The sequence below is a fragment of the Onychostruthus taczanowskii genome, unplaced genomic scaffold (assembly GCF_017590055.1).
Source record: "Onychostruthus taczanowskii isolate IOZ18803 unplaced genomic scaffold, ASM1759005v1 scaffold62, whole genome shotgun sequence".
Taxonomy (NCBI): domain Eukaryota; kingdom Metazoa; phylum Chordata; class Aves; order Passeriformes; family Passeridae; genus Onychostruthus; species Onychostruthus taczanowskii.
Genome location: NW_024503901.1, coordinates 4,676,791 through 4,748,879, shown reverse-complemented (window position 1 = coordinate 4,748,879; position 72,089 = coordinate 4,676,791). Strand labels below are relative to the sequence as shown.

Here is a 72,089-nt window from a genome sequence, read left to right as displayed (position 1 = left end):
CAGGAAATCTCTTTGACAGCCAGAATGGCAGGATTTTTAGCATGGGTCTGCATAACAGTTATTTATTTTTTTTAATTAAAAATAAAAAGATTGTGAGATCTCAAGGAGAAAAGCGGATGCTACAGAAAAAACCAAAACCACAATTGGCCAGTTTCTAAGAAGAGACATCTATGAATAGCACAGGCATAAATAACTTTTTCCATTTTATCTGAAGGATTATTGTGGCTTTTCACCCCAGTTTATTTCAGCGGAAGTAAAGACGACTCTGTAATACCAAGCAAATAAACCAGCCTAATATAAAATGTTCACTAGAGATAAGAAAGCACACTAGGTTATTTATTGCTGTATTTTTATATTTTGTTTCTGTTCTCCTTTGATCTGTGTTAACACAGGCATTAAACTGACAGCTTAGGGTCACAATACGCACCAGGATATTGAAAGGTGGTCATGTATAAGGGAGTATCAAATTGTTCCTTTAGAGCAAGCTACAAGTTTTGGTTAATCACTTCTCCAGAGTCTAGCTCCATCCATAAAGAAAAAATGTTTACTGGCTTTTTAAAAAATTATTAGCTAGAGAAACTCTGTGTCCTCCTGGTTTTTTTAAGGTGTAAACATCTGCAGCAGATACCGGGGTTGATTCTACTTCCAGTTACAGTGGTGTGACAAGAGCTGCTTCACAGACAGCAGAGGAATTTCAGCAGTAAATGAAAAAAGAATAAGGCTCATTGTGCTTTTAATTTTGTTTCATGTAGGCAAGAGGGAAGAAAATTGATTTTAGTCCCAGCCTTTTTTTTCTCATACATGTCACTGATGCATTTTCAACCCTTGGAGAATTGGTGAATGTGGGAATACAGGCTCTAATACAAAACACTTGGCCTGTTTTCAGTTCCTAACACATACTCCAGAGTTCATGTTATGGTTATCAGAAAGAATCTATGAAAAATGAAGCTGCACACAACTGCAGACCATCAGCGTGGCTTAACCCCGTCAGGCAGGGATGAAGCAGGAAGTGCTTTGTGACACTGACTGGCAGAAACACAAACTGATGAAGAAAACACGCGGCAGGAAAGAGGGTCTTAGATGGTGAGTTAGAGCTGGGGACATTAACTACAACTGTACTCTGCCAGGGCCAAGATCAGAGGAGCTTGACATACTTGTTAAAGATTTCATCAAAAGGATTAGTTCCAGCAGCTTTTTTTAACCTTTCCTACAGCACAATTTACCCAAAGGTGGCCGAGGGCAACAAGAGCTGCCCTGTGAGATAACATTTTTAATTGTACAAATGCCATTCTTGATGTCATAATCCCGAGGTTAATGCAGTTGCAGGTCCTGAACAGATGTGGTGTAGGCTGCCCCGTTGTACAGAGACATGGCCATGCAGGCAGTGAAAATGACCACAGTTCAGAGAGGAGTTCAGCTACTGCATTGAGCATTTTCCTGCACTTTCCCTATGTACTTGTACACTGTATTAAATAGTCTCTGCCCATAAGTAAAGCAAGCAAAACAAAAATATTGTTCATATCCTTCATATTGTTACCAAGAATAAACAGTCAAGTATAGCCACTGCCTAATGGCACAACTCATAGACAGGGCAAGGTGATCCGGGAATGAATGAAGGAAAGAAAAAGGGGAAGAGCCCAGAAAACATCTGGATATCACCATGCTAAATCTTACACCTTGTTGTACTTTAGCAGCGCTGTTTAATAAGAAATAAGTTTCAAAAGGAGAACCCTGACATCTTTAAAGTCAAATATACCTGCTAGATTTTAGCAGAGACTGCATTTTGTACATTTTGGGAAGAATATTTTGATGGATTTCTGGATGAGGTATTCTCTTCCTCCTTAAAAAAACCAAAACCAACAGCCATTTCTTAAAAGAAATGTTGACACCACAGAGTTCAAAGGGAAGAGTTTTATTCACTTTTAAACAGAGCAAATATTTTGCTCCATGTGTTAAGCTGCTGCCTGTATCAGTAGTTCCCAAGCAGAAAATCATGCCTTGTTGATGTGACACAAAATTATGAGGGTTGCAGATCAGTTAAACAAAAGAACTGAATCTCAGCAAATTTTATGTGGGACCACCTTGAATATTTCTGCACAACACTCCAAATATCTGCAGCATGGTACAGAGTAGCTCAGAGACATTCCTTCACATTGGGGTGGGAATGGGCAAAAAGCAGCAGATGAGGAAGCTGTAAAAAAGGGTGACCCCTTTTTGTGTGTCAGAATTTGGGTTGTGTGCCACTAGGAGGTGCAGAAATTTGTGTCACTGTCATATAGGCTTTAGAAAAGCTAGGGAAAATCAACAATAGGTCATATTCTTGTTTTGTATATCATCTGTGTGCCTGCAAGAGTATTTGCCCCAATCAGATGCAGCAATTGTATTTCAGCACCTCGTGTCCTTAGACCTCACTTACCAGGGGTAACTCAATGCCTAACAAGATTGCAGGGTGTCTATCCAGCAATGCACATTTCTCTGCTAATGACCACAATCTTGTATCTCACATATAGCTGAGGAGTTAAAAGATATTGGAATGATGCTTTGATTATCAGAAATATTGTTCAAATTTTGGACTTCTGGGATATTAAATCCTCTCTTGAACGATTTCAGTTCTACATACCAGTTCAGCCTTACATGTCTGTAATTCATCAGTGAGGTATTAATGCAGTTTATTCTTGCAAGGCATTGCACAGAATACATGTCTTTATGCAAGCGTGACTTCACAGTCATTAGGGCTGAAATTGCCACACAAATCCCATCCTGAACAGCTCTGCATCACTACACCTTGCAGTATTTGCTGAGGAATGCCCAGTGTTTGCAAAACATATGTAAAAGGAGGATTATTCTTTCTGAATACCGGATAAGATAGGAATAAAGACAAAAATGATCATGTAAGAAAAGGATTACTTAGTGCAGTGGAGCAAATTTACTCAAGAAAACGGATGGAATTGCAAAGGGAAGGCATTATTTCAAATAGGATTTGAGGAAAAGCTAACAGGTGCTGGGGAGCACTCAGGTCAGATGAAGACATCTGCTAGAGATGTCAAGAGCACAAAGGTAACTCTGTGTCTGGGAGAAGAGGGTAGGATAAAAATGACAACTGAACAGGAAATGTGGAAGACTGGGACTGCAGAGGTACATCCCAGCAAAGAAACAGGGTGTCAGATGGCAGAGTAAAATACAAACAGACACACAAAAACTGTGAATGCAGACACTTGTGAGGAGCCAGGAAAAAAAAAAAAATTAAAAGAAAAAAAAGAGAAACAGGTGCACTAGAAAGCTGGATGGCTGGCACAGAGGGATGATGATAACCTAAAAGCATTTCTGAAATTTGACAGGGTGGTAATATTCAGGCAGAATATCCTGCCATCAGTCTTTATAAGTGAATGAGATGTCTTTTGAGATGCTTTCAAGCTCCTATACACACTACAGACTTGAATCTAAATGCAAGCTGACCTGTTGGCTACATTGCATAGGAGATCTGATAGGATGTTTTCAATGACCCTGTGACTAAAATATAGAAATGAACAAGTATAATACAACATATGGGCAGATCAGCTTGCACAGATGAAGCGGTTTTTATCAGCAGTACTGTGAGCTTTTAAGTCATTGAAAGCTGATCTTTCTCCTTTAACAAATGTGTGACTACATTTAGTCAACTTACAGTAAAAGCATACTGAAACATATGTATTCATACATCTCAATGAGTGTAAAAAGAGTTAAAAAATAAACTGCCAGAGCTTTTATGCAATACACATTTGTTTAGTAAAATGACACAGAACCCTTTCAGTTAATTGCATGTTTGATCATCAATATCCTGTATTTTGCAAGCAAATACTCCCACGCAAGAAATTCAAATATGGCACTTCTGATTACAGAAGCTTTCAGCTACTTTCAGTTTACTTATTTAGGTTATTCCACGTCTTGGAGTACATCTTTCTCACAACACAACTTAAAAATAACCTGTGTGATGAACTTTAATAAAATGCAATAAACAGAGCCAACAGTGTAAATTGAAAGTAAACACATAGGATCAATAGTAGTATCATATGATACAACAGGATTTACGAAACAGATCTCATCGAAACACTTAACTAGTTTCAAAATCATTTATATCTAGAATGTGCAAATTCACACTGTCTACAAGAGAATTGCTTGCATGAAAGGTGAGCACAGCTTTGTTCCTGATTTCTGTGCAAATAAAGGTTCATAAGATAAGGATCCATTCCCACTTATTCTGTGGCAAAAGTCCCATTTGTAGTAGACGTACAGGACAAGGTGCCCCCCCAAACACTCCCAAGGTGCCCCAGACACCCTACTCAATAAACAAGCAGGGGTACCTCCATTCTGTAGGTGATTCTTGCTCTTTCCATTATCCACACAGGCAAAGGAACAATATTTTTAACTTTAGACACTTCTGGTGATTTCTGGTGCACTCCAAGTTTCGAGTCTGAACCACAGTATGGCTCCCTCCATGTGAAATTCATGACCAAGAACTGTCTCTTGGATGACTGCTATTAAACCAGCCATTTCTCACAAGTGGCAGTCAAAAGAGGAAAGAAAGACCTCATATTTCTGACATGTCCAGAGAATACTCTGCTGGCCTTTATGAGAAAAGTGCAGCAAGGTTTATGCAGCTCAGGGAGTTGTTGCATAGATGTGACCCCAATCAGCAGTAGGTGTTTCTTTGGAACCTCAAAGTCAGTGTTTCACTTTCTGAAGCAGTGTCTAAACCACACTATCTCATAGGTATTTCCTTAAAGCTAGCTAAGCTTTTCCACTCTATACTGACTTCTGTGGATCTGCTTTCTGGCACTTTCTCTCCTTGTGGTTTGATTTCACTACTGACAAAGACACAGATTCCCCTAATCTAATGTCAGCAGGCAGAAAGATGAATGTGTAATCCAAGCTGGCCCTCTCAGTTCCCTCTACAGTAAGCAGCGAGGAATTGGTGTTTTCAGACAGAGCCACAGCCCTTACCACATCAGTCCCATCTCAAATGCCAGGCTGGGTCCACTTTTAAAAGAAAATTACAAAAGAAACAAGGTAAAAGAAAACTGTGAAATATGGTACCAGTTAGAAATTTCCCCAGTTTCTACTCAATAACATGAAGAGGTTTTGAACCCTTTACCTAAATCTTTAACACAGAGTGGATGGAAATCAGTTGGTTCCTGTGACTGCAGAATATGAATACATTATCTTCCAACTCAAGGCTATATAAGGCTTCCCAGTCCCAAACAATGAATATTAGAAATGGCAACAACCTCTGCAACTTAGAGCCAAGCACTGACAATGTTTGAAGTCAAGCTAAAAATACAGCCCCTGTCCAGATCCCAAACAAGGCAGGCAACAAATGCAGATGGTTATAGGGGATAGAGTGACAGGGATGTAAAAACAATCAAGACACAATGTTATACACCCAATTGCTTCTTTCTCATGCTGACTGCTACTTCCTTTCCTTGTGTTTCCTGGAATTTCTTACCATTTTTTCAGCCATTCTACATTCATTCTGAAAGGAGTTTTACCAAGTTCACATCAGACTGGGCTTGGCTGTCTTTTTCCAGGCTTGTGTCACGTAACTCATTAACTCAAATGGCTTTTCCTCAGTCCTTGTTGAGTAATGCTGTGCCCGTTCAGGTTTCTGTTATAACCCCTTATTCACACATTCTCAGCACAATGCAAAAAGTTCCCCCATGTCCTGAGTCATCAGATCAGTCACTCCCCAATTCTTTGCCAGACAGACTCCTGCTTTGACTCTCCTCCCTCTGCAGAAGCAGTAGGAAGGAGACTTCAGTGCCCAGAGATCAGTGTTGGGAAACACATTCTGTAACTTTGGAGCAAGTCCATCTTTCTTCAACTGATCCGGTATCTTTATATAAACTAAACCAAAGTTTGTTTAACCTTTTATTCACAAACCTCTAGTGGTAGATTTCCACAGCCTCTAGCCTCGTTTAGCATTTAGTCACCCTTCATGTCAGAAAGGCTTTTGGTCAAAATCATTTCCATCTAGTTTTAAAAAATAATTGAAATTATTTATTTTCCCAATGGACCTGAAAAGAAGATTAATTTCCTCCTTTTTGAGGTTAAATTTAAATGCCATAATCACTCTCCCCTCTTCCATTGTATCTTCTAATGTTATGCTGAGAATCAGCAAATAGTTGTAACAAGTAAAAACTGTCACATGTATTAAAGGCAGAAGCACCATACAACATTTAAGAAGTCCCAAGTGTGGGTTTGTGCTATGGAATGTTTTGAGGAACTGTTGCAAGTGTCTCTGTATTAACCTGGTCATTGTTTGGGTACCTTGACTTTCAGCTGAGAGCAACTTTTGTTTGCTCGTGGTAAGATATACCTTGTCTAAATATTAAGCATCTAACATATAGTAAGCTAGCCTCAGCATCCTGCTTGGGCTACCCCTGAATGAAGGAGGGAAGAATCCCTGGAGAGAGAGAACTATCCTTATTTCAGACCATTCCTCTTGAGTGGGATGAATCCATCACCCCTGATCACAGAGGAACCTTAAAGGACGAGTTTAACTTGGAGTGAGAGCCTAGCAACCAACTCTGGAATCACAAATCGTGCTTTGACATGTCTATTTCAGGAAAAAATTGTGGTTTTCTGGTGCAGATTTTTCAGGAGACACAATAAGAAAGTTTTTACCACTTTTCAATCCATGTCCTATGTGGTACTGTAGGACATCAGCAATACAGCCTGATCCTACCCAAAGTATGTTGGGGCTCCATCCTGTTTCAGCACTGGTTTTGCACAATTTTGCAAGCAATACATGAGTCCTGTAGCACTTGTGTGAATTCACATAGTCTGTATGGAAACAAGGAATGCAGCACATTAAGTTACAAAAAAATCTTAGACAAAAACTCAGACTTAAAAAGCCAGAAAATAAACATTTTTAATGGCTCTGGCCTGGTGAAGGCCATAAGGGTAGAAAATGTTTGGCTGTTCAGGTACTACTGGTACATGGCTTGCTTCTTACAGTCTACCAAAAAAAAAAAAAAAAAAAAGCAGCTCAGCTCTTTCCAAGCCCAAGAGGATGGTGGTGGGGAGAATATTTTCCATTCTGATGCTCAGATACACTTCCTGGCACTGCACCCTGCAATTTAATTTAGTGTGAAACTGTGCCTTAAAGTGTCAGTCTATCTCTGAATAAAGACTAGGGGATACAGTTTTGTATCAGCACCGAGAGCTTCTTTCTTTTTTTTTTTTTCCTTTCTTTCTTTTTCCTTCTTAGTAGTGAATGCAGAGAGGAAAAGGCAGGCAGATGCATGTCATAAATAAACTCAAAGTGAACAAAGAACAGATGTCCCGAGGAACTTGCTGTCTCAGTATTTGGAGCACAAAGAAATGAAGTAAGCACAGCCCTTCATAGAGGAAGTCCTTCACTTCCTCAAGAAGTTTGAACATGCCGAGAAAGCAAAACAAGGCTAGAGTATACAGGCTTCTAATCCCATGAAAGTAGTATATGTTCTGCCACAAAGTCAGAGTCAACAGAGCTTTCCTTTAACACAGGTACAGTATAGTTAAACCATGGGCCTAATACCAGTTAGGCTGTTACCACTTTGGAATTCTATTAGAAAGTGTCAGGAGTTTTTTTGCAAGATTAAAGCAAAGATTAGAAAAAAATTGTCTGGTTGCTCCTTTTTTCTCCCCTAGCTAATTCAATGCATTATAACACAGATGGATCTTAACATTCTTCAGACCTGGGCAACAACACATGGAAAACCCATAAGTATTTCTGAGCACTGTCTGCTTCGAAATTCTGATTCATGGTTATTGATATACTGTAAAAAAAAATGTAAAACAGAATGAAAAAATACACAGAACTCAGCATACATCACAAAGAAAGGTTGTAGGATCTGCTCTATTCACTCTGCATTAAATGCAATAGTTTTATTTCCCTTTCAGCAAATGCCCTGAAAACAGACAGTGAGTGAATGCAGAATTAGGGGTGTGGAGCAGAGCCAGACACCTCCGTGCCCCTGGGGCTGCTGCTGCCCAGCACAGGGGCTGAAGGCCGGCAGCAGCAGGGCCACAAGGAGACAACAGCTGGGAAGGCAGGAAGTTGGAGGGAGAAACTGCTCCAAGCAGCACAGCTCTGGCCACAAATATTTACTGATAAGTGCTGCTGGAGTGATGATGGTCTAGGAACATAGGCAAGGAAGGGTCTGGAAGGAGATGTCATATCTTTTATTAGGCCCAACCATTGGAGAAAAAAATAAAGAAAGGATTTCATGACCTAAAGCTGAGCCATTATAACTGGAAGTTGCCTATTTTTTCAGCGGTATCAGTGTCTAAATAAAAGACATTGCCTCTCCCTGCAGGTCTTGGTTCCTAAGTATTTCCAGATCAGTGTTTTTTGCTTTCACATTTCTAATCCAGCCTTCCAGAAAGCTGAAAGGAAAATAAAAATTAAGAAGCCACCAATCACAAGTTGGAGGGAGAAGTAAATAAACAAATAGACTGAAAAGTTGTTATAAGCATAACATGGTCCTTGGCAGTTGCAGTTTTTGGACTCAGGCATACACCTGTTTTGACAGCTCTCAGTCTTGGCATGTGTTGAGGAAAAGAAAAAGAAGGAAGGTGGTAGCTGGAGTTCCCTGCTTGCCTGTTGTAGTGTCACAGCAATTGGCAGACTAGAACGCAGACAGAGTGAATCCCACTTCCAAGTATGGTGGAAGATGGCCAGGAAGGACAGTAAGGACATGGAATGTCCAATGCACAGCAGGCAGCTTCTCTCCTTGCACCATATGTAGGGGCTCTGTTCTTCATTTCACTAGACTGTCACTCATGCTTATCACCACATCCCCCTTTTGATCTTTTTGTTATCTTGCTTTCTCTCTGCACTTGCTTGCATGCTCCTCTGCACCTCCCTGCCCCAATGCACTGCCAGAAGCCCCTGCCCAGTTCCGCTCTCGACCCTCTCTCTTCCTCAGCATTTCCACCCCAGAGCCTTGCTAGCTCTTGCTCCAGCTCAGGACAAGAGCTGTTGGGCCCATCCAGAGCTCCTTCCCCACCATCATGGCAGCAAACTCTCCTCAAGGCACTGCTGCTGAGCAGGGCACAGGGAAGGATGGATTCTCATCTGCAGGGGACAGCTCCTCCCAGCCCCAGCTCCTGCTCACCGCTCAACCTCCCTGTGCATCACCAGTAGTGGTGAGAGGCTGCAGCCAGCAAAGGGAGACCTGAGACATATTAGACCACAGACACCTACTTCCCATGGGACATGGTTTTTTCCAGACAGCCCAGATTTTCTCACAGACAGAGGGTCTCTCTCACATCACCACAAGCAGGGAGCAGTGTGCTGCAGTGGGAAGCAGTAGTGGGGGATCACAGGGGCCAATTCATTTCTCTGAGTGCAGGAGCAATGCAAGAGGCAGGAACATGCCTCAGTTTTGCAAATGCCCAAGGAAAAACTCAAGGCATTCTGAAAAATCGTATCTATAATTAAGGATCTTTCCCTTATTCAAGTCTCTGTATCATCTTTTCCCCATACACACACCTTCTTATGTGTTGTCACAGCTGAAATGATAGTATTTGCCCTACAAATGCCACAGAGAAAAGCTACAAATACTGTTTATTCTTAGAGCATGTTTTTGTTTCTTCTGGTAGAATTTAGGTGTTTTTCTGCAATTAGATTTCAAAGGGTTAACTTACTATGATATTTTTAAAAAATAAAATAAAAGCTTACAGCTCCTGAGATAGTATCAGCCCATTAAACATAGGTAAGAATATGAGAGGGAAAGAGAAGGGAACAGATATTATATATGTAAGGAAAATTAAAACTCAGGATGTTGGGCGTGGGGGGAATGTGCTTTGAAGTACAAAAGTTCCATTGTTAATGTGGGACAAAACCTCCCCAGTATGGGACAGAGATAAAAAGGAGGGAATTTCTAACAGATCAAGGTCAACCAAGATATATGAATAACATAAATGCTATTAATCTCGTACAGCATGAATCAGAGAATTGCAGCGGGGCATAGCTGTGTGGCGGGGTTCATGGCATGAGTGTTTTATGCCACTTTGTATTAGATAATGAGCGTATTCATTACAGACTCCTACACATCATCCAAACTGGCAGAGAAGGAGCTTTAAGGAGGTTGAGAGAACAAATCAAAGAGCTGGATCTAAAGCTCGAAAAGGTAATAGGGATGTTCAAATACTGCCCCAAGTTTAGATATTTGCAGGCATTCATACAATCTGACTCTGCAGGAAATAGCGTGAGAAAGAAGCTCTTGCTTGGATGGCTTTCTGCTTATTATTTATCATGCTGCCTCTGTCATAACAGCTGATTTTACCAATTAAAAGGGAAAAAAATAGAGTAATACAGGAAAACACTACACCAGAAAAAGTCTTCCTTGCCCTTTTTTCTTTTTTTTCCATGGCTTCAAATTCAGAGACACAAAGAGAATCAATTCTCATCTTGGAAGGCTTAATCTAAACATTGTTGGGAAACAAGGGACTGAACCATACTGGAGTCAAAAAAGTACATAACCAGACATAATTCTGATTTCACATGTTGTATTTCCACATATTTTAGTCCCCTGGAATTCCAGAGACACATGTGTTCCACAGGAGAAGCTTAAAGAATAATTTATCTCAGGAAGGAAGGAAATAAAAATGCATACACGTGTGTATATAATTTTGACAACAATCTGCAATGAGATTGTTTGCAATGGCTTGCACTTCCATTTATTCATTCCAAATAAACATTTTAACTCAATGGCGTGGGTCTATGTAGCATGTTTTTCCTGATTGTTATGCTTTCAGATTTTTGAAATAAAGCTGAAATACAGTTGGGACCAAATTAAAATTCCAAAACCAACTAATTCTTTCTTCCTGAGGTTAGCAGGGTTTTCTCAGCATGAACCTAGACTTGCATTCAATTCTACATTTTGGTGCCATGTAATCAATGGAAAAGGGCAAGCCCCGTAATGGGGCCAGCTCTCCACAATCCAAACTTAAAAAAAGAGATTTTCAAAGAGGGGCTGGTTGTTTGTATGCAGTAGCATCTAGAGGCTGCACTGCATTTGGAGCTCTTCTGCAGCACTCTACAGATGCACAGATATACGTACATGTGTACATACGTGCTCTGTGTGTGTACATATGCACTATGAATGCGTATGTATGTGCACCACACACATATATTCATACAATACAAACTGCTTCTCTACCTGATCTCTAGGAGATACATTGTTTGAGCTTAGTGAAGGGAAGCTGGAGCAGGGAAGGGGTGGGGGGGAAGAGAAAGAGAAGAAAGGGCTGGAATGGTTCAAGTAAACCACCCCTCAGGAAACATCTGAAGACTGCTCAAAGGCAGTGCCAGTGCTATGATCCAGCTAATTTACCAAATGGGCTTAATCAGGACAAGAAGAATAATGGAAGATCAAAGGATAAGCAGCAAATGGGTTTCAAAACTATGAGCAGAATTATCATTTTGTGTAGGTGAAGGTAAGATTCAGTCAAGATTTAGACCACCAAACTCTCCTTGTGGCTACAAGTAGCCAAGTAGCCAAAGGATCCTGAAAGCCAGTACTAGAGAGCAGCACTAAAGCCTGAAGATCCTCCCCAGAGCCTCTCTGGTGAGCCTGGGAGTTTCCAGAATCCCTTGCCTTGAGCACAGTGCTCTCTGTGAAGAGGCACCCATCTTCCACACAGGCTCTGCAAGCTGCTGCTGCTTCACATCCTGCAGACCCTACTTCTACTACTGAATATAACAGACCTGGGATACTAAAATGCTCTGCATCGTGAAAGAGGTGTTTGCTGCATCCAGGGTCCCCTCTGAGCATACCTCTTGTGCCCTTTGTGCACAATTTTAGTTCAGTGGCCAGAGCATGGTGATAATAATGGGGATTGTGCGTTCAATCCCTGTATAGGCCATTCACTGAAGAGCTGATGATCCTTGTGGGTCACTTCCAACACAGAACACTCTGTGATTCTGTGGATGTCTCTGAAGAAAGTGATTCAGGCTTTACCTACAAAGCTTACATAAAGAGCCCATGGTGGAAAGGAGTACCTTGCCACTGCAAGTGCCTTACCATTCTCCCTGGGCACCTTACCTGGCAGGACAGGCTGTCAAGAGTGAGTTGGAGGAGGAGGAGGAGGAGTTGGGGGCAAAAAACAAAGCTCTATTCTTCAAGTTCATTGTCAGGGCATAAAGCTGAGAAGAGGGAATCAGAAATATCAGTCCAGCTTCCACAGTTTTTGAGTCACTCCATCCCCAGCCTCTTTCCATTTCCTAAAAATTCCTAGCTATACCAAACAGGTAACCTCAGGGAGCTGTTGCTCATACAGAGCTGGGCTAGTAAGAGGAAACTAAGGCAGCCTCTATTTCTGTAGAGGGAAGAAACCATGAATGGAGGCACAAGAAATGGCACATTCCCACGAAAAATCATAGTGTGTCACAGCATCTTCTTCCCAGATGTGGAGAATAAAAATATGAATGCTTCACTTCTGACAGCAGCCCCACAAAGCTGGGAAGGCAGCAGGGGACAGCTGAACATTCACTCCTGCCCCACCACAGAGACACTCAGCCAGGCACAAGAACAAACAAACAAAAAAAATGGTAATATTCATAGTTGCATAGTTACAGAGTTGTGAATGCAACATTTGGGGGTTTTCAGCATAATTATACATTCCATTTATTTGGATTTGTTAGACTAAAAAACACCTCTCTCAGAGGCTTCTACCCCCTAGTTAAATATAGCGGTGAAGCAGTTAACACAGTTTCATGCATCACCGTGTTGGCATGGGGTTTTTATCTTTTATTGGCACCATTTTATCCCCGGAGACAATAGGAGATTGTTCTCGCTGTGTGTAAAAAGATCTTGTTCTGGCAAGTAGGGTTTTCCCAGTCAACAAGTTTGGAATCCTTGGTAAGGGAGAAACAGGCCGTGTTGGGACTGGCCCGCTAAGCACCTCCGCACCGCAGCAATCCCTGTGCCATGCACTGCTCGCAGGGCTGCTGCAGCTCACAGCCCCTGCCTGCAGCCCCAAGACGTGAAGGATGGAACACCAAACCCACAGGCCTCTGTTGTACTGCTATGACAAAGACGGGACAAAAGTCTAGACTGATCTTCTCTAGGCATAAACTACACTGTAACTGCTAGAAACTATGTGGCAAACAGAAAATACATGTGCTTAGATGCCTTTTTCTTTACTAAAACCCCAAAATCTGTATGAAAAGAAAGGTTCTGATTCCCTGATTTGGATGCTTCTGTGTACCCATAAAAGACATACACGATTTTCTTTTTCACTTGTCTCTTCCTGGTTGTATAAATACTTCAATACACAATTACAACAGTCAGAGGCATTAGGGATAAGAATATATTTACATCAGAGATGTACATACGAGATTATGTGAGAATGGTAAAGTTTTATCTCCATCTTTAAATAAATATTATGCTTCATCCACACCCAAAGTCTTGAAAGAAAGCTGTTTTAGTGTAAACAATTAACTTCCTGGCCAATCATTCAATTTTTTTGATGACTTGCTGCTGAGAAATTCAGGTTCTGTACTGTAGACTACACATTACAAATTTTCATCAGTCAGATAATCCACCCCAAAATCACCCAGACACTGCAGTTTATTTGCAGTCATACCACAACATTTGGCAGGCCTGGTATTTCAGTTGTTCTTATTTGCAGAGGCTATAAAATGATTTAGTTGCTACCAGGTTTGACAGCAATTAGGAACACAGGCATGAGCAATGGCAGCCTCTGCTGTATATTTCATGAGTGCCCATAGCTCAATCCGTCTGCAAAACATGCCTCAGATCTCAGATTACACTGGAAAATAAAGTCTCTAGTAGTTAGAGCTGCAGTCAGCTTTCAGAATGTTTACTGAGGACAAGGCAGTGCAAAAGTGATTCCAAACCCAACCAAAGCCCCGGGCTCTGCGATGATAGGAACCGCCCAGGAGGTCAGAGCTGATCTGAGATCCTGCAGCCATGACTATTTTCCAGATGAACTGAAATTCATCATCTTGTGGCAGACAGAAAATGAAAAGCTATCTCCTTGCCCTGCAGGGATCAACCTGCAGCTGCACTTCCCTTGCTGTCTTTTCTCTGCAAGGCCCAGCAAGCTCTATAGATGTGTCAATAAATTCCTCGGGGTTTTTTTGGTTTTTTTTTCCTTTTACTTAAGTCTTGAAAATAAACCACTGAAAGAAATTAAAATGATTTTTTCCAAAGCAAAATGGGACTTGAAGAGCAGTGTCCTTAATGACATTGAAAAAAACCAAACTGTTTTGGGGCAGATGAAATGCTCAAGTGGCTGTGCTTCAGCATTATCTGCAAAATTAAGGAAGTGGTGCTTTTATTCAACAGCTTGTATGCTGGATTTCGGAGATACTGGTTCAGGATGTGGAATCCTTAGCAGTCATCTCATGGGAGAGGATTCTGCCTGCCCTGACAAAGCAGCCCTGTTCTGCCAAGCTCTGCTCCTGGAGCTGTTCCACTCCTTTGTATAAAGTAATTACTTAAATATACATTGAACAAAGAGAGAGGGAAATTACTTTAAGGCCTATCAGTTAGGGCACTCTGCTGGGAGGTAAAGCAAACCAGTAAATAATTCATTAATGATGTTGCTATTTCAGAGACCTAATAAATTTTTATTGGGTAAGAATAAAGTCGTTATCAGGGATTGGGAAAATGGCCCCCAGACACCTTGTCACTTGGGGGTGCTGTTTTGGCATGGCATAACTGTCATGTTTTGAATGGATAGAGATTAAAAAAATCCCCTGCAGGTAAAATGAGAATTGCAGCTTTCCCTGGCAGGTGTTTTAGTGACACAATTTTTGGACAAAATGGGAAATGGAGTTTGTTTCAGAGCCTTGAAAAGGCTCCCATCTTAAAAGAAGAGAATTGCAACTAAGGTTTTTAAGGAGCTCAAGTCAGACCACATCTTTAATAAATTAAATAAACTGCAGAGTTCCTGAACTAACTGTTTTAAACACATCCTCCCTGCTTTATTTGCAGGCTCTGGTCTCTGGGCAGGGTACCTCTGGTTCCCACCAATGTCTGTTACAGCTCCTTAGCTGGCACTGCAGCCCAGGAAGAGGTGGAGACAGAAGATGGTCTGAGAGCAACTTAAGACACCACAAAAATTAATAATAAGCTCCTACATTTCCTGAAATATAAGAAAGGAAGACAACCAAGATGCTCAACAGTGCCACATCATACTCCCCAAGTCTAGCTGAGGCAGGAACTGGCAAATGCAGCTTAATGAATCAAGTGCCATCAGGAGTAATGACCATGTCTGTCACAGAACTTTATGCAGTATTTTCAGCTTCAAACCACAGCAAAGAAAAGGAGGATGGCTAGCTCCAAAGGTAAGCTAATGTGACACAATGCACGTTGTTGGAGGATTTAGACAATCCTGCTGTAGAAAGTGGTGACATGGTGCCCTGAGGAGAGCTCCTTGTCCCACTTCTTTCCTGGCCATGGAGAAGTCTCCCTCTGACTTCCAGAGCCTGAAAACTTTGCCATCTGTTCTCACTAGAGAAAAACTCCCATTTTATCTTTTCCATTTGTATTAAATCGTTTTCAAACAGGAGAGGCTTAATATGCAGGCTGTGCAATAGTGTATGATACAGTTAATTTCTCTCGCCATCTAATTTTAACAACATATGGAGACCAGCCTGAGCTGCCAAGGACATAAATCTATCCTTGCCTCCTGGTTTGTTCACTGAATCTCAATTTTTTATTACTGCACATTCCTCCACAGGACTTCACCAAAACACCTGGTGGGGAACTTCCAGAGGAAAGAATTTCACTCTTCTCAAAAAAGACTCCTCTTCACCCCACCCCCAGAAATAGCCTACCTCCCACCACTCTCCTTTCCCCCAAATCCAGATTCCCATTTCCATTGATAAAGCACATTCCATTAATAAAACTGATGCATGTCTACCGTGTTATATAAACGTCTACAATGTTTCTTTAATGTTGTTTGACTTGTGGGTGACTTCAGAGCTCCTGATGGCATGAAGCATTAGTATCAGCTGGAGCAAAACCAGTGGCAGGCAGGTATTGTGCCAGCTTCCTCACCATTTTGCCAGCTGACCTCACTCCTGACATGCCAGTTGGCTGCTGCTCCCTTCCCATGCCAAACTATGCAGTGGTTTTGAGATGCATACAAATAAACTATCCAACATGCTGAATAAACTAATGTTTGAATTCTAGTTCCAGGATGAAGTTATTTACACAAACCTTGAACTCTTTTGCAACCAAATTTGGGCATTTCAAGGACACTGGGTACCACTCTTGTAGCTTTTATTACTTACTGTAGAGAAATAGCAGATGAAATACTGGGGATGCAAACTATAATGGCAAAGCTGTAAATGGGCTTACAGAGCAGATAGCTGGAAAACCATGGAAAAGGGAGTAACGCTGCAGACTTGAAATGGGCTTTTTTCTTTCACTTTCCAAGTACAACTTCAAGACAAACATGGATGGTTTTGTCCTTCTCCTCGCATACAGCATTAAATGTTGCATTCTTAGGTACACAGACATGCAAGATGGACTCTGCTTGCAATCAACCTATGCACCTAAGCATATGGTCTCTCACAAAGCCTGGATCCAAACAGTAAAATGGAACCAAATACAAGATGTGAAACCCACATCTGCCTCAGGTGAAACCAGATGTTAATTGATGCCTGCTCATTCTCTTCTTTATGTATCCTGTCTCTTTACAACATATGTAATGTACATATTTCATCTTTACTGTAGCAGTATGAATACCTTTCAAGCTTGTCAGAGATGAAGGACTAAGCTGTCATCAGTACAGACTATGAACTCCTTTCTGTTAAAGCAAAAGTTAAGTTTTTAAAGTCAACTGGTGGCATTTTCTTGAAAAAGTCTTTGCTAAGTCTGTGGAACAAATCTGGCCAGAGTTGCCTGTGGAAGTTAACTCAGCACTATTTTCATCAAAAATGCCTGGCCTAGTAACCTTGAGCAATAATTCTTTTTTTTCAGTATTTGCTGGAATAGCATATGATGAACTGGATTACTCATTATAAACTTCTGCCATATTGTCTTGCATACTGTGAACCCATCTGGATTTCAAAAAATGTGCAAAGTTACATCTTTGCTTTTTCAATCACTCTTATTAATTATTTTGCTTTAGATTTCGGGCTTCTCCCCCAGTCCTAGCTCTTAATCCCATTTTCAGGAATACATTATGCCTAAATAACACCAGCATGCAAAAAGTATTATTTCAAGGAACTGTCTTTTCTTTTTATGGAGAAATGAATCCAGAGTTTGTGTTTGGAGTAGCAGGTAGAGGAGGAGGAGGAAGCAGGGCACGTTATGCCGCATCCAGACAGAGTCTGGGATCTCTCCTTGCAAAGCACGACACACCAGATCCCAACCCACAGCTTTTTCGGTGCTCGGACGCACCTCACCTTTCACAAGCAGTGAAAGAAAGGCGGCTGTAGCGTGCAAACGCGATTTTATCGCTATGTCAACACCAGTGTGGGCCCCAGCATTCAGCAAGAGATGTTTGCATTGGACCTGAGGAGTTTCTCATCAGCCGGGGCAGACAGCACACCACCAGTTTCACCACAAGGCCCCTGTTTGTTTTGGTGTCGATACAGCAAGGTGCAGAAATGCCTTGTCCAGCTGCTGTACTTCTCAGGTGGCGAGTTCAGGTCAAGCTCTCACTGCCTCAGGCCCCATGGAGAGGGGATGGGGAGGAGGAGGTGGATGCGGGGCAGAGAGCAAAAGGAGCTGCCTCCCATCCACACTGTTTGCCAATGTGGAAAGCAGTCTCACAAATAGGTCACTCATTAAAACTTTATGTAGCTGAATTCAGGAAGCCTCTTCTCACTAGAACAATGGCAAAAGGAAAAAAACCCAACAAAACAGGTTTTTATAGAGCCTTCTGGGTGGGCACAACCACCAGGGATGAAGACAAAGCCCAGGTGAAGCGTTACCTCTCAGATACCCATCCAGCCCCTCAGAGAGCAACTGATTATCCCTTATGCTTGTGCCAACAGCTCTGCCATTCTTTTTGTACCTCATTACAGAAAACCAAACAAGGAAAAACACAACTAAAATATTAAACAAGTCACATTTTCTGTGTTTGTTCCTTAAGCAAAAAATTGATTGAGATTTTAAAAAAAATCAGAGAAAACCACAGTCCCACAAAGAAAAGCGTCTCTTCTAAACTCCCCCACTCCTCAAGAGCAAGGGGACCACTTACAAATGCAAAGTGAAGATTATGTGCTAACGTTGGCAGGATTTGAGGCCTTACAGCTTGTGAAACTACCCAAAGGGTGGTCTCCCTGCCTGTGTATTCAGTAACACACCTTCCTTTCATGATTGTTTGGACCCGAGGATATTTTCAGAGCTCTCTGAAACTTCCTTCCTTTGTGTGGAAACTGCCCTGCCAGAAGATGGGACTTGGAGTGGAGGTGGCAGCGGGCAGGCAGTCCTATGTCACACAGAATTAAAATTAAGTATTAACGTGCTCCTTCTGCTACCTGCCTGGAAGTCACACAGTCACAACATTTTAACTTGTATAGTGGTGGTGAGGGTAACTTTGAGCTTACAAGGGGTGTTAAACTCTCCCATTCTCTATTTTGGATCACTTCTCATGTCATGTAACAGATTAAAACATCCAGGCTTAACCTTCCAAACCACAAGAAAATCTTGCTTGTTTAGGAACAACTGCCTCAGTTTTCCAGAGCTGACAGAGGGAATCTCCACTACTTCTTAAACAATGTGGAGGTTTTTCTCAGGCCTTAGCTGATTGAGCTCATAGCAAAGTAAATTTGTGATGCCATGAAAATAGGTTTTAAGGTTATGCCCACATTGCTCAATGAAGGAGTCATGGATTGAAAGCAAGCACCAGAGCCCCAGTCTTCTGCACACAGATGTTAGGTCATTCTCTGGTACTATTTTGGACTGCTCTGAGTAAGTTCTCTCCCCATTGACTGGACTTGGATGCAGTTCAGGCATGAAATTATTCTAGAGGCTCCCAACAGGCAGTATGACTAAGATCGCACCAGAATGGACCTTCTTTCCTCTTCTACTGTTTCTGTCCTCCAAACACTAGCTCAGAAGTCCTAGGACAATTATGCAGGCCACCAGCGGCCTGGGTGTCAAGGATCCCTTTCTGCAGCTACACTGCACTGAGTATCCCAGGCTGTCTCTGAAAATCAGTTTAATCCGTGTCAGTGCCAGTCCCTAACTTTTCCCATCTGGAAAGTGCTGTCTAGGGCTGAGCAGCACTCCTGCAGTAGGATTGTTCATCTTTGTGCCAAGTGTCTAAGTAAAACTCAGAACCGGCGGAGCTCTTGCTGTTACAGAGGAAGGATGAAAGAATCAAATGGAGCTGTAGGCCTTGAAGTGCTTGGGTGACCTCTCAAAATTACTCAAGTAGCAATTAATCCCAAAACAACATCCAGAAAGGTTGTTCATAAACTAAGTAAAGGATCTGGGAACGTGAAAATTTTTGACCAGCAGCTTGCTGTGTGGCACTCTTAATGCACCTTGCCAACTCTATCATGGAAACATACAGACCCCACAAGCCATACCAAAAAGTAGCCTGGCCATGGAAACTGGTTTCTTTGGTCTTCATAAAGAACTCAGCCACTTTAATCACAAAAATTACCAAAATATGGGGGAAGGAGTCCCACAGCTCAATGGCATGTTTTGTGAAAAAAATTTTGAAGTCTGTATACTTGCTTCATCATGTCCTGACAATTCTTGGATCAGAAGGGAGCAAACAGCTGATCCTTATTTGCTTATGAAACAAAGTCTGTAGGAAAACAGGATTTCACAAAGCCCAAACCATTCCATTCGAAACACCACAGAGTGAAGTCTATTGCCAAATACAAGGCTGGATCCGGGAGAAACCCAGGGGACTGGCAACTCTGGAAGTTGTGGTATCCTCAGCCACAGGACAGATGTTCCCGAAGGGCAGGAACACTGGAAACCATGGAAAATTGCACAACTGAATTTCACAGAAAGAAAAGCCATTTTCCTATAACTGAGGAACTCTTCAGCAAGTCCCAGTGACACCAAAAGCTATTGTTTTCTTAGGCACAGTTTTTGAAAGGTACTGAAAGGTGCAGTTTACAGCCCAAATATTTTAAATGCTGATTCCATTGACTCCAGTTTGAGTGGAGTCAATGGCTTTGAGTGGAAAAAAGCATCATTTGAAATTGCAGTTCTTGATCTGGTGACAGAGTAATCCCTGGTAAGTAGCTTAGACTAGATGGCAAATTAATGCAAACTTTTAGGCAAATGAAATTAGATTACATGAGTGCTGTGGCAAGTGATCCAGGCACTTAAACTTACAGTTAGTCAGAAACAGGAATCATGAGAGAATACCCAGATGCCATGTATTGAGGAAGAGGCCTCAGAAGGGAGATAATTTCAGGAGCAATTAAGATTATTCAAAGCATGCAGTGCCCCAAGTGCTACAATGCTTAAACAAGCTGGCAGGAAATAGTAGGAGACCCACAATCCTTTTTTCAGTGTTGGAAATGTGAGCAATTCTTTAGAGTTTGAACATTTTTTTTCCCTCCAAATGCCTTCTGCCCTTTTTCACTTGACAGCAGAGCAGTTTTCAGGGCTGCTCAGTAACCCAGAGACCTGGGTTACATACATCCTTATGGCAGGGTTCCCCTGTCAAGAGAGAGCTCGGAGCTCTGCGGTGCTGTGGAAGGAGGCACTGAGCACATCCCTCATCAATACTTGGTCAGTGATGACAACACACAGGAATAATCAAGCACTGGGAAAAGTCACCCATGGTGTGTGGGAAATTGTTGTGCTCTGGGGTTTTTAAGATCCATCTGACAAAGTCTTAAGCAATGTAGTCTGAATTCATCGCCAGTCTTGCTTTGAACAGGAGCTCACACTAGATTACTTCCTGTGGTCCCCTCCCACCTGAATGACTGATTGTGGAGTGAGTGTGGAAACTACTGGTCCAAGGGAAAGCAGGTAAGAAGCTGCTCAACACTGTAAATTAGCTATAGCACTCAGATAGGGGCTGGGATTCTTGGGAAAGGTGACAATTGTTTATTATAAATGTAGAAATAAGAAAATTCAGGAAAGAAGAAATTCAGGACAACCCATTGTACAACGAAGCAATACATCAAAACCTGGCTTCATAAAGAAATACATCAATCTGATACGCATTTCTCACTATCATTAAAAAAAGAACTGGTAAATATGGATAGTCAAGATGTGCTGAAGAGAGTGATGCTCATGCCCAAATTGACCCCAAAGGCAGGTGTTTCAGCCTCACCAAATGTGTTTTACTTGCATTACCAACAGCCATGTCAAACCCAAGCTGGCTTCACATCTAAATTTCTGCACCATAATTCCCAGTAGTCCTGATGATACTAGTCAGAGTCCAGGAAATTAAAGATCGCTTTAATGCAGCTAGATCAGTTGCAAAGGCCTTATTAGCTGAGGATCAGAGAGATTGGGTCACCGTGGTAACTTTTCCAAACTCAAACCTAAAGCCAAGCTCTTAGCATGTTTGCTGTGACTAAACAGATCCAAGCACAGACTTCAGTGCCAAACAAGACCAGGGCAGGAGTCAGTTCATGGGATTCACCATGAAGATAAGCTGCCTCTGGACAGCTGAGAGTTAATAGTATGGTATCTATAATTTGAAGTGCAAAACAACTCTGTACTAATCAGGAGTACAAATAATACTGGACTGAATTCTATGCATTTCACAAGCCCCAAATCTGGATTAAATCACACATGTGATTTGTAATGTGAGCTATTTAATTACTCTTGTAACACAGATGGTCTATAATTAGAAGCTCTGGAAAAGATGAGGAGTGGGACTGAGCTAGACACTTGCACAAGCGTTAACACAGGCATCAAAAAAAGAATGAGAAAAAATCCAAGGAAATAAGTGTGCAAAAATCACTATTACAATTAACAGTTTAGGGCTCAGATGCAGAAGTAATAAACAGTCTGCTGAAACTTCTAAAGCAAAACACAAGCAAACTTCATAAGACTTATTTTTTAAAAACCCACACACCATCTTTTCTCTTGATAACTTAAATGTAAACTGCTCAGACATAAAATATAGTAGGTCACTTTTTAAGCAGGGACCACAGACAGAGATCAAATTCTATATATAGTACTTATATAGCACAAATACCATGAGTAAGTCTTTAGAAAAGCCACAGGGAAATAACAAGAGACACCAAAAATGCTGTGACAGCATTTATGAAGTTAGCTGTAGGAAACCTTTAAAGGTTATCTAGTCCAACCACTCTGCAATAAGAAGGAACATCCTCCAACCTGGCCTTGAATGTTTCCGTATATGGCGCATTTACCACCTCCTCAGGCAACCTTTCCAGCAGTTCACCATCCTCATTATATTTATTTCTTAGATCTAGTCTAAATCTAATATCTTTCAATTTAAAACCATTATCCCTTGTCCTATCACAACAGACACTGCTAAAACAGTTTTATCCCATCTTTCCTGTAGGCCCCCTTTAGGCACTGTAAGGCTGCCATAAGCCTTCTTTTCTCCAGGCTGAACTATCCCAATTCTCTCACCCTTTCCTTATAGGAAAGCTGCTCTATCCCTCTGATCATTTTGGAGTCCTTCTTCTGGAATCACTCCACCAGGCCCATGTACTCCCTGTGCTGGCACCCCAGAGCTGATGCAGCACTGCAAGTGGGGTCAGAACAGAGCAGAGGGGCATGCCTTGCATCACACACTTGTCAGATTTAACATCTACAGCCTGCCTTAAGAGTTGTACTGGCTTCATGACACCTCATTGAAGAGTCTAATCATGGAGGTAAAAAGAAAACCCCATCAATCCTTTACCCCAGACATTCCTTAGAACTAACAGCAAGTGCACAAAATTTCAAGTTAATTATTATCATAGGACAGATAACTTCTCAACTTACAAAATCATTAGTTTTCTTTATAGGAAATTTTTATATCCTGAATTATATGTGTGCTCACTGTGGGAATACTCCAAATACCAATTCAACTATAAGGGCATAATTGGAAGGACACTTTCTTCTGCTGAGCTCTTATTAAGGTCAATGATGTGCAAGGCAAGATATTGCAGAACTGAAGATACTTTTTCACAACCAATGGTGAAAAGTAAAAAAGCTGACAGACTTATTTGGGGGAGTGGAGAGAACGACATACAATGGCTTTTGCTTTATTTCTTGGGTATACTTCCTTGATCAATTTGATTCTTAAATTCTCGAAACTTTCAGATTCACACCTCAAAAATGCATAACCTTCTAAGATCAAAGTAACTCAGTCTCTGACAACTGTAATGGTCACCATTTAGATGTGTTCATCCTCCATTCACATTAAATGTGAAGATCAAAGTTAGAAGTAAAATAACACTGCAATATAAATAATTTAACATGGTACTCACAAAATTTCACTCACTGAAAAATGTATATTAGACATGATTAGTAAGAAGTGTTATTGTTCTGGTTTATGCTACCCCTACAGCTGTTGCTGTTACTGAAAATATAGCAACTCTAGCACACAGCAGTTTCCCTTTTATAAAGCACAAGTTTTATGACTAAAATGCTAATTCCTAAGCAGCCTGTCACAAAAACCACTGACTCTTTGCCCAGGTAGTTATAGAGAGGTCCTGCCAAGACCGGGAACAAGTGTCAATGAATGCATTACATCCACTTCTGAGATTTTAAAGAGCATTCAGGGAGGAAACACACATTTTTCAACCCTAGACTTGAGTAGGCACTACTCTAAGCAGAAGGGTAGGGAAGGTGGCAGCATCGTGAGATTTGTGACAAAAAAACAAAGTTGATAATACTGATTTCTTCATTAATATAAATTTCAGCGTTGAAAGAGTTGAGTCCATGACATATTATAAAGAAAAAAGATAAGGCTGTCAAGATGGTCGAAAAGAATAACATACATTGGAGAAACAGTAGCCTAGACTCTGCTGTTTTTGGGTAGCCATGCAAACATTAATCATGTTTTAACATTATTAGAAATATTTTTTTGCCCTAGTAAGAGATATTTACTTCCACATCAGAGGTTATTCATCTTCTCTTCAAAAGTTCAGGAAGCTCTATTGTCACGTCATGTGATGAATGTTTTTTGCTCAAGTGAACAATGTAAGCAACCACACAGGAGGGACTAATGCAGAGTATTATGGGAAAACATTTTCAAAAAGTGAGAGAGAGATTAAAAGCTTTCTGATGTTATGATAACACACAAATAAAGACACTTTTCCTCACCTGTTGTCATCATTCAAAGGGAGGGAAGCAGATACAGAAAGAACAGGGTGTTGAAATCATGTTGAAAGGTGTTGCAGGATGAGGACTGTGTCCATACCTTAGGTGAGACAGCCAAGGAAGCTTGGAGGCAATCTCTGCTCTGTAAGGTGACTGAAAGTGTGAGTGACTGGTCATTTCTGAAATGTGTTAATAGAGTCCCACAGGCTACCACATTCAAGATGTCACTCTTCCTGTGGTGTCTAAAGCAACAGAAGTAGACAACAAAACTAGAAAAATTTGAGTGCCATCTGCTCAAATAAACCAGAACTTTCTCTCCTCGCCTCCCCTCTTCAGCTGTTTTTGTCCCAAGCTTCAAAATCTTATTTGCATTCATGCAAAATCTGTTTACAGTCAACCTCAGTGCGATACTGGAGCATCTCCCCCATACCCCTAAGACACAAAGCAAAGCTGGCCAGGTGTCTTTAAAACAGAGAGCCAGCTGCTCCAAACCAAGCTCACAGGAAATAGCAAGGAAAATATGCAGCATTTGACACATCTGGAATAGATTGCAGAGTCTTTGAAAATACTGTCCCAGTTCCCTTCCTCCTGCTGATGAGATTTCAGGCTTCCAAACTGATGCATCAACTACAGAGGATTAGATAACATGTAATTTTTAACCCTGCATATTCTTTCTGACCAAATGAGAATTTTTCCAAGGTAGTACACAAAGTATGTGTATGAAGCTTCCTATAAAATGCTTGGACCAAACAGAAGTAATTCTACCAGAAGTTGCTACTTAATATGGGAAAATTGATCTAGTTGAAAAATAGTGCTAGTTGATTGTGGTAAGAACAGAAAATGAAGAAATATTGCCTCCTTTGCATGGTTGCATTATATCCTTATAAGAAATGTCCTCACAGTTTGTTGCCATAAAACATGAGATGAAAAGGAGCAGGGAGGATTGGTTAGTATCTATTTTGCCAAGTAATTTGTCTGTAATTCCACGTTGACACAAATACTGCAGTGTGCATTTTTCAACAGGGAGTACAAAAAAAAATCTCAAAAAAGCATTAAGTCTTAATTAGCAAAACAAAGCAATGCTTTATTATTCGCTTCTTTTTCATCTGGACAATGAATGCAAAAGAACACAGAAACAAATAGAAGTTTAGAAGGAAATCCCAGTAGGATATTGAACATAATACTTAACTTTCTTCTTCCATAAAAAGCTGAGACGTAGAGGTGCCCCTAAAGTTTTAGTCACTAAAAGTTATCTCTGAAAGATTAGGAAAATGAAAATGTTTACATATGTATATTTTAAACATTAATTATAGATACAAAACTCAATACAGCACTATCTTAACACAACATAAACCTCACTGTTTTTAATGTTAGTAATAAAAAAGCAGAATTCCAATTAAAACAAAAAATGGAGGAAACTATTTGTACATTTTTCCTCAAAGGTGCAACCAACAGCCAATGTATCTTTGCAACTGAGATTCCAGTTGTACAAAGGACTGAGAGATGTTGTCTTCTATTTAAAGAAGAAGCAAAAATTTCACAAACTTTAAAAGAAACTACACGTGCATGAACTGTAGACAGTACCCCTTAAAGAGATATTTATAAGAACGTAATGGCATACCTTAAATGAATAAAGAGAGAGGTAAAACATTTTCTGCTTTCAGAGCTTTAAAAGACCTTTTTTTCCCTTCATAGATTACTTCCCAAATTACCTTGCATTTAAACTTGTTTGTTCTTATGAAATGGCAATGTATTTATTCTAAACAAGCATTATAAAGTAGTTGTATGATTTTTTTTGAGAAGCACTCAATGTGGATGTTGTATTTATAGTGACCTCAAGAATGCAAACCTCCAAAATTACATCTACTACTAACTAAACCTTTAATAGCCAATTAACAAAAAAATATGTATATAGCTCTAAGATTAAACAAAATTTAGAGAATATGCTGTTACAAAATATATTTTGACATATTTCCTAAGAAGCAATTAAAACAGTCATTTATGCAGAGTTATTTACAGGGGACTCAAAGTGTATCAGTTTTAACACAAACCAGTATATTGGGTTGAATTCAACAAAATATTGGCGAATATAAGTTTGTGACAAGGAATTTTGGGGTTTAGTAAACTTAAAAGTGTTCTATACAATCATTAGGTGAATCTAAATTATATAAAAAAAACCAGTCTAAACTGGTTAATCTGAATCATTTAATGCATTTCATTGTAATCAGAAGTTCAGATCAAGTCAGTGGTACACACAAACTGTGAAACAAGTTACCACTCAAATCTTTCCGATACAACAAGCACAGATTAACTGAGTCTGACTGTACCTAATCTATACTTACAGATGGTTTGTTCTTACTTCAATACTATCTTTTTAACAAGCACATATACAAATGTGCTAAAACAAAAGGCAGCAGTTATAAATATTTAATAGAATGACGAGAACTGGTACTTGATCATAAGCCATCCTGTCATTCATTTTTGAAGCCATATTTTCATTAATTTGTCTTCTGGTTTTAGTAGTCTTCTATCTTATTAACTTGGAGGATAAGAGATCATCTGGAAGTTTCACACCAGCATAGGAAAGGAATGTCTGTTCGATGCAGTCTGGAGATAAAGAAAAATTGTACTTCAGTTCATCGCCGTGACTCACCAGAAGCAGTGTTGCTAAGTGACCAGCAAACCTGAACTGCAAGCAAAACAGCAGCCTCCCTACTCTCCATGTCAGACTGGGAGAAAAACCACAAAAATTTTCTGTTATTTTGCTATGATTTCAAAACAACACCTGAGAGTATTTCCAACTGTAGGGGTGTTATTTGTTATTTATTAAAACTAATAATTAGTGTAGAGGAGTCACTTTAGAGGAGCTTACTTGTCTACACAAGAACAAGGACATTTAAATATGATAGCAATTAATTTGAACTTGTTGTTTCAGTACTTAAAATGCTTCAAAAACATAATATTTATGTGTTCATCTCTCTAAACAACCCACAGACCTTATAAGCCCACAACCCACACATCTCAGCAGTGCTTAGAGGTAAAGTAAAAATTCAAAGTCACTGAACTCTGATAGCACTCATTAACTTCAGTAGGTCCTGGGTTAAACAGTGTTTTGTCCCAATGCAGAATTTTAACTGCAGAAGAGCAAGGAATCCCAGACTGCATTATCCTACACTTTCACTATTCTCTTCAAACTACAATTCTCAAATACCATCTAGTCCTAACAACTCTTTTTTAAAATAGTATTTTTAAACTTTACAGTACTGAAAGCTAAGAGGTATTTTTCAGTCACATCTACAAATTTCAGTATTCTGAAGAGGTTACCACAACACTAGGAAAAGAAGCCATATCTAACTGTTGCAAAAAGGCAATGCTACCATGTAGTTGCTAATTTATATTGGTTGCTAAAAGGCAATACACACCTCAATTAACTTATTGCATAATTTAGGCGGGAGGGGGGGAAGCACATGTAAAAGAAATATTATGTCACAGTTATGCAAACAGATTTTTTTTCCATAATCGAGTGCATATTATATAGCACACGTTCTTCATTAGCTGTTTTTAAATGTTTATTCTTGTCTTATATAAAAAGAACCAGGTTTTTTTTTCCCCAGTCAAATAGTGTCTCTGTTTTCAGGCTTTGAAAATGTGTTGCAGGTTAATTCAAATTGATCCTGTGATCAATCCGGGAGAAAATTTATAAAATACTTTTTTTTTTTACAGTAAACATAGCTTCTCAGGTATGTCAAAATACAGTCTTTAAGCATTTTTATTAAAGAGCAATTAAAATGCTGCAATGTTTATTTCTAGACTTAGATTTATCTTGTCTTGCAATTTAAACTTAAAAAAAAGTCTTTATTAAAAAATAAAGACCCTGTGGTTTAAGTTATATAATGAAGGCCAATAAATCCACTCAACAGATAAATAGTATTAAAAAAAAAAGAGTGGATACGTGCCAGACTGATTAGTCAGCTACCTGAAGGATACATAAAGCACATTGTTGCATACACAATAATCATACTTGTACATGACTGTCTTAATCCAGTCATGTAAAGAGAGACAGTACTCAACTATTGTTTGCATGTTCAGACCCATGTCAATCAGATTTAATATGCAGGCAGATTAGTACTTCCTAACTTGCTGACAACAGGTTGACTACAAAAGCCAGTTTTTCCAGCACAAAGAACAGTATCCTGACAGTAACAGATACTGTTTCTTAGGAAAAACATCCTAATTTTGGCTGCTGAACATTAGTTCCAGGGACGACAGGAGGCAATGAGGATCCATTATTTGCTTTCAAGTAAGAAACTTCACACATCTCCAAGCTCATGAAGAATATATATACAGTATTCGTGACAGATGTTCCAAAACCATGCAACTTCTACTTTGTGACAGAAGTTTGAGTATCTATTTCTAATATTTCTTTCTTCTTCATTTTCCTGGCAAAGATAACCTCATCACTAAAAATGGCTTACCTTCAGTACAAGAAAAAAAATCTTGTTCTGTGAGCAGCTGCCATGCTTTCAGACATATTTCTGACTTTAAGGTAATTAACAAAGCCTCGAAAGAACAGAAGGAGTCCTGGAAGTGTAGAAAATGCAAAAAATTAAGTATATTAACATAAATACACACTATCCCACATTATTCTTATTAACATAATTTTAAAACCTAGCCTACAAAGTAAATTGAAGTCTCTATTTGTCATTCACAAATTCAACAACTAAGTCAGCTTTCATCTTGTGATGAAAGGATTCAACTTTATGAAAGGTTTTTCACAAATTTCAGTGATTTTCAGTTCAAGTGTCATCTGCTAAAAAGACTGCTTGAAAATACTTACAAAGATGAAAAAAATCCTGAAACATAAAAAAATATGTTTTTCAAATTCTTTTCAAGTAGAACTCTCAAAATAAATTACAAGTGCATTAGAAGAGTACCTGGTTCACAAAATGTACCTTTAGCAATACACACAATAAATGTACTGTGAGTCAAAAGAGAGGAAAAAAAGAAAGTAAGGATTGCTCTAGCAAAAAGCCAGTAATGAATTATAGTAGATTAGGACTTGGGATTTAACCATCTATAAAAAAAAACCACCAGTCCAAGAGGAGCAAAAACAATTGCCAAAGAAAATTACTCAACATATGTCAGTATTACAGTTTTTGTCAACTCCAAATTTCAAAATCTTCAAAATTATTTACATTTCACTGCATTTGAAAGAATATTTCAGCTAAGAGGAAAAAGATGTACACAATAGTCACAGAAAAGTTACATTTGCAATAATGGCACCTTGAAGATACATGCTTATGTGAATATACAGAGTGCATTAAAACTCCAAAGGTTAAAATGAGAATCTAAACTGAGGTTTTACAAGTTCAGTAAAGGATTTAATTATTTTCTTTCCTACATTATGTACTTTTTCTTCCTGCTGTACTGGATGAACCCTTGATTTTTTCCAATAATCAATTCCTCTCTAAATTTTTTTTTATATTTTTGTTTATGATTTTTTTTAACTCTCCTTTTGTTTTTTTAAACTGAAGCTTCATTAGAACACACATGCAAGCAAAAAAAAAACCCAAAAAACTAAAAAAGACAACAGAGAATACTCTGCTAACCAGTGAAACTTCACCTAAGCAAAACACATTTCTGTGACTAAGGTGAATTCTGCATAGAAAAGAAAGCAGTAAGATCTTGACTGCAAGCCTGCTACAAAACTTGCTACTCAAAAGCTACCAGAGGCAGTCTCCCTTTCAAATGAAAAGAAGCTGAAACAGTAAAACGAGGGCAGGCAGCTCTTTAGGTGCTTGATAGAATATTTTCTGCATGTTGGAAAATCAGTCCAAGCTCAACCCATATTTTACATTACTCTGTTAAGGGAAGAAAGAAAATCCACCCCACTTTCCATTGTGTTCCTCAATAAGAAACACTGGCTAACATTTCAATTTGAAATTTAAAATTGTCTCTCTCCAATTTTTTCACTGATACATGACAGCTCTTTGGAAGTAGATCACTTTGCTCTTCTGTGATGCACAAGCAGATTTTTCCAGATGTTAAAAGAAGGAAAGCAAGCAGAAACAGATCGATGAACACCAGAAGAGAGGAGATGGCAGTAGGTGGGCTGAAGGATGTCAAAGGGCTATGCAAAAGAAAGACTCCAACTCATTCACTTCTGGAGAGATGCTCTAACAAAAGGTTGTGTGTTCTAACAAAAGGTTATCCAAAACAACAAAACACAGATCTGGTTGGCAATGTTCCCATGACATGATAATATTCCTCCATGTCCTGCTAAGTACCTTTTTTAGGTAGACTCCTTCTGTGGTGTTCTAGCAATACCACAAAGCCACTTCATCAGTTTAAAAATATTGTTGGCATACTTCATGCAAAACATACATAAGACAAGGGAATGCTCACTGCCAGATGCACACTGTATGCCTCAGAGTGCTTTTTATTCCAACTTGTGATTTAAAGAGAAAAGAAAAAATCCTCAAACACTTCAGATCAAAAATAAGGCTTTCCCAAATTAAAGCGAACTACTTCCTGAATATGTGCAAAAGACTTGTAAAAGGAAAAATGACAGCTTTTTCCACAGACACGTGGGGGCAGGAGAAGTGCTAGGGGAAGAACACTATTTTCATCCTAATGAAAAAAGGTGTCAAACCTCAATTTCAGGCACCACAGGGCTTGGTTTTAATTAAAGACTTATCTGGAGATGTTTGTGCCTTCAAAGAGTCATTTCACCTACTTCAATACAATAACCTCAAACAATACGAAAGCATTCAAAGGACCAATGCTGTGAGCTGTTAAACATTTGCAGGTTTTATGTATATCAGCAACCAAGCGCACAATAGCAGAGCAAGGTGGGCATTAGAAAGTCTAATGAATGCCCTTGAACACTACTAAAAGGCAGATAGAGAAATTTTAGGTAATGTTGTTTAAGACTTTTGGCATTTCTTGCAAGATAAATAGTGAGTCACAGTGAAGATCTCAGAGTTGGTCTTTTTTCTTAAGTTACTCAACGCTTCATGCTAACATTTGCTGTTAGCCACTTGAATCAATTGACTCAAAGGAAAGAGTGCCACCTACTGAACCGGCAACAGTTTACCACGCTTCCAGAGCTGGAAACAAGAAATTAAAATGCATAGCAGCACTCACTTCTGTAAAAGAAAGTCATTCCAGATTCCATATCCAAATTACAAAATTCACAGTTGGAGAAAAGTTATAGTGGTTGGGCTTTGGTATACCTTCATTAAAAACAAAGACAAGAGCAGAATTTTATGTGCATCAGACTTGAAACATGGGCAGACAGAGCTCTTAAGAGAAAGTTGACATTATGGGACCACTGTGATCAGCAAGCATGAAGCCATTCTCTCATCCTACTGAGCAACTGCTGATGCAGTTTGCATTTCAAAGGACTCAAAAAGGACATTTTGTGACCTGTGCACAAGACAGCAAACTCCACCTTCCTGGGTTCAGTCACATTTCTTAAAATTTAATACTTGACATAGAGGTTTACACATAAGGCCAAAGTTTCATTACACAGTTCTGCACCCATAGAAGAGTAGAAGCAGTTTAAAAAGCACAAGTTACCAATCTCAGTTTTACCCATAATCCCTTACACAGAACAATTTTTTTTGAGCTGAAGGGTATTTGAGTAGTCTACAGTTCACACAATAACACCACTATGGTAACCAATAACCTCACGAATAGTATGGAAATAAAAACAACACAAAACTATCAGCAGCTAAGGAAAATCACATAGCCAAACATGTTACAAAACTCTTATTTACAATTACATGATTCATCTTTGAGTACTTGCACATCAAAACAGAAATTAATTCAACTGCCACTTACCAAGTACAAGAAATATCCACCAAAGCCAGTACTGTCCATTGAAATATCCAGTAAAATAATCTGAAAACTGAAATTCATACAGGAGGCTTAGCTGCAGTAAGATAGATGACTAAGACATATTTAATGCACTATGCAAATAGAGAAAGAGCAAGTCAAAATAAAAGTAATGTATCCTACTGAAATGCAAAACCTAGTATATGTACAGCAGTCTAATACACAAATAAAACACCTCTATTGTCAGTTGGTTTGCAGCAAATTAAAAATCTCTAAAAAATATGTATGTGTACCCATGTAAAATATATATGTATCTATCCTTGTATTACTTGCCAGTAATCTGACACTTTTTATTGTAATGAATCACCACTTGTTGATTTTCCCCTTTTCCCCTCAGTGCCTGCCATCCCAAACACATTACAGCAGCCTGCTGCTTCAGATATTAACACGAAAAGCCACATTAGTTTAATCTTATCAGACAGGGATGTTCTGCTGACCCTACAAAAGGGGAGCTTTTGACCTTCTGTATACCCCCTACTGTTAATCGCTGCCATGAATACCAGCCCCATAAAGACCCCCAACTCATTAAAGTCTTTTCATTTTCAAACCAGCATTCAGTTCCCAGCAGTGAGCTGAACGCAACTAAATGAACCTTGAAGTGCCATTTCAACCGTTCCTGCGAGTGACCGTGGCAGACAGTTTTGTCCTCCCTGTGATGTGGGAGGCAGCTGGAGGGCAGGGTGTGATCGTACTGGAGACAGGTATCTGTGCCTTTACCAGACTCCAGACTTCATGCTTCACTGATAAAATGGCTAATCAAATGTCTCCAAAACCCCCACAAAAAGTAGAAATGGGGAGATGAGTGAAGAGTTGCCAGAAGGAGTAAAATAACCTACTTAGCAGCTCTGCACACTTTCCATGCACTTCTACCCTGCTGTCACTCATTATGTTTACTGCATCCTGACTTTCGTGCTTAGTGCTTCCCGTTTGCCCTTTCTAGGACATTTCAGTGTATCAACCAAGAAGCAATGGGGGGGGAAATAAAAAACCCTGAACAAAGAAAAGAACCCCCACAAAACAAACAAAACAAACCCAAAAAAAAAAAACCAAACAAAACAAAACAAAACAAAAAAAAAAAAAAAAAAAAAACCCCCCACAAAAAACCCCGAAACAACAGATACTGGGCCACATATGCAACCAGATGAAAATCTACGACATATAAAGAACTGTAGATAAAGCTGGCTTTTTTTTCTTCATTTAATCCACATGTTTGCTCCAGAATAAAGCCAGATTATGTGAGGGTTTAATCTTATATGAGTATATAAGAGTATACTTATATAAGAGCATGAGTATTCATTTATATCATCAAAGAAAAAAATAGCAAGAAACAGAATTGCTAAGTTGAACTACAGAATTGGTATTTACATTATCCATATATAAATACTCAATTCCTACGATTTTGACAACACAATGATATTGATCCCATCTCAGTTGTATTTTCAATTCTCTTAACATTATATGTGTGTGCTTATATATCTATATACACACACACTCACAAATATATCAATATACTTTTCCAATAGTTACAATTTCAGTTAATCGGAAAGAAGATGCACTAAAATCAACAATCAAATACTTGCCCATGTGCATTGCTCTCCTCTCCTACTCTCCTTGGGCAGAATCAGCCATGGCTGCAAAATCTCCCCAGTAGGAAAACTTTTGTTCCCCCTAACCTTCCTTCTCCCCAGTAAAAAATGATACAGATTATGCATACATGAATTCAGGCTGTTTGGACACTAAAAAGTTTTGTACTACTGGCCCCAAGTGAAAAAGGGTGACACAAGCCTTTGGAAGAACTTGACAGAAAAGGACAAAACATTTTGGTGCACACAGGCCTGCTTGTGTGTCACCATTAAAATGACTGTCAACACACACCTCACAAGCTTTCTGCTCTTGTCTCTAGGAAGGGAGACAATAGAGGAACATGATGATCTTCATTATGATGACTCCTGAGGTCTTGGAATTGGCCAGCTCCAGTATTTTTGAATTAGTAATGGATTACATACAATAATTTAATTGTAGCCTAGAACACAGTAATTCTACAAGGAAGTTTATCATATATTAATCTGTATATTTGTTTTGAGCATATTTTCCAGCAGAGAAGAATAATAAAACTGACATAATGAGCAATTTCTGCCCGCTGTTCAGTATGCCTTAAGGGAAGCCAAAAATATCCTAAATGAATGCATAGTTGAAAAATTTATGTCTTCTCTCTCCATTAAGATAAATTCCATCTCAGCCCCTGAATTCCAACAAATACACCAGAATCACATCTGGTCCAGCAGCATTTCCCTGCTCAAAGCAAGCAAAAATGAAATGCAAAAAAAAGCTCTAAGAAGGATGCTGTATATGTCCAGGAAGGACCATGGAATCTTTCAACAATTTTTTTACTATCATGCTAAGTCTAAATCAACTAACACACAAAGAAGAAAAAAAAATTTAAAACAGGGTTATTAATGGCAGAATATGAAAGATATGTAAGTTACCCAAGATCTTTCTCTTCATTAAAAGGGATGGGATTTTAAATGTTGTTTCTCTCAGATAAGCCCAATTCAAGTTCAGAAAGCACCATTACATTTCATCTAGCATCCACTTAGCTAAGTAACTTGCATTCGGCTGCTATGCCTTTTGGAAAAGTATCTAGTTTTGCAGTGAAAACATCAAGAATCAAGCATTTAAGATTGTAAAAATACTTCATATTTAAGTTGGACTTGATCCCATATGTATCTTACAAGGAACAAAAGAATCAAATGCAAGGAAGAAATGCTTTCTTAGATTCCCTTCCCAACAGGCTAAGACATTTATAAATCTTTTATACATGACACTATAATACCAGTGATATTTTAGGTACTTGCTCCACTTCTTCTGTAGACTTTTAAATACTTGTACAAGCAATGAGTCATTTGGCATTTATTTTAGTGGAAATGTGAACATCAAATGCTATGTCAGGTATAAAAACAAAAAATACTGGTTTTCAATTCCCTTATTATATCCCTGAATAAATTGTTATGAGTATGTTCTACAGAGTCTGTACCATGCGAATCAAGAAACATACCCGTACAATGAGAATCCATTTGATCAGGGAGAGACCAAATCCACAGATTGCACCATACCTTCCAGCTATGGTATTTGTTATACAGAAGGATAAACAAAATCCAATCCAGTTGAAAATAAACGCCACTACAAAATAAAAGAAACAGTAGCTTCTGTTAATCTGTATAGCTAAGCAAACAGACTTAACAGCAATTTCACTTTTAAACTACTAAGGACATGCTTACACAGTCAGTTAATTCTCTTCCGGTAATTCAGGCTTTCAGAGACTGACTTTGAACCCAGACATTCCCCATGGTATAGTCACTTAATGACAAAGCAAATGATAAACAGGCTCGAACCTACTACTTTGCACAAGAGAAAATTCCAACATAAAAAAGTATTGTACTGCAATAGACACCCAACCAGATTACACTGGACATGAAAACTAAATTCACAAAAAGTACTATAGCATACAAGATTTGGATTAAAACAAGGAAGAAAAACCCTTTGTACACCTTTATGACCAAAGATATAGTTACATGCACACATATGTGCATGTACTAAGGCTGCAATATTCAGCTTCATCCAGTTTGGATCAAACAGAATAAAAGTATCTACCCTTGCTCCAAAAACTTAGCATAGAAATGAAGGTAAGTTGAGAAGCTGATGTTTCATGGGTCTCTTTAAGAGCTATATTCATGCCTTCTCTCTTTTAGATCTATATTCATATGACATAAGAAGCCTTGGAAGCTTTATACAGAAGTTTAAAAAAATCAATGAACAAAAAGGACATTGAGCATAACTACCACTGTTGCTTCAATTAACACTTTTACACAACCTCCAGTTTAACAATTTCAAGTTTCATCTCTGCATATGTACTTAGCAATCAGCACCATCTGTATTGGCTTCAGTCTGCATGCATTACATCAGTGTGAGAATTCACAATTAGGGGAATGGCCCAGTCTGGAAATCAGTGAGGGCATCCAAAAAGAAAGCCACCAAACAGAAGAGCTGGAGGAACTGGTAGAGGAAGGTAACTCAGGAATTCTGGAGAGAACATGACATTGGAAAATTGAAAACATTAGGGAACTCCACAGTAAACACAAGAATCACAGAGGAGTGAAAAGAGGAATGGAAGAGGGGCAGCACAGAACAAAACCCCTGCCAACAAATCCTCAGTGTTTAAAATCCCAAACTTAGCTACATAAAATTCAGACATTAAATCGTCAGAGGAAAAATGAGTCTGTCTCTTCAGTTAAAGTTTGAACACACAACTAGGAACAGAAAATAGCTCAATACTTTTCTTTAATTAAAGTATTTTGAAATACTATCTATAAAATTCACTATTTTTATATTTTAAAACCTTCTTAAAATTCTTCCAATAATCCATATGAAGATGCAATGATATGCTCACAAATTGCAGTAGGATTCCATGAACTTTAAACACACTGAAGTTCCAAAAGTTTGGGAGGGTCTTACATCAAAACAGTAATTTAGTACAAGTGGGAAAACATCCTGCATTGGTCAGAGACATGGGTAACAGATGGTGGCAACAAGAATTCTTACTTCTATACAAATTACTAATCTAAAAGGACCCCAAAAAACAACATAAAAAAACCTCCACAACTTTGAACAGATGCGGATCCAAACTGGCATATGCAGACGAAACAAACTAAACCAATCCAACCCTTGCTAAAAAAAAAAACCCTACAGATCAACATTGTGACCCCAACATTTACCTATTTTTCCAAGACACATTTACATTTGAGAGAGCCTAGATAAATTGTTTGGATTTCCCTATTTTAAGCAAGCTCTCCAAATCCACCATCTTTTAACAGTAACAGATTCCAAAAGCTCCTTATTCAATGCATTCTCTGATCCTGCCTCAGAGTAGGAGCTCACTGCTCTTTCTCCTCACTACTCAAGCTACTAAGGGTAACTTTGACTATGGTCAGGTATATCTAAAGACAGGTATCTTAAAAAGGACACAAGATTCACATGTTTCTAATGGTCTATGAGCACTGGAGAAATTATCAGAATATGTACAATTTTAACAGATATATATTTTTTAAAATTACCTCAATTCATTTGTAAATGCATTATAAAAATTAGAGATTCCCCAATCATGAATACAGATGGGGGAAAAAAAAATCAATTTTTGTAATTAAAAAGGAACCCTGGCAATTTTACCCTACTTTCAACTTGAACTAAAGGAATATTCAAAATAGAATGCATAAGTCACTGAATAAGTATTTGATGGATGTTTAACATCAAGGTATTTGCCCAACTCTTGAAAGTAAAGGCATCAGCATGCTATGTTCTAGTCTTGTTCACTGTAGAGTTTTTTTTTTTCTCTCTAATCAGTCTGCTGTTCCATCAAGTTTCTTAAGTAGCTAATACAAGTAGAAAAGACAAATCTTATAAAAGTTGTAAACTATGCAAGTTCACACATTCCAATAAAACTGAAGTACGTACAGAAGAAAAACCTCATTATTTAAGTTTTGATCTGCAACCATTTGCTAGAAAACTTGTACAGTCAGGACCTAATCAAAAATCTGTGTCTTCAGCAGCACAAGGAACATGTTGCTTCCACTGCTCTAAAACACAGGTAATCAGGGAGATTCTCCCAACACTGCTGTGGTGTGGCATCCCTCTAACAAACTTAAGAAAGGTAACTATAATGTCTACATGTTTTCCATATTTCCCATTACTGCTCTCTTACATCCCATGTCCCACCACTACTTTGAAAATCGTTCTCCTTGTTTCATTCTGGTTACAAAGTATTGTATTTGCTGTCAGAAATGCATCTTCTGAGCAGACTACAATTCCTTCCAAGTGCTTTTCTCTACATCAAGATCAGCCTCATTTGCCCATCTGTATATCTTTTTCCATCACGTGCATCCATGTGTATTTTCTGTCACCCATGCAAGCTCTGAGCTTTATAGCTTACACTGCATGTGGTAAGAGTTACTGTAGTTAATTCCTGTATAATTCCTGTCTCTACTTATTACTGCAATGACAGATTTTTCATCCCTATGTTGTCACAGAGAAGCCACAGCACAAGCTCCCCTATCAAGCTGAGGGAGAACACAGACCAGTGAGGGGAGTGACCAGTAAAAGGAATTAAGCATGAATTTCTCTAGAATTACCAACTTCCTTCTCTACTAGAGACAAGTAAGTCTCTCATTGTACAAGTTCCTTGCTGTAACAAAGGCTATCCTCCACTATTTTTCTGCATCCACTTACTTTGTGAAATGTAAATTATACTGCTCAGCTGTTCAAGAGATGACCTCATCCGTCATACAACATCAGCTTCCATGACATTCCTGCACAGACAATGTATCTACCACGACACTAATAACATGCTATCATAAGGAAAGCTATTCCTAAAACTGAGGGGGAAAAATCTGGTGAGCTGATACAACCACATCATGACCCTAAAAAAGAATTCTTAACTTCTGCTTGCCCATTTTCTTCATGCAGCCAGATTCTGTGTGCATCCTGTAGATCTCCACTGCAAATCAAACCACTGTGCAAGAATTGTTTTCTATCCCAAAAGTGATTACATGCCTACTTGAGCCCAACTTTCAATTACTGTCAACTTTCTATTAACACATTTCAGACATTTAGACTAAACTCATGCTGACTGCACTGGCATTATGATTTCAGTATCTACTTTTAATACTCTAGCACCATTCAGAGAAATGGGACCAATAAAAGTATGTTTTTTGAATTTTATAATTCCTGAGGTGATTACAAGAGGAAAAAGTCCATATAAATGTAATTCACATAAGTAGAATATAAACTTTAGCATTATTTTCTCATGACAACAATTAAGTGGATCATTATGACCCACATAAGAAATGGGTTTTTGAGCGGAGGAGGGTTGGACTAAAGGTCTTTTTTAATAAAGAGTGTTTGTGATCCAATGCAGTCCCTACATTCATGCTGTATTTCTCCTTAAGGTTTTCAGTAAAATAACCCCAGCCAAAATACAAAGTACAAGACTTTTGAGTTGTACATATTGAAATACATCAGATGAAACAATAATGACACGTACATTACATTGTGATTTTTCCTTAGCACTTCACCTGCTGATTTTTACTTAGCTTTTCATAACTACACATTAATCACTTAAGTTTTTAAATATCATGAAAAGAAGGCAGTAAAACTGATCTGAAGCTTTATGTTCCAAATTTTAGCCATGACTCAAGCCTGTAGAAAGATTATAATGGCGACTACATATACAAAAAGCAACTAATGCTGTTATAGCCTTTACTCCACAATTTGTTTGTACATTTACTTGCTGTTTTAATATATAGCAAACACCAAAGAGCTTAATGCTTTATACCTGGCCTAGACTTATTAAACATACTGCAATGATAAATAATCCTCTCCAGGATTTCATGGCACTAGGAATTGTTCTTCCCACTCCTGCATACAATTTGTTCCATTCTTTAACTGGGATATATACCCTTTGCTCCATCCTGAGGGTTCACTTACAGAATGACTGATGATCATCACTGGAAGTATTGGCTGTCAGCTACCACAGAAAACAGATAATTTTTTTTTTTTCACAGTGATTAACATTCAGAAACATTCCTTGGCAATTTATTCCTACTTCTTCATTACTCTTGTTGCTATGCTTTTCTTACTACCCAGCTAGAAGCTTCCTCATTCCAATTGTTTTGTATTATATCTAATGCATACAGAAAAACAATGTAAGTCAAATTGTTTCTGCAGTAAGAAAGAAGTTAGGTGACTGTGCATGAAGGTCAGTCAGCCTCCCCTAATAACCAGAGAGAAATAACTCAAAACAGTTTCTCTATCTCCCAACATTTAAAATTTTAATACAGTAACTTCCCCACAGCTTCTCTTGCATGACTAAGGGAAACGTGCATAACATTTGTGATATAGACATGCAGAAGTCAGGTTTCCTAAAGTCACACAGAGGAAGCCTCCCATGGGAACTTAACCATGTTTACCGCTCCTCAGGAAGCATACACAAGGAGACTGTGCTCACCCTGAGCTTGTCCTAGAACTCTGCCTTCCAACCTAGACCCCCTTGAAACCCTCAGTGTAGGTATCCCAGCTTGTGTGCAGTTTGACTGTTTGAGACCATTAACAGGTTTGAAAACTGTATGAACATTAATTTACAAAACTTTGGTATGGGTATTTTCTGTTCCAGTATAGTGTCTAGGACACTTTGTACATTTGCATTTCCCTATAAAACCAGATTTTATTGCTATGAGTTGTGTACAGTGCTTAAATAGCCTAGATGTTCAAAATGATCAGATTTCTGCATGAGAATTTAATCTTTGGTTGTACTACTGAATGCTTTTCTCCATTTTTACTTTCTTATTAACCTATATGTGAAGTTCAAATTTATTTTTCCTATGATGTAGGGACAACCCAAAACTCCCTTACATGGTTTCAAAGAATTTAGATAAGCTCCACAATTCCTCTTGGGGTCCACAGGAAAAAAGGTTGGTTCTAAAGCATTCCTTAAATATAAAGGAAACCATATAAGCTTTTTAATAATGTCCAAAAGGCTCTCCTTCATGTAACGTACCAGTATGAGTTTTATCAGACATAATTCAAAATACTTCCACTACAGGCAGATTAAGCATGAAAACCAAACCCTTTGCTCATGACAGTTACTTGCTCTATCACAGTAACAGCTGTGTTCAAATTGGAAAGATACAGCTCAGAAATCCCTCCCTTTGGTCGTGCACACAAAAAAAAGTACTTTGAGAAACTCACCTACTAACTTCCTCTGGCATTCTAGAAAATTCCTACTATGCTGTACAAAGCAGTTAGAAATACAAAATAGAAAAAACCCACATGAAGTGGTCTGATAGCAACTATTTTTTCCATTTTGCATTCATAGCAAAATGAATATTCACTTATATATTAATTTCCCTCAAAATAAGAAGCTGACAGACACCAGTCCCGACCACTGGAGAGCAGATTCTTAGCTCACCAACATAATCACAGACTAAGGGCAACACCAATTTCCTGAAACATGATTTTATCATGGATTGTATCAAAGTTTTTTCACCAAGTTTCTGGATCAAGCCAAAAAATCCACCTTTTCGTGCAAAGAACTTCACTTCTTTAGTACGTATTGCCTTATTCTGTTTTGTCCTGCTAAACAGAGCAACACGTTATAGCTTAGATAGGAAACAGGACTGTAACGAGCATGCAGCAGGCTCCTAAAACAACCAAAACTCCCCAACAAACAGATCTGGCCACTAGATGGCCTGGAGACAGCAATTTTATGCAACCTGGGCAGCTACCACTAGATGGTGGCTACATATCGCTAAGTGACTGCAATACGCAGGTAAACTCAGTATAAAGTTTATTTTGCTGCACTTCACTTGCATAAAATTAAATTAATGAATTCTAACTTATTCTTGTACTTAAAGCTATCTGTCCCTGCATCCATCCCCAAGATCTTCCAATGCTGTACTTGACAGTCGGGAAGGAAGTGGGAGAGCATACCTGGAACAAGACATTTGTTCACTCTCCTTTCACTAGAGAGCAGTTCCTGATACAGTTCTCTTACATTTTAACTATCTCAGGGAGTTTGAGGCTCTCTGTGATCTGCCACCTCTACTTGCAGCATTTAAAGATACCCACTCTGGGAAAGAAACCCAGAAGATAGCCTTATTGTAAATTTCACTTCAACTGCTGCTCTACTAAATGTAGATACATCAGCTTCCTGGAGATTTTGATTTCCTTATTGGACAAACGTGAATACATGACCACATATAAAGTATACCCTCATTATGTTAAGCTCATTTTTAATTTAATTCACCAATTTCCTAAAAAAACCTAAAAACTAACATTTCAGGTCTATTACTATCTACAACTGGTTTTGTTAACTCCTCATACTATGAGCACAAACAGAAAGTAAAGTTTATCAATTTCCCTATGTAACCAGTATCCATAATACCAAACACATTCCAATTAAACACGCACTTGCATAAATACCTTACAATGTGTACACACTCATTTTATGCATTTCCTTCATAGGTAAGCAAAGTTTGCAATAAAATAGTCCAGAATAACCATGAAAAATTAAGATCTACAGAGTATTTTTGTCTAATGTGTAAGAGAACTGCTCTGTGCACTCAGACTCAGCTAAATACCTATTTGAAGAGAAGGTTGCCAATTTATCCAAGTACATACTTGCATTTTTGAAGGTGGACACCAGGTTCTGGGAATGCAATTTTGGACATCTGTGACTTAAAGGACTTAAGACATTAAAGCCAACAATTCCCTTGGCCTCCTAGTGCACTGCTAATGAAGACCTGAACCAGAATTTAAAAGGAAGAACAAGTTCACACAATAAAGGATCTAAATACATTAAATGCAAAGTTATAGAATACAGAAAAGGGAGAGGAAAACAAAGCGAAAAAGAAAAAATAACCTCCTTCTTCTCCCAAGAATATACTTTCTATGCTCCAACTACGGAAAGAGGTCAGACTACAAAACTCACTTTGCTACTCTATGAACATCTGCATAGATTTGCTTTGTGAGGCAGACATATATTTTGATCCCAAGATGCAAACACCACATCATACACCAACATGAAAAAATCTTCTGTGAAAACATTGTAACCTGCATCTGCAACAGTTGAAAAGATTGCAAAAAAGATTACAGAAAAACTACTACAAAACCTAGGGTTAAAAGACATAATTGAGGCTTCAGTGGATAATCAATCAACTTTAATCATGATGAATTCTCAGCAGATGAGATATTTCCTCAACACCAAACTTCCATCCAGATTGCCAAACATTTATTTCAGAAAGGGAAAAACCCTCAGAAATTCAGAAGAAATAAGCAATTGGTAAAATTAACACAGCTTCCTTGTAGAAACAGCTTCTAGTTGCTAAATCTAACTTTGCTTAGTGCAGTACACAAGTTACAAGACCTGCGCAGTGTACACACAGCACATGACCAAGAGCTACAGGAGGGCTGGTTGAAATCAGAGGTTACCTGAAGACAATGCATTTTTATATAAACAGTGGTTAGTTCAACCTGAAAATGAGTACGATTGGATTTGTTCCAAAAAAGTCAATCCACAGCTGTTTAATTCACTACACTAACAGCAGCAACTTTTATACAGCACATCACCTCTCTCAAATTTTTTCTACTTAAAAATCAATTGCCAGATTTCTGTGATCTGGCCTTTAATTGAAGTTGGTGGTCCAACTAGAAGATGATAGAATTTCCAGTGCGAGACCTTCAAGCATTTACTATAATTTTGCTTTGTCCCCGTATCTGTGACAGATGCCACCAAAAAAAGGCAACATATTTGCTGTATCTGGAACAGGAAATGTTTATATCTGAGCACAGGCAGAAAAATCTGTTCATTACAGTACATTAATGCAACTTATCACAGCTCTCTTATATTCCATAGGAAAAAGGTACAATTAAGATATACCTCAGTAGGTCTGGGATACAAGATAACTTACTGAAAAATGCCAACATGAAGATGCCATCATTGCCCACTCTAAGCTGATCTGCATCACTGAAATCATCCCGTGGTGGATACTCTTCTTCCTGGATTTACAGGTTAGTGATAATTTAGTGAAAAGTTTAGAATAACTATCTATAGGATAAAGTATTAATCATGTTTCTAAATCTAGAAGAAAATTGACATTTCTGTAACATGTGCACATAAAAGAAGTTTTTAAAAAATAATTTGTAACTACAAAACAAGTCTAATCTGTTGCTTATATTGACAGAGCCCAAATTTTCTGTAGAAGATATATACATACTGTCTATTCATTTTAAATGAAGCTAGAATTATTTCAGATTAGTACTTTGACAATCAAAACCAACATACATTTTTTTAAAATGTAACTATCTTGATATGTAGCCAAACTATTAAATATTTTTTCGAAAAGACATCACACAGTATGCTCTATATTTTTCCTGCTGGAAAGGTCTTCTAATAATTTCCTTAATACAAAATAAAAGTTATAGAACAAGGTTAGTATCTTAACATCAAGTGCTGATGCAACAGCACGGTACTAATCAATTTTATAACCCACGGGAAAACATAAGCAAGGCAAAGAACACCTCCAGGGTCACTAGAGGGCGCGAGCACATTAAAAGTGTCTAAAAGGCTTCTAAACTCAAAAGGCACAGCACTTGAAGTCAAACAAAAGCAAACATCAGTCAAAAAGATCCAAAGATTTCTCCCATTGAGTGAAATGTTGGACCTTAAAATACTGAGAGCAGCTTGGTTTCTCAGCACTCGATTTTCAACAGAACTTGGCAGATATTACACATGCAGTTCTAGGCACAGGTGGAACATTGCTCCAGCTGTAGACTGGCAAACAAAAGTTTTCACAATGACAGCCCCTCCTAAAGAGCCTGATGAAAACTAACACCAATTAAACACCATTTCTATACTTAAATGAGTAACATCAAAACAATGCAGGATGATACAAGTTAAATAACGTTGTCAGTAGCAGCAGTAAAATGGTCCAAACAGAAGCACAGGTAACAACATTCTTTCCCTAATTTTTCCTCCTATTACCATAATGTATTGGAACTGACATAAGAAATTTCCTATAAAAACAAATGAAATCAATAGAGATCAAGGGAAACTTACTTGGCACTTACTACAGAAATAATGTTTATGACTAAAAGGGCACTAAACAAGCAGTGATCTAAAGCTCTGTCAAAGGTTCCCCTTTGTCAATAAAGCAAAATAATTTACCAGGGTATAGCAATTAGATTAAAAACATCCTTGAATGCCTGCTGTACCAACAGAGAGCAATCAGCTTCACCCTTAGTAATATGGCCATGAAATTCCAGCTGTGCTCTGTATTTCAGATTAATTAACCAAGACACTGTATCAGATAACTTACTTAAAAAACAGTGCTATTCACATAGACAATTACAATGGAAGCACAAAAAGCCAGTTAAACAAGAATTCTAAGGGGCTATAATTCAATGCCACATAATTTCAGCCGTTCCTAAATGGTTGTCTTAAGTGACTAAGAAAGCATCAGTTTGTTCAGCTCAACTTTGCTGCACATACAAGACTGATGGAGAGGAAGGGAATGGGAAGGAAAGAAGGGCTGAAAAGGCATTTTAAAAAGAGCTGCATTTGAATGTGTTTATCTCTGAAACGCATGCCATAAAACTTCCTTTTCAAGTAGGAAAAAAACCCAAGCATTTTCAATTTTAATTTCACAAGGTCTACAAAACCCCATACATAATAATTTCGGACTTTTTAAAAACTGTCTGCTAACTACTGTACTTCATACTGGCATTTCCAAAACAATTAGTGAATTATGCTCTGTGTAAAATTTGCCTCAGAAAAAAGAAAATTTTGCTCAATGACAGTAACAAATTTAGCTGAGGCTTCTCTGATGCTTACATATGCGAGAAACACAGCTCAATAAATACAGCTCAGGAACATGACAGCAGATATTTGCAAGAAGCACTGTTGTATTAAGTGTGAATAAGTATTAATTTAATACACTCCATGTCAAAAAGATGAAACTGAGTTCTCTTTACTGTCTACAAAAACCAGTGTATAAAAATTGTGAGTGTTTAAGAAATTAAATACTTAGAATACTAAGAAATTAAATCAGCCTATATCCATATCATTTAGTATTTTGAGGTTTTATCAGCAGTCCTGCAGACAGAAAACACTAATTGAGCACTGCTCAAGCCCCACTAATACTGGCTGTCTTTCAGTGCTCTCATTTGATCTGGTTGGTGTCAATTACCCTAGTCTTTCTTCAAAATATAATTGCCACCATGCACTGGGGAATGAAAATGGGCAATGAAGAACAACTGTCCTCTACGCTGATGCTTAAACAGATTTGTACAAAATGCTTCTGCTAGATAGTGACACTTTTATCAATGAGGTTACTTATTTATATTTTTTTTTAATGAGAAGAATGTAACACAACGCACACAAATCCATCAGATATGGAACACCGTTTCAGTATTTCGCTGATTTTTGATAAATTTAGCCAAGTTAAGGAAGATGGACAGCATTTCTTGCTTTCTAAATAAGTTGACATCTGTAGGAACAGAAAGCTTACTGCTCCTATGACCAGAGAAACATCTGAACAACAAATCATATTACCAACATAAATGGCATGTCACACAGAGTAATTTCTCTAAACAAAAGAACATCAAATAGGACACAGCATCTATTGAAGTTGACTCTATTAAATCCCCATAAACTACAGTGCTGTCTGCAGTATTCTGCAAGAGGAGGACTGCTTTTTCTCCTGAATGCTTTTTAGCTTTTCTCTAAACTGAAATCTAGCATGGCATATAGGGAGACAATCCCCCTAATCAAATAACCACTAAACTGATACAACTCTTCACAATGCAGTGTTTACAGAGGAAGACTTCTGAGGAAAGGGTCGAATTACTTAATAATCCCCATAAATTGTACCTTCAGCATACAAACCAATAGAGAGAAATTAATAATGGGGGAAAAAAAGGCACAATTAACCCCAGAAGCATTTGTTTGCCAGCAGGAAAATTCATAGCAAAATCTAAACTAGAGAGAACTATACCATACCTCTGGACGACTGAGGAATATTTCATCAAACAGACTCCTAGATTCCCTAAACTGGGCGTGCTAAGCATGTAAAAACAGAAAAACGTAAGACAAATGCAACTGAAAAGCATTAAGTAAAAGCCATTCATTGCAACATACAAACAAAGTCATTAAACTGTTAGCAGCATTTTTCTTCATTTAAATTGCCCTTTCAAAACTGACCTTGAGAATTTGAAAACAAAAAGCCAGGATAATTAATGCTATCACTACTGATGACACAGGGCTAGTACAGTTTCTTTGACAAAATGACATCTCTGGGAGCATTTGAAAGGAACACATGTTTATACAATCTATTCCTGCAAGACAAGCTACACAAAGAATTATAAAATTATTTAAAGTTTCAGTAAATGTTAAATTTGGATTTTTCATACTATCTTTTTATACAAGGCCTAAGATGAATTATTTGATATGATCACATTAAGGATCTTTTGAAGTGGCCTAGATGACTTGGGGGAAAAAATATGAAATCTGTGTAATAAGTGTGCTGACTTTCCATGTAATTTTCCTCTCTTTTGCTTAATGCGTAGATATGAACCTCCACTGCAAAGTTTGGAGTACCCCATGAAAATGATCGGCCTCACACATTGCTCAAGGTAACATAAGGACATTTAACTTTTTCCAACTGTTCACATTATTGCAGTAAAGAGGCAACACACATATCCTCGTATACAAGGAAGAAACCAGAAGCTTAAAACACAGCAGAGTTCACATTTGTAAGAGCACTAATTTGATAAGGCTGAAAATAAAAACTGAAAAATCTACATGTGACATCATGTCTATGTTTTGCAAAATGTGTAACATTCAGGTCAGATAATGTCTGCAGCTGTCACTTGTGAAAGTGACAAAACAATTGAACTTTGCACTACTGTTACATAATTAAGTAACTTATCTGTTCTTCCATGGGTACTCAGAGCTAAATCCTTCCCCCAAAGATGGCAAAGCACCACTCAAACTGTAACAAGAGCTTTCTTTCTTATTCCAGCCATCTGCCACATTAAGACAGCCTTATTACACAGTCTTAGTCTATCTCAGTGTAAGTCCAGAGGTATTAAATAAGGTAGGGATTTTGTGGAAGCACCACGTGGGAAGATAATTAAAACAGCAGTAATTAAAACTGCACTGGCACATAATTTTAATATCATCTACAAAGCTGAAACTCAGCTTCAGCATGTCTTACTTTTTCCCCAAATCCCAACTTTGCAACCTTAATGCTGTTTCTCTAATACAGCTTGTGTGTGTGCATGCATTTGCTTAAAAAAGAAAAAAAAAAAAACAGAAGCAAACTGAGCAGAATTACTGATAAACTTGAGCTCTTCAGCAGTCAGCAAGAATGTGACTTTCAGACACACTTCTGATACTAACTTAGTACTGCCCTTAAGTATAGATCTTTTAGTCCATCTCTGCTTTGGGGGAATGATAGTGTGTTCCTACTGATTTTTCATAAGTGAAATTCTTGTGGTGTCCCATTGTTCTTGAATTTCAAGCTCTCCTGTATGCTCAAGCAAAGCAGACTGAAAAAGTTTATTTCTCACTTCATCACTGCATCCAACTCTCTTGCCTCTTATCTCCAGATTCCTTTTCCCTTCCTGGTCTTCTTTTCTCACACAGCAGCTTCATTTCCTTTCCCAGTATGACATTTTGTCCCCACTTGGGGTCCACCGATCTCAGTTAACCCTCTTCCCTTTTGTCTCTCATTTAAGTCTTTCTACTCTGTCTATACCATTGCCTTCCACTCATCCTTGCCTTTTCTCATTTTGGCTTGCACTCTGATCCCTGCTAGAGTTACCTCCCTACTCAATCAAAACCAGATTCTCCTCCCAAAACACGTAAGGTTCAGAGGCTCAGCCTTGTCCTTCTTCCCCCCACGCACCACTGAAGAGAGCTGAATACAGTGGCTTTCCTATTCCCTTCTAACCAAAGGCTAAGAACAATAAATCTGCTTCAGGGCACATCAGAAATTGCTTTCTCAGGTCCAATGTTGTCACCAAAAGCAGTAAAGAGCAGCTATAAGGTGTATCTACTTTTAGCTCTGTAATTCTACTCTGATACAGAACATTTGAGAACAGCACATCTGAAGTCCCATCCCGTTCAGAGCTATGAGTAGCCAAAACTTTTTCATGCAAGATCATCTCCATGCATTTACAAAATCTGAAGTTCTATTTATCAACTGAGGAAATTATTTTTTCAAAAATTTGTGGTTTGACCAAAACTAGACAGACTGCTTGAGGAAGGGCAAAAGATGTTTCTGTTACAGGCGACCTGAACTTATAAGAAAGAGTAAATAAAAGTTTAAAATTACAAGAAAAAAAATACTTGCTCTGTTTTGGGGTTTTTTTTGTTTTGCTTAGCTTTATTCTGGAAATTGGCTGAACCTCAGGCTGAGTTGTCAAGGCAGATTACCTGTATGTGTGAAATTTGTGCTTCACAGGGTTCTAGACACGAGAACAAGAATCTTGCAAGAGATGCACATCTTGTCTGCAGTGTCACAGGTACTCTACAAGTTAGGGTTTGGGTTTTTAATGCTCCAAATTTGTCATTTCAGAATAAGGGTTTAATTCAGACCAGTATTTCAGCAAAGGTTATACTTATGTGACAAGAAGTAAGGACAGACTACAAAGAATCCACGCGCCTGTTAGAGCAGATAAAATGTGACAATGGAGATCATCACCTCACTGCTAAAACCTGGCAAGTCAAATCTCCGTGGTTTCCTACGGAATTCAGTCAAACAGCTTTGTGTGACACCATCACTGGTGATGTTACACAAACCTACTTTAACATCAGCTGTGTATACCTTAAAATGAGTGTTGTGCACTGCAAGCACTGTGCAGCAGTCAAGGAAGGACCTGCCTCCTGCTGGGTGACTAAAGGTTTTTTCCCCAGTCACAAGCACGCTGCAGCCAGTAAGATTTTAAACGTATATCAAATGTAATCACATTTGGTCTCAAGGAGGAAATTTTTAGCGAAAGCACTGGAAGTCTTTTTTTTGTATAGTATATTATGGTCAATACTACCAGGCAGCAGAATTTCCACATTCCAGAACTTCAGAGAAAAGAAGAAACTTGCTTTACAAAATTAATATTTATCTTTAACTGCAGATACCAATCTTCTATTTTGAAGACTGTATTCTTCATAAGATTAATTCTTACAAAACTAGAGACACTGAATATGTGCCTATTAATTGTTTACCACAACTCACACAGGGACTTTTTTAAGTACTTGGAACATTTCTTTGAACTTCAGTGTTTAAGTTTCCATAGATCAAACAACAGGAACCTTTCCTTTTAAAAGCTATCTACGCAATCTGGGGTCATAACTCTTCCAGACTGTTGAAATTCTCCCTTCCTTTCTAAAGGCTTTTGGTAATTCTTTTGATTTTGCCACCCAAAACAGTACACATTAGTGATAACTCCACAAAGTAATATTAGTAGTGAATACCTAATTAAGAGTTGACAAAATACTGGATGAACTATTAAAACAGGGCAAAAATTGGCTTCTAAAGATGTTTAGACAGCTATGTCTGTCAAAAGACTGAATATGATGTGCTTTTTATAGTATTCACAACTAACTTACACTATCTACATAAACCTCAACATCCAAAACATTTAAATCATCAGCCCACCATTATTATAGTCATGGGTCATAATATAGGCCCAGTTGTTACAAGTAAGTAGCCTAACACGCTTCACAAAACTGAAATACAGCAGAACTGTATCACTTACTCGCTGGGCAACTTCAGCTGCAGCAGCTGCCATGGCTGCAGCCTTGGCCTTCTCTGCTTCATCGTATGTAGGAAGAGAGGTAGCTACACTGTATGGAGGTGGTACAGGATAAAACTCATTGTGTGTGTCTGTTCAAAACAAAGAAGTTATTTATTTCTAAACCAGAAGATGTCAAGAATATTTACTTTCACATGCACATATTTACCTTTAAAGTATATTTTTACAGAGGCTAAAACTGAGGATATTTGCATTTTAAGTTCTTAAAAATAATTTTAAAATAAAAACTTTTAACAGCTTGATGGTACTTTGAGCTGCTACCCAAGGCAGAAACCTTACCATAGATGCTGGCAAGAAGTCAACAAATTCATGAAGAAAAAAAATCATATTTGGTTAGTTGTATACCCAGGCATTCCAACCAAATGCTTTTATCCAAGCATACAAAAAATACGCAAAAAAAAAATCTTTTTTAAAAAAGTTTTTAAGTATCAGTATCAATCTGTTACTTCAGTCCAGTAATAGCCATAACAGCTGTATTCTTATTAGTGTGGTCTTGTTGCCAACTCTGGTTGCTCTCTGAAAATCAATTTTTCCAAAATTTCAATTTCAACACATTCTTTTAAAAATTGTTCCTTCCATCAAAATGGACCACAGACTTCATTCTTCTGTGTTGTAACAGTAAAACATCTCCATACAGAATAGAATTATTAACAAAATTAAAAGTACTTGAAATACGCCATGAGTTTCTTCCTACAGCCAGCAGAAGCTCGTTAAAAGGCTGTTTATGTGATAAAGAGTTGTCAGCACAGGTCACATGGTCAACAGATTTGTCAGCACACCAACACAAGGATGTTATATATAGGGATAATTCCACACAGCTATGTATTATACTTGCAAACACTGTCTCAAAGAACAGGGACAGGAAACTGTTCTTTTAACAAACACTTAAAGAAATTAGGTTGGCAGCTACTCCTAAAATATTTATTTGGCACATGGAAGACAAATCCGTGTAACTTTACTTAAACAGGAACTTCAATGTTGCCTGCTGCTGTCTCCCATATCCCCAAGGAAAGCCACAATCTCCTAAGAAAGGGTGCAGTGAATAAATGGATAAAGAGACCCATTACTCATTTTATCAAGAGCCTTTAAAGCAAAATTAACCTTTTCATGGCAATATTTTCACCAAAGCATGTCACACACTAAAGAAGTCTCAAGAGTTTTTTAAAAAGGGGTAATGAAACTTGCTAATGAGGTCTAATAATGGAGCACTACTAAAAGACGTAGATTAAATGTGGAAATGAACTATAATAGACTTAAATAAAACCTATTAAACTAATTAATGAACATCCATTTTGTCTAGCAATTTGGAACAATCAGTGTCATTTACAAGTGTGCTTCTTCTGAACAAACCAAAGGGCTGCACATCAAAGGACAGCTTTTTACTGCAACTGTGTGCATGGAAAAAAAAATACACGGCAGCATCAGACCACTTTGAACCAAGAGCTGATTCATACATGCTCATCCCTGACAAGTTGCTATTTGAGAAAAATACCTGAGGTTGCAGCTGCTTCCACAGCTATGCTACAGTACGGAGGAGGGGAAGTGTCTGCCTCAGGTAAGGCTGCTGGCTGCGGAGGCTGCGGGGTCTCTGCAGACGTCGAAGGCTGCTCAGCTGCTGAAGACTCTGGGGCGTCATCCTCATTGTGAAGCTTAGGAGAAAAACACACACATTTCAGAGGCATTCAAGGAATACTTCTCATGACAATCTAATACTTGCAGAGACCTGTTCAAAGAGAGACAAGATTACTCTCATCAACAAAACAAATTATTTACAAAACAGAATGTGACCACTTCAAGTAGTCCAGCTAAATTCTTTTAAGCAATCAGCAAAAGATTATGTTAACTGCCTTGCCTTTTTTTTTCCCCCAGGAATGTTTTTCTTTTCAGTGATTTTCAGGGAGTCTTAAAAATCTGGAGTTTTCCATGTTTACTATATGGAAAAATACTATTATATTAATATTTTAATAACATTATAATTTTATTCTTAGGTACATTCATAAAATGTATTAACTGATTTTAAAACATATGAGGTGATAAATACTATTGTTTATTTTATTTATCTTGAAGAAAAATAATTAAGACACGTCTGCTTCTGTAACTGGTACCTTCATTCTCTTGCATCTTGTCAAAGAGCTTCCCCATGCAAATTCTAAGACTTGAAAATATTCTGCTTTTCTTTACACTCTGGAAACAATCCTTTCCCTACAAAACTTCAAGCTCATGGTTTGTTGGCTTTTTTTCCTTGATTAAGATGCAGTTTTAAAAAGACATGTCCAGCAAAGCATATACAGAAATAAGACTTTGGATAAGGAAGAATGCTGATTAGAACTGTGGAATTCAGATCCAGCTGCTAATAAGAAAGATCCAGTTTTTAAAAAGAAAGAGTACTATAATTAGAGAAGAACTAGTTCCCAGTAGTGTGAACTACAAGATAAGATTCCTAGAAGGCAACAACTGAAGCATCACATGTAAAACCCAGACCAAAAAATAAGATTGTTAACCATATCTAAAAGAAGAATTCTATAACATCAAGTTGGTACTTTTTACAAACACCCTACAGCGAAATATTATTTCAGTAACAAATACTAAGAATATAACTACAACTATTTTCTATTAGGCAAAGTACAATCAGGTTACTGGAAAAAGCGCCTTCTAAGAAGAACGCTAAATTTCTTATTAAGCAGTGTAACACTGACACCAAAATTGTTTTAATATGCAGATTATATCCAAGTTCACAGAATGGTTGATATTGAAAGTGACCTCTGAGCCCATCTAGTTCAACCTCTGCTCAAGGAGAAGCATCTACAGCTGGATGTATCAGATCACATCCAAATATCTTTTGAGTACCTCCAAGGATAGAGACTACACGGGCTATACGGAAAATATGTTTCCAGGCTCAGTCACCTTCACATTACTAAAAACAAGGAAAAGAAGAAAAAAAAAAAAAAAAAAAAGAAGTTTCCTGATGCTCAGAGGTCACCTTCAATAGAAATGATAGGTGTTTTTGAGGGTTTCTGGGTCCTGAGCAATCAGGTCATTTAATGCCTAATCAGTGATCCAGAAGTAGCAGCAATATGAGAAATATTTTTAGCCATTTTGAGTAGTTAAAGCCAAAGAAAACAAAAGCACTTCAAAATAACCTAATATATTCCAGGATACAGAATGCAAGAGAGAATACAAACCAATCAACTCTAAAAAGGTACATCAGATCAGAAAAGCAAGCTGAGAGCTATAAATATTATGGTTTTAAATTAAGTACAATAATTCACAAGAAAAATCTAGTATTGCAATGGATATAGCCAAAATAAGCTCATTCTTAAATAAAACTAATTTGATTAACTAAGGTATAAAGAACAAAACACTACTGGTATAGTTCTTACACTAATGGCTGGTAAGTTCACCTTCATTTGGGATGTGTATGTAGTTCTGACTACCCCAGTAAAACAACCTGGTCTTTGGGCAGGGGAAAAAGTAAAGCAAACTTCAATGGATCTCTGTTACATCCGTTGTTTCTCTCCTGGCCTCCTCCTCTTCAATCACTGCAACTTTTTTCCCTACTACACCACAGTAAATGCTGTTGCTATTCTGAAGATGCAGAAACCCACAAGCACATCATTGGTCAAAGAGCATGTTACTTCTAAAAAAAAATCAAAACAAACAAACAAAACCAAAAAACTTTGCCATTCCCCAGAAATTTAATTTTACAACTTCTACATGCTTTCTTGAAAGATGTTTTACTCCACATTATCTGTAATATACTAACAGTGGAGTAATTTAGTAGATGATGGGGTTAACATGAAGATCAGACATGAAAAATGTACATGAGACTTCTTGCCTTCAAAGACAAAGTTAATGAGTCATTCAACGGTTACAGCAACTGCAATTAGGAAATGGAAAAATTCCATCCTAAGGGTTCCACATAATAGAGACACGTTATACCCTTTAGTGCCACTCAAAGTGCCTTTATTTTGTGAGACTTGTATTTAGGAACCATATTTCTATTTATCCTCTCTTCTATTATAGAGGCCTCTCTGAAATTCTGAAAGCGCCAAGGTTATCCTAAAGCAGCAGCTTAAAGAGAAATCTTCACCTCTTTTGTAAAAAAAAAAAAAAAAAAAGCAACATCAAACAATAACAACAACCCCACAATAACTGGATTAAGTAGCTTGAGTGTTTACAGCTAGAATAATAAACACAAGTTGTTCCATGAACACAAACTTGCTTTTGTTAGCTCTTGTCCAAGTCCCGTGTAACCTACACTCTCCTCAGGGCACTAACTTCAGCCTCTTTCAGAGGACAACTTCAATGGGTCCAAAAAAAAACCAAAACAAAACTCCCAACTGCAACAGAACTTGCTCCAGTAAACTGGAAATGTTGCCCTCACCAACAGGGTAGACAGCAGTGATTATATCATTCTGCCCTGTAGCAACTCTGCCTTGTCTTCACAGAGCATTGCCTCGCCTCTCTGGAGTCACCAGTTTGCTTGAAACCAGTAGGAATCTGACTACCTTTGAGCCTCCCTCCTCACATTTAATTTTGGCTTCTACTGGCGGTAAATTTAGAAGTTATTTTTGGAGACAGGGGAAGAAGAGGCCTGACACTCTTCATAGGCTTCATTGCCATAGAAACCAAGCTAAAAGCACCCAGAAAGGAACAGAAAATGTCTGTTTCAAGGCATTACTTATGCTATGTACTTAAATGTCACCTGAAGCAGCATTTAACATTGAAAGTATATAAATAGTACCCAAGATTTTATTTTTCCAATAGTAAGAATGTTTCACCAAACATTTAATTAAAGACCAAGGAGAACTAGCACTTCATTATCTCAGCTCCTCCCAAGCCTCCAATGAACCATAATTTGGTAGTAGGCAATATAGTTGCTTTTGTGAACATTATGATCAAAACAATTACCAAGACCTATTAAACCAGGGAACTGTAAATTAGTACCGTCCCCTATTCCCTCCCTCACATTTTAAAAGTGGGTGACACTGAAATTTTTTTCCTTCATGGAAAAGTTGGGGTATCTGGCTGACTACAAGAAGCTTTACTATAAAAAGTGAGAACTTTGCTATTAGACACATTACTCTTAAACTGTTAATGTCAGTATTTCAATCCCTGCTTTTGCAGCCCTCAAACTACAGTACATTACAGGCTCATTCTCAAAAAGTATTTATGATATGTAAAACTCAAAGATCAAATGAGGAGCAAAGGTTGTTCTGCCAACAATGACTCAGTCTCATGGTAGCTACAAAAGGGTGAACAACACAGTAAAACATAATACTTTCCTTCATATGACTTTTACCTTACACTATCTTCAGTTCCTTCCCAGAAAACATCTACAAAACAGTGATTCACTATTTCATTTCAGAAGAAGTTAAAATCAATGCCAGGCCTTTCAGCACCAAAACATTGTATAAACCACAGTTATATTTATTCTCTACTTTTACATTAATAATTTCTTTTATAAAGAAATTCTTATACAATGTACACAATTATTCTTTCTACAATTGATTTCCTTAAGTCTGTTATTTTGTATAATTATTTCCAAAGTAATCAGATGCAATATCTGAAGTCAGCTGACAGCTTACAAAGAAACACAGCCCACGAGAAAGTGCTTAGAACAGAAGCTTTTACTGAGGGGACGGATTCAGCTACTTTAAATGTTTAGGCTTATCAAAATAAAAACTAAAAGTGGAAGATCTCATTATCTACTTAACACTTTGTATCTATCTACAGATAGCAACTTTATCTGACGTACAGATGTTTGCTTCTCTGGCTAAACAGTTTGTTTCATTTCTGATGAACTGATTGCACAAGAGTGGCAGTATAAGCAAGTTATTCAATTATGCCATTTAAAAAAGAAAAATCAGAGGAAAAGGATATAATAAGATGTCTGTTATCACCTGTACCAAAAATGCACAAGATTAGAATAATGGTCTATGATAAATTGCATTGAAGTAGCACATGCTAATTCTAGTCATAGTGTACAAACACCACGCAATTTGTCACCTGATTTTGCATTTCAAAAACTGCTCTTTACTCCTTTCATAAAATATTATTAGAGAAATTAGTATAGTATAAAATTATTGCAATACAATTAATTTCAACAGCATATTGCACATTTTTTTAAATACTTTTTTTTACAAACATGGGGTTTTTTTCACTCTGGTTACATAATTTCTTTAGTGTAGCAAAAAATTATACAGGGGATACTGTCATACAAGTTAAAAACAAAACAAAACCTCAAACAACTAGCCAGCTTTCTTGTCCTGCTTCATTTAATACTTCTATTACCAGCTCATCTTGTCAAAATGTGACTTGTAGATAAATTTTCACAGTGGCAGTTCTGTCTGGGGCACCATAGAGTTACATAAAATTCTCATTAGCAATTATAAATTACAAAGCACTTTTAACATATCCTTCTTTCTACCTTCCAAATGAAATCACATTTTCAAAGAAGCTTTGACCTTACACTGACAAGTTCATGGGTTCTTCCAAACTGTATTAAATACAACACACAGAAATTCTGTCATGTTGGACCTAAAACTTTGCTTCAAGTAAAACTGTGAAGACAGCCAAGCAGATCATGTAAGTTCAACCTTTGTATAAAAAACAGTCCATTGATGCACTGTCTTCACAAAAAGAAACACTCCTGGCAACTAAGATTTATTTTCTTCACTTGGTAGAAGTTACTTTGGTCTTCTATTATCAATTATTGAGATTATGACAAGAGGTCAACCAAAAATACCCATTTATTGCAGCTTCCAGCATTGGAGAGAAAGGCATGACAGACTCAAGTTGCCTGTGTAGTGCGCAAAAAGAACTCTGACATTTCTGCATTAGCTTCATGACATCTTCCATATTGGTACACACATATTTATTCCACAGAAATCATAACACTGTAAATACGATAAATGCAACAAACAGTGGGTTAAAATAAAAGCTATCCTCTTCAAAAAGCTAACAGGGAGCTTTTCACATCTGTGTTTCACCTGATGCTTTCATTTGCTGAAAAATTCAAGCCCTTTTACACTTGCCTACAGGTAGTGATTTCTAAGTCTGCAATAAACTTTCTCTACAAATGAGGCATGAAAGCAGAGATCTCTTGCTACACAAAAATAACTTCAACAAATACAGGCTGCAATTTTAATGCTTGTTTTGTAACCACATACTGCATTTTTCAGCTTTAGTAGCCTAAAAATAAGATTTGTCTGTAAATAGCAAAATCTTAACCTTGGGATTTTCAAGGCAAAAAAAAAAAAGATCTTGAAATAAAATTTGATTCTGAACCTGTTAGAAAAACACTTCATCATGTTTCTTCTTTCTGAATGCCACCTAATTGTATCAACAGCTCATACTATCAGCTATTGGTTTTTTTTAGAAAACACGTAAAACCGATATCATTAAACCATAATCTCCAAGAACAGAATCACAGAATAGTCTGTGTTGAAAGGGAGCTTAAAGATAACATAGTTCAAAATCCCCTCACCACGGACAAGAACACCTTCCACTAGTCCAGGATGCTCAGAGCCCCCTCCAGCCTGGCCTTAAACACTTCCTCAGATGGGTGCTCGCAGCTTCTCCACACAACATGCTCCAATGCCTCACACCCTTCACAGGAAACAATTTCCTCCTATATCTAAAACAAGCCTACCCTCCTCCATTCTCCCTTGTCCTATCACTGCATCTCCTTATAAGAAGACCCTCCTGGCTTTCTTGCACAGCCCTTTCTTGCACAGTACCCTTCAGGCACTGGAATGCTGCCAATAAGGCCTCCCTAGAGCCTTCTCTTCTCCAGGCTGAACAATCCAAACTCTCACAGCTTGTCCTCATACAAGAGAAGCTCCATTCCTCTGATCATTTTGGTGTCTCTCCTCTGGACTCACTCCAACAGGTCCATGTCCTCCCTGTGCTGGGACCCCAGAGCTGGATGCAGCACTGCAAGTGGGCTCTCAGCAGAGCAGAGGGGCAGAATCCCCTCCCTGTCCCTGCTGCCCACGCTGCTTTGGATGCAGCCCAGGACACGTTTGGTTTCTGGGCTGTGAGAGCCCATGGCTGGGCCATGTCCAGCCTCTCACCCACCAGCACCCCCAAACCCTTCTCTGCAGAGCTGCTCTCCATCTGTTCATTCCCAGCCTGTGTTTGTGCTTGGGGTTGCCCCAACCCAGGCACAGGACTTTATACACTGGGCCTTGTTGAAATTCATTATATTTGCACACACCCACCTCTCAAGCCTGTCAAGGTCCTTCTGGGTGGCGTCCCTTCCCTCCAGCATGCCAACCACACCACACAGCTTGGTGTCATCAGCAGACTTGCTGAAGGCAAGTGCTAAGATCAATCAGCTCTGATTTAGGTCACTAGCAGCCACTGAAAAATCAAAACTAAAACCAATAATCTGTAATTACACTTAGAGAATTTTAAGAGCAGAAGACCTAAATAAATCTTTCTGGAAAATAAATGTTTTCATTTTCTTGTTTATTTGGAAAAATAAACCAATATCCACAACAGCTTTCTTTTTGAAATAAATGTTTCACAGTTTTCTAGAATACAAGGATTATTGAGCAAATAGGCCAAACAAACCATATTGTACTTTAACTGACTAGCTTTCTCCACAGGATCCGATTTTTTTCCTCCACAAATAAGGTAGTTGACAACATGCTTTTTTCTTCAAATATGTATTTTAGCACCAATCTCCCATGAACCCATGCAGACCAGCAAGCAGGAAGGCAACTATTTCCAGTTCTCCACCAAATGCATGCTCTGCTGCTTTATAGTCCTGGCCATAGCCACAAGCGCTCCAGAGAAACACCATCCTCTAAAGACCGGTGAACCTTCAGATTAATGAACACTGAACTACTAAGCAATTAAGCTTATAAGGCATTTCGTTAAAATGCAGAAGTATAGAAATTTTCAGCTACTTTTTGCTTTTATGTATTCAAAACTAAGTGATCAAATCTGATTAGAATTCTTGACTGCACAGAAGAGATGCACATAATTTTCTTTTCCTCACCATCCCATCACTTGGCAAGCATCAGCTATCCAACCCCCAGATCCAGCAGTACGCCTTCATGATAACCAAGTGGGTTGGTTTGTTGTTTGTTTTTGTTTTGGCTTTTTTTTTATGAGGCATCTCTGCAGAAAGTTTTCAACAGTAGTTAATATGTCAGAAGGTCAAAGGTGTAAAATCTGCACTAGAAGCAGGAAAGCTGGTAGAAGCCCACTGCTGCCATTCCACAGCTGTGTAGAAATACCAAGGCTGTTAAACAGGGATTAGATACCATGGAAACCCAGAACCTCTGGAGGCAAACTTTGGCTGAAAAGAATTTGGAGATTTATACTGAATGTTGTTGAAAAATAAGTTGCCAAAAGAATGGCTTTTCTACCACAGTGAACTTCCTTGTGCAAAAATTAAGTAATCTGTAGCAAGTAAAAGTGCTTCACATGTATTTAAGCAACACTTAAATTATCTTAGTACTCTTTTAACTAGGGATCTTCAGGCTATTGAATTTTCAAAGGTTTTTTAAAAGAGCCTTACAAATCTGATTTTAAAAAACAACAAACCAAATAAAACAATGGTGATCAGGACTTTGTGGAGGAAAAGAAAATAAAAAACATTATAATGTGTGGGTAGCTAGATCTACATAGATGTGTCTTTCTGTCCATCCCAATGACTAGCTCACATATAACATTTTACATGTATTATAATCCAGATTTAACCAATTAATTACACATTTAGTAGCACAACATACACAGCTACATTCATTCCCTATGGCTTCTATTGAGATGTATTCCTTCTAATCCCTCCCATTAACAGTAAAAGTAGAGGTATTAGTGAATATAAGAACATATCTGGTGTGAATGTGTGAACTCTTTAGGAAAAATAAATGTTCCAAGATTAATGATACTAGAAGTATGGCTTTCTTCTTCAAAGTATATCCATTTCTCTCCCCTTTTCTTGAAGGTTTCTTGTCTACTAAAGAATAATGCCACAATAATTTTGAATACTGGAATTTTGGTATGATCCAAACAGACACATGTTTCATATTCATTATAAAATTATAAACTGAGCATTGTTTCCTAGGGCTCTTCCTATTACATAGTAATAGGAATTAACAGAGAAATTTGCCAACAAAAATCTGGTATGTCTAAATACTAATAACAACAATGGCCAGGACCAACATTTTCAAATCTTCACACGATATAAAAAAAATTCTAGGAAAAGAAGTTGTTAAAAGCTTACTCTAAAGCTTGTACACAATGAGGTATTGCAACTCTGACCTACTCCAGAATGCAGAAGCTACTGAAAACATTACCACCTATCATGTAGCCTTCTGTTTGTCAAATAGTAACTTGAGAATAGCTTGAGGAACTGATTTAATTCTATAAACAAAGTATAAAATGAGGCTTTCCTCCTTGAACACTTTCTAGATAAAAGAAACTCAGTAACAAACCAGACGCATGCTACTGAGAGCAGAGGTCAGTCTAAGGGCGTGTTCTGTCTCCAACACAGCCATCAGCATACGAGCCTTAATCACTTCTTTGACATCCATTTTCCTCAGATTCCCCAACATGCACAGCAATTCCATTACAGCTGGTACATCTCTGCCTTTTCCACTCACATCTGTTACAGATTTGACGCGAGTTTGTTTTCTTGAATCTGCTGGTACAATCGGCCTGTATAATCTCATGTATCAAAATCTGCATATGTTTGCTTCTCCTGTGTACTTTCTTTTCTAAATGAAACCTCAGTGAACACTCTACAATTTTAATATTGCATAATTTGGTGAATAACAGCTCCACAACTGCTTTTACCGACTGCCTTGGTGACTCTGCAGGTGTTGGTCACTTCCAATTCCCACCACCTATTTCAGAGCACTTGTAAGAAGTCCACTTCCCCTTCCTTTCTGTAGCTCCCCTTGTGAACAACCAAAACAGCATCCAACACAAGGGCAGGTCATGTGTGTCATACAAGGATACTTCTTGTTCATTCTCTCTGTACTCCCTAATGATGGACAGAGTTGCATCAGGATCTGTTGGCAGCTGCCACTAACCAACAGCTTCAGCAAACCACCAGTCACAGGCCATGTCTTTACTCAGCAGCAGCTTTATAGAATCAATACAGAAAGCAGATCCCGGTCACTCTGAAGTCACATAGAACATACACAACACGTAAACTGTAAAAGTAGAGGGAACAGCCTGTAAAATCAGGAAATGCCACCAAGTGCAGACTCAATATCCAACAATTAGTTCTATTCTAGCTTACATTCATTTGGGCTGCAAAATTCAACATTGATTGAAAATGCTGAATATTACTCTAAATGTTACACATATTTCAGTTAAAGTACAATGACAGAGCTCAAGAACAAAAACTTCTTAAGGACAATGCAGGAGAATGCTAACAGGATAAATTTATTTTAGAGGGAATAGCAAAGATGAAGATTTTCTTCCTGGAAATGTATTATGGAAATTGAACTGCAGAAGCAGCACACAATTTCACCTCAAGACCCTGATTCGAAAGAAGTAGGAAAAAAGGACTGAAGTGTGTGTCTCCTGTACCATGCATAAGTGCCATTGAAAATTATTCAAAAAAATATGAAAAACTTAAAGTCTCAAGATTATCGACAAACTAGGAATTTTATTGCATGTGTACTTAAATAAAGCGAGCCTAGTAAAAGAGTTTCCTATTCAACAATATGGTTCAGTAGCTCAAAATGAAATCATTATTTAAAAAAAAATATAAATCAGAGGATACTATTAAACAACAAGAGCAAACTCTATTCCTATTAGCAGGTCAGTCATGCTTGACTTTTTCAGTATAACCTATTTTATTAGTAATGGAAATGGAGTAGTTGAGCTCCTCAACTTACAGAGATAATACAGACAAATTTCAACAGCTTAAAAAAACACACATACACAACACCAGCTGAACACACTTACTGTGAAATGCAACAACAGGCTCTACTGAAAAGATTTCCATTTTGATTTGCAACTCACACAATGCTTATAAACTTTCAGGGTCATTCCTTTAAAAAAAGCATGTTTAGGTCTCAATAGGTAGTTGGGAATTTTTTCAACACTACTGTTAAAGTGCTGACTGAGTATTTCAAAGCAATCTGACAAAATATATGGCACAAAGGACAATTCTCTGGACCTCTCAATTGCCAGCGAGATAATGCACACACCTGAAAGCAGGCACTTTCCAGCAGGTTGGTTGATTATAAGGCACCTAAAAAAAAAGCACACAAGAGGTACACAAGAAAGGAACATAAGCCACACTGTTCAACATCAGCTGTGGCCCAGCACTGCAGGGATTTAGTGGCCAGCTCCTTTATTTGAATTATGCACTCATTCAGAACAGATTTTAAGGAGCAAACCACTGGTGCAAGTCTTTTTCCCTAACCATTTATTCCATGTATTTGATGCAAGTCAATTTTATGACCACAACTTCGGAGATTCAATTAAGAGCCTTAATGCTTTAGTACATTCCTTGAAAAATACCTTAAGGACTTTTTCTGTTAAATTTCAAGATACGACAATTGATTCATAAGCACCATGATCAAAATGGACAACTGGCATCAGTATCAGCCAAGACCCCAATCCCAATTGTTTTACCAAAGGCATCACTTATTCCTCAAAGATGACAAGGTAAATTACACAAACCATTGCCAAAGCAATGTTTATCCAACAGCTTGCACCACTTCAAAAGAACCCTAAACTTCTTTCCTGCAGGATGGAAAGAACTGCTACCATAAGCAACCTCTTTTCAATAACTCCTCCTCAAGGTCCTTTCCTACAAAATCTTTTCAGATTAATCAGGGAAAAGCAAAAGCATGTTCAATAGCTGAAGCTACATATATATCTTTACCAAGGACATGATTCTGACCTCCCCTACAAGAACAATCAGTGAACATTTATAGGATTAGTTTCAACAAGTAAATATTGCTCAAAGCTAAAATGGACAAACCATGTTTGTGAATATGTTAGGTTTACCCTGCAACAGTGGGGAGACCAATTTTTTCTTCATTTTTTTTACAGGAAATGCACATTTTATAAGTAAGAAGGTGCTGCCAAGAACCTAGTAACTAAAGAAAAAGAAAGATGAGTTTACAAAGAAAAATAAAGCAATATAAAGCTTATTTAGTCTATACCACTCAAAGTTTGGAGGTCTTTTTTTAAATTGTTCTGTGCATTCCAAACACAACTACAGGCACAACCATGAATGAGACTGGGGGGCATGACTCAATATCTAATGTTTTGGCTATGGAGTGGCTGAGGAGTAAGTTAGACTATCTCAGTTTTAGGCTAATCTTAGTCTATGATAATGGAAACAATACTTAAGTGGAATAAAGAGTTACATGTTAAAATGGAAATTTATTTTTCACTTTCACTGTAAATCAGACATGCTCTGAGTGCGGGTTGTGCCTGAAAAGACTTAAGCACAAACCAGAAAAAGTTAGTCATTCTCATTAAAAAACACAGCTGGTGAAGGGGGTGCCCAATTTACTAAAATCAGCTACTTGTGACAGTACTTGCCCAGGAAGCGGGAGACCTAAGCCTGAGGCAGCTCAAACCCACAGTCTTGGCTCTGCAGTAGTTCAGTTTCAGTAGGAAAAGTTGGCAGTACCTCTCCAACTTTATAAGTTGCCAATTTTTTTCTTTTCTTTTTTTTTTTTTTTTTTACTCAATCTCTTAGGATTGCTTTTCTTCTTCATTTGAAAATGGCTTCCCTGATTTGAGTGTACTGGTATATGTTCATTCCCCTTTTCAAAACAGCTAGATATCTAGGGGGAGATTTGAGGCTATGAAACTTGAGAAAATACTGAAATCTATGACTAAGTTGAGCACTGAGGTCTCACAAAGTTAGTGTGACGACATTACCAGTTGCCACATCTTCCTTGTTTTGTCAACACTGTCACAGGGAAGAAAGATTCAAAATATGCCTGTAATTAGCCATTTGTCAAAAGTAACTCAATTTCCCCATCTAGAAGACTACTACTAACATTTGTTATTAATGCAGTGCTTGATTTCTGAGGTTATCCTGATGTGGTCCCTATTACATTTTTTAGATACAAATGAGCTGAGAGAAGGCTTACAGCTTCTCCTTTTTAAAGGACCAAAGAAAGAACATCTAGTTTGGTCATAACGCAGCTGACTCCTGCTCATAACCCTGCTATCTGAAGTTATTTTATTCATGCTACTGAACTTCTCTAATATGATTAGAAGACTTACTAGATGTGACATGCACGCCAGGGCCTGAAGCTGACTTTTTACATTACGTGACTTCATGTCACTGCACAGATCAGGTACCTCTTTTTTCAGGCTTCATGCATCTTTCAAGAACATAAGAATCCCCCAGTTTTACAAGATAGACTCAGCCACACCAAGATCTTCCTGCCACTAGAAAGGCCTGTACTACCTTTGCACAAATCCAACCTTTGGTTCTGGCCTACCAAGACCTTTGGTGAAAAATCTGAGTTTTTCCTCAGCAACCTGGGAGGGAGCAACCCAGATACATTTTCTCAGTATGGTAAAACTAAGCCAAATGGTGTGCAAAATTGCTTAGGTCATTCTGTGCCCACACCAAAAAAAAAAAAAAAAAAAGGAAACTGCCCACATAAAACCCCAGAAAGTTACTGTAACCACTGATATTCCTGGTATACCAGTGAGCCAGGGTTTCCTCCTATGAATCAGCCGCAGAGCAGAGTGTTATGTCTGTGGCCCTCCAAGAGATTCAAAAATCAGATAGTAATGGCAATACATAGTTACAACCCTGCTTTAAATTTATACAAAAAGTATTGTATCTGTCATCACCTTTACTTAGAAGCAACATACAGAGAGACTTGAAGTTCATTTCCTTTTTCATATAAAATGAGAAAGCACTTGCAAATTTAAATAAGAAGTAAAAAAAAGTAAAATGTAGTCCTTTAAGTATTAACTGCATCCCTACTGTATCTGCAAATGTTTCAAGTTACAATTTTTCCTGTTTGTAGCAGGATTCTTCATTAAAAAAAATTAGCAAAAATATTTACAAAAAAATATTAAAGCTATTCCTTCAAGAGAGAAACTACTGTTTAATAGACAAATTTGTAACAAGTAAGTGCTACAAAAATAAATTAAAAATTCTAAATGGCTAATATTACAGTCCAAAAAACAACTAACATGCAAGGACAGATCATTGTCTGAAGGCATCATTTACCTCATTTCAGGAGAGACTCATTTGTCTTCTAAGCAATTAAATGTCTAATCTAGGTGTTTCATGTGCAAAAAGTCAGTCCAGTGAAAAGTTCTATCTTCTTATGATTGAGGCTCCTACCACTAAAAATATCTGTGCAACTATCACAAGCAAACAACTTCAACACTTATCAGTTAATGCATCTTCCCTCAGTATTTTTCAGCATTATAAACTTAGTGCTCCAGATGCAGAATTTTATCTTCCAGTTATGACATCACCACATATCTGTGGAAAGCAACGGAATTCCCCTAAGCTAGCTTGAGCTGTTCAGTAACACAAATTACATAAGAGTTTTCATAAGACAACAAATACTGTAGAAAATACAGTGGATATACAGATATAAGCTAGCAGTCTTGCATCAAAGCCATAGAATTACCTACGTTTGGGAGTTTATTTGCTAATCACTATTAGGCTCAGTCCCCGGAAAAGAAAGAAGCAAGAGATTTTTCTTGGCTCACATTTCCTGTGTAGGTTGACTTTCATGCAAGTTACAAAGACAACTTGACTTTGATCAAGGTTTTTAACTAAGTAACATTGGGAGAATAAAGAGCAACAATGGAGGTAACAGATAGAGAAAATAAAGCCTTATCTTAGTTTGTTTTTTGCTACAGTGTTTACATTTTTTCATCTCTTAGCCCCATTTCTATAAGCACACACAACTTACACAAGACTAAAATCCCTTTTAAAAGCCACTTCTTTATCCCTGCATAGTGCCATAAAAAGCAGGCTGCCATCAGAGTCTTGCCTCAACCATCACTTACAAACCCCACCAAAACCAAGTGCTAGAGTGGCATGGCAAGTTCAGTAACAGCTGAACCGACATACCTGTGGAGAGCTGCCTTCGGTCCCACCCAAATCGGTTTGTTACTTTCCCATTTTACCATTTACCTGTTTAGCTCTGACCAAACCCTAAGTCAGACTCAAGACCACCAGACCCAAACTTTAATCAAGAAAGACTGGTTATTATAATTCATGAGCAGTACAGCTCGTAAGTCCTGCAGCCTTCAATACAATTTCTGTACTTAAATCACCCACAAGCACGTGAAGTCTTCCCTCATGACTCAGTTATCTGGAAAGCCACATTTCTAAGTAAAAAAGACAACCTTGAGCTTTAATGCTTAGCTGCTCTCTGAGTTTTATGTGCTGCAGAAAACAGCTGCATTTCCTCCTCTTTGTTCCAGTACAGACTCACAAAGCATCACTCCAATCACTTTTTCTGCAAACAGGCTAGACTAGAAGCAGACGTTTCAGACAAGACAGTAAGGCTATTAAGGTCAGATGACAAAGAACTAGAAGGTAAAAACAATCAGAAGAATGATTACCAAAGAACTTTTATTATCATTTTCCTAAACTTGATGCCTTACCCAACAAAGAGCAGAATAGGGCAAGAAATAGAAGAAATACAACAATAAGTAAATGATACAGCTGAACTGACTTTTACCTGCAAGGAATGTCAAATGTAAAATTTAAGACACATTCACCAACAGGAATGCAGTCATTCAAGTGACTAAGGAAAAGAAATAGGAAGTAAAGCAAGACAACAAAGGTTGGCTAATTTACTTCTAATGTCATACTCCTGCAGGGAAGCATGACAAATTCTTACCCATCAATTATTTGTCTTTTTGCCCTATGAAGAGAGACAAAACAGGAGGGCCAGCAAGCAATACAAATCACACATGCCCGGGGCAGAGAGTTACGTAATGCTGACGTACTGCCTGCTCTTTGCTCACAACACTTACTTTGCTGCAATTCCAAGTACCAGCTTTTAACAGCTGCCCGGTTCGAACACTTTTAAACTGCTTTGTAAATAAAAGGCAGACACACAAAGAAGAACAAGATACAAAGTGAAGCTTTAGAGCTATATCCAACAGAGATAAAAATAAGAAAAGCAGAGGGTTAGCTTTATGATGAGACATTTTCTGTTTCATAAGAAGTCATAGACCAGGCTTTTTGTGCTAAAACTCAAAATAAAATTGCCTGCCAGTCTAAAGTAATTTAATTTACTTGAAGAAACCATAAATAAAAAGAGAAAGATAGCTCCTTCAACTTCACTGTAGTGCTACTGCCAGGAAACACAAGTCAGTAATTCTTTTGATAATAAAACACACCTAGAAATCTTTCTATTTAGAAGAGAACTTGTCCTGAATAGAGTCAGATTAGCTAGAAGTAAAGGCAGAATAGGTACAAGCAGGGCCAAAAAGTATTTATTATTAATCATGGGAGAAAGAAAAAAGAAAAAAAAAAATAATGAACACAGCAGAACTGGCCAGATTTCACAAAACTAAATTCATAAAACATTCATAAAATGTGGTATTAGCCATATTAAGTCATCTCTTTTTCCTACATTTTGTCTTTAAAAACTAGGACACAACCATAAAATCTGCAATAATCTATTGCTCAGTACCTATCACAGCCATTATGTAAGCAAATACATCACAACACTTAAGATCACATGCTTGAATAATCAGCTGCTAATTAAGAATATCTGCAATTGCCTTGTTCCTTCCTTTCTCTGACCCAAAACAGAAAGTAAACAACATTACAAAAATCTCAGTCTTCAGCAGGCAGATATAACAAAGAAACTAAAACAATATGCTCCTTCCTATGGGGAAGTAATCAGTAAGGCTGTATTTTAAACTCTGGAGCACAGCAGACTGATTTATAACAAATGACTACACAATTTAATGTACACAGCAAACTGAGGAGGCCAACTCACGCAGAGAAACATTAAGCTAAACCCTTTTGAAAGGCCACACCAAATAGTGCTTACCCAAAGGTGGGCATCAGCATCATCACTGGAAGTTCCTAACAAGCGCAAGACAAAAATATTACAGAGACAAATTATTTCTTCATGTGTTTTTGTTTTTTGGGTTTTTTTTAACTCCTTTGAGTAACTAAAGTTTACCTTCTACCTGTCTGACCTCTAATAACATTTGCTCTTCCAAGGCCTTTTAAAACATGCCAGGTTACCTCAGGCCTCGAGGAGGATAGTGTTTGTAGGCTCTCAAGAAAATGCTCTGCCAGCATTCTTCTTCTCTGTTGCAGAGAAGAAGGAATGACTTTAGGACTTCTACTGATTTCAAGTTATGGAAGCACGGTGCCAGAAAAAAAGCAGCTGGTGACCAACTACCACCCTAAAGGTATACGTCACAGGGTGTGTGGTGTGTTCATCACCTCTATGACAATCCCTGCATCTAAGTGCCCAAAAGCATACAGAAATTTACAGTGCTGTGAGATTATCAAAATAAATATTCCAAATACAATAAAAGTGTTTCCTATTATTTTTTTTAAATCATAACCTAGGAACAATTTGAATATAAATACCAATATTTACATATGCACAGACATAAGTGTGATTACTTCTGTGGACATTCTTTTCACTGCTCAAGCCGTAAAACACAAACACTAACATAAATAATTCAGGATTTAGCTAGAAGACTGCAGTAGAAATTTGAATCACAGAGAGTAACAAAGATTTCAGACTTCCTTATCTTCACATTCAAAGCAAAGCTATACAGTACAAGGAGTTTAAGGATAAAATTTAAACTTTTGAGGAGACTGACTGCACCTAAGTCATTTTTACACCAAATAATCAGGAAAGCTTACATATTTTGAGTATAATTGACCTTAAGCTAATGACTGCAAGACTTATGTAACTGACATTAAACTCATGACGGCGAGAAACAAACAGGACAATCAATTCGGGCAGGATGAAAATCTTCGTATTGTAAATTATGACTTCCGTGGTCAAGTTCAGGAACAAAAGAAAAATTGGTCTCAGAGACCCACAGAGATGCAGACCGTTGTTGAGAAGAGTCTGTTCGTTCATGTGCATACACACACACACACACTGAAGGTCAGTCTCCTCCCTGCATTTCACACTTCCCTCCCTCGCTCCAATCTTCACACAGGCCTTGCACTCTATCCCTGTGCCAGACAGCTAAGGGCTTTTAGAAATCACAAGGTTTCAGCGGTTCGCTCCGCGGCACGTACTTAGCAGAGACAAGGACTCCTGCCCCTTCCTCCCCCGGCTGCTCCGCACTGGCGCGGCGAGCCCCGCTCTCCTCCTCGGCCGCGCTCTCCCGGGAGCCACCACCCGCTCCCGGCAGGGGGAGGCGCCCGGGAAAACCCGCCGAGCCCGGGCCAGGACCGGGAGCCGGCGGGAGGTGAGAGGGAGGCGGGTAAAGGCGGCTTCTCGAGCAGGCCGGGCAGCCGCCTCCTCCGAGGCCGGGGCTGCCGGGGGCGCGAGGGAGGCAGCCCCCGCCGCCCGAGCAAGGCCCGGCTGTCAGAGCCCTTCCGTGGGACGGGCCACGCTTGGCCCCGATCCCGGTCCCGGTCCTGGTCCTTGCCAGACCCCACCGCGTAGGAGCCGAGAAGCGGGGCCGGGGGAAGGGCGCCCCGGTCGCACCGTGCCCCGCCGCGCCGGCCCGAGGAGCGGGGGGAGGCGAGCGGGCCTCGCCGGGGACGCCGCACTCACCACTTGGTAGCGGCTGACGGGCTGGTGGTGATCCATCCTGGCCGCCCGCCGACACGCACGGGCGCGGCCGCAGCTCCTCCGACCTGGCGCCGCGTCGCTCGGTCCGTCCGCCGGAGCCGCGCTCGCTCTGCCCGGGGCCGGGCGGGTGCGCCTGGCCCCGGCCGCGCTCCGCTCGGGGCGCTCCTGCCGCGGCTGCCCAGAGCGGGTCTTCTTTCGCCGCTCTTCGCTCGGCAGCAGTGCTCTGTGAGGCTGTTACGTCCCAAGCCCAGGCCTTGCCTGGATGTTTATCGCTGTTGTTCACCATGGGACAAGAAAAAGTACAGTGTGGCACAGAAGACATACGGGGGACCCGGAGAGCGATTTTGAATAGGCATCTACCTAAAGTGATTAAGAATCCTGAGCCCGTTTGCCTGCTGCTCTTGTGAAGGCAAAGCACCGTTCTGTGGCAAGGAAATGTGATTTTCCTCTTCTCTCTTCCTCTTAAAATATTCAGATGTTTATGACCTCCTGGAGTAAAACCAGTTACAAACGCCTGCACCCATAAAGGTATATGGGATGAGGCTGACTCATTTCTAGGTTCCCGAGCTGCCAGATGTGTGGCTGTGGCACGCAACTACTTCAAATAGCCGTAGATTCATCACTTGGCTGCAGTGGAGAGGAGCGATCGGTGTGCTGCTCTGTAGCTGATCTGCAAGGCAAATGCTCTCGCAAGACTGGCTTCTCGCTGTCACTGATGGCCGGCACGCAGAACTTTATCCTGCAGCTCAGGTCATCACCTTTCCATAGCCGCTGGCTGACCTGAGCAGCAGCTCGGTGTTCCTGCGCGCAGCCAGCGCTGGTGAGCCGGGTGAGGGCCTGCGGCAGCGGGGTGAAGCGCCAGCACGGGCGCGTGGGAGGGCAGGGAAGTGGGGAGCCAGCTCCTTTACTGGAGTGAGGTTTCTAGATGGGGGTGGGAGTGAAGATAAGCAGGATTATAAGTGAGGAGGAGGTGGAAGCGTGAGACTCTGTGTGTGTCTCACGCTTCCTTGCAGCCCATACCTGGCTAATGCAGCAGTTACTAAAGCTATCCAAATGAAAAGAAAAACACGTTTGGAAAGTTCAGGCCTGTTCTGCTGGTTGCATTTGTTTTGTTTCTCTGTTGCACATCAAAAGCACCAGCAGTTAGGAAACAAAGCTGGTTAGAAATGGATGGGTTTATATAGGTTAGAAATGAATTAATATTATTTTCCTAACAGGATTTTCTCCTATTCCTTCATTATACATAAATGTCTAATTATTCTGTCCTTAAAGGAACAGTTATTAGCAAATGGTCATCTTGAGTTTAAAAAAGTTCATACAGAGTATTGCAGTGAGTTTCAGTCACAAAAAAACCTCTTAATTATATTTCCAGATTTCACGGGACATGAAAATTGGACCATTTGTGTAATTAGTTTAACATCTTCTTTATCGTTAGCAACAATTATCTCCAAAGTAAACTTTTTCTGAAATGCTGCATGTGACATCTCAGCTCAGGAAGTTGTCACCTGATCTCCATGGCTTTTCAAGTGTTGTGTCTCAGCTCTGCCATACACTGTTCTAGAAACTCCAACTAGTTAAGAGCTGGCAAATGGAATTTGACACTGCAAATGCTGGAATACAATTGAGTAAGCATTTATTAAAATGTAACCTTCAGTTTTGATCTCATGCAATTCATGTCTTTTAAGAGAAGAAAGGACAATGGGCGAGAACCAAAGTGTATTTATTAGGAAAATTAGAAAATATTCCATAGCGCTTGGGTAGAGAGTCGGTAGAGGCAGGAGGAGATTCAGTAGAGAAAGTACAGTTATGTGTGGAG

At 38.6% G+C, this 72,089-nt stretch overlaps 1 protein-coding gene across 2 annotated transcripts; it reads right to left on the bottom strand.

The window, feature by feature from the left end:
- Positions 1–25,290: 25,290 nt before the first annotated feature.
- NDFIP2 (Nedd4 family interacting protein 2) lies at positions 25,291–70,361 on the bottom strand. Of its 2 annotated transcripts, XM_041419925.1 has the most exons (9): positions 70,256–70,361; positions 52,039–52,195; positions 50,490–50,617; positions 46,732–46,791; positions 43,643–43,730; positions 35,182–35,306; positions 32,073–32,139; positions 28,703–28,808; positions 25,291–26,834 (listed from the first exon to the last, which is right to left on the bottom strand). In XM_041419925.1, the coding sequence occupies exons 1-8, from the start codon at positions 70,289–70,291 to the stop codon at positions 28,705–28,707; spliced, it is 765 nt and encodes a 254-aa protein (XP_041275859.1). In that variant the 5' UTR covers positions 70,292–70,361; the 3' UTR covers positions 25,291–26,834; positions 28,703–28,704. The 2 variants fall into 2 exon arrangements, with proteins under 2 accessions (XP_041275859.1, XP_041275860.1); XM_041419926.1 differs by lacking the exon at positions 46,732–46,791.
- Positions 70,362–72,089: the final 1,728 nt, after the last annotated feature.

Coding starts and splice junctions, on each gene's coding strand:
- NDFIP2 (XM_041419925.1), bottom strand. CDS start 70,291: ATGGATCACCACCAGCCCGTCAGCCGCTACCAAGTG. Junction 32,140..35,181: donor AATGGATTCTCATTGTACGG/GTATGTTTCTTG, acceptor TATGAATTTCAG/TTTTCAGATTATTTTACTGG. Junction 28,809..32,072: donor GTGGATATTTCTTGTACTTG/GTAAGTGGCAGT, acceptor CTACACTTCCAG/GACTCCTTCTGTTCTTTCGA.